The following is a 72,089-nucleotide window of genomic DNA, read 5'->3' on the forward strand; positions in this document are numbered from 1 at the left end:
GCTGGGCCTCGTCCGGCAGGCCTCGTCCGATGCTTATTCGTACGATACGCTTCCGATTAAATTTCCGATTCCGGAATTCATTTCCGATACGAACAATATTTAACATTTCCGATTCCGGAATTAATTTCCGTTTCGAACAAATATTTAATATTTCCGTTTCCGGAATTATTTTCCGATTCCGGTAATATTTCCGATTCTGACAATATTTCCGTTTCCGGCAATATTTCCGATTCTGGTAATATTTCCATTTCCGATAATATTTTCCGATACGTACCATGTTTCCGTTTCCGGCAACATCTACGACTTGGATAATATTTATATTTCCGATACGATCCATATTTCCGTTTCCGGTAATATCATCATTTCCGGAGTATTCATTTCTTGCCTGTGATGATCTCAGCTCCCACTGAAACCAAGATCCGTCGATTCCGAATATCCATAGATAGAGTATTTAATGCCATTAAATACTTGATCCGTTTACGTACTATTTGTGTGACCCTACGGGTTCAGTCAAGAGTAAGCTGTGGATTAATATCATTAATTCCACTTGAACTGAAGCGGCCTCTAGCTAGGCATTCAGCTCACTTGATCTCACTGAATTATTAACTTGTTAATTAATACTGAACCGCATTTATTAGACTTAACATAGAATGCATACTTGGACCAAGGGCATTATTTCCTTCAGCACCTCTCAAGGGTGCGCCGTAATGTGTCCCTTCACATGATTTAATCATTTTCCTCGCCCTTTTATAAAACTGTTAAACTATTAAATCTGATTGTTCTATCACGCCTAATAAAGATAATCTCTTGGACAATTGAACTATCATGCTAGGTCCATTAAATCAATCTAAACAAGATAATCACGATCGATCTAGTATTATGTGTTGCATATTGCTAAAATCAATTCAGATTAGTTTAATAGTTAACGCATGTCCCTTCAATTATTTATGTTGAGCTAGTAAGGATATCCTGCCTCTGGAGTTATCGAAGAGCGAGTACTCCTCTCGGTAGTTACAGTCCCCCGAACCCTCAATCTCTACCTTGCGGGTGTACGTTGAGCGATCCCCACACCAGGGATCACAAGGGAACTTATGGTCGTCGTGGTCAAACATAATTGCACTCCCTTTATGTCACGATAACCGGGTTTTGTCAGTTTTTCTCATTGTCGTTAAAAACTGAATGGCAACTCCTATATTACTAGTCAATTGGGTGTAAACTCACAGGAAATCCAATTACACTTGATTTGACAAAAAGAAACGTCACGCCCACGAGGGACGAGGTCACGCATTAGCCTCGTGCTTTTTCGACCCCCTCACAGTATATAACAGTAACTATCGAATAAAAGAGATACTATATAATAAAAAAGAGTAACTATATAATATAAAGAGTTACTATATGTAAAGAAGAGTAACTATTTCAATACCTAAAGTTACTATATATAAATAAGAATAACTATAGTATATAAAGAGTTACTATGTGATAAACAGTCAATAACTTTGTGTATATGTGTTTAAAATAATATAAAAATTAAAATAGTTGTTCTTTTGGTGTGAACATTTGAATATTTGGTGTCTTTGGTCCAAATTCTTTGTGTTTCTTTTTTCCTTTTTTTGATGGCTGCTTGTAATTGTCATATTGACCCTTATCTCACTCTTCCCTTTAGTATTAGCACGATCAAGATCAAGCACAGTTGTTATATCTGAATTAGGTGATTCTCCTTCTTGTGTTTCTCATTGTGTTTCAGCTTTTGCCTTTTCTTGTGCTGCTATCTTTGCAGCTTCTTCTTTGTCCTTCATTTCTTCTTCCTTTTTTATGATCTCGTCAACTGCGTTATTATCATTTTTAAAACTCTCCTCAATAAATTTTCCGGCCTTTGCTATCTTATGTCCTTTCAAGATTAAGTTATTGTATCTGTCATATGAAGTTTTAGCGTTAAATAAAATATCAAATGTATTTGTAACTATATGAAAATGAACTAATGTAAATAGAAAAAATTACCTTCTGATCATATGTAATCTCCAACTAGTAAAATTGTTGATTTGATCTTTCTCCTTTTTTTTATTGTATCAACCCTTTCCCATATCTGTTTCTTTGCATATCTAGTACGTCCATCTTCTGGAATTGTATTGATTGAATGTAAATGCAATATTCTCAAACAATGGAAGCACAACCATCCAGATTCTTCAAAGTTTTTGCATGTGCAAGTAACGGTTGAATCTTCAATTTTGAATTGAACTTCTTGCCTTGATCCTGTTAGATTATTTACATAAAATATAATATTATTAAAAAGAACATCTATTCAAAATATTAAACAAAGATTTAGAGTTTTTTTTACCTGTTAATTCTTCTATCCAGACCTCAAAAAACATTGTTTTTAAACATGAGTCTAGTACGAGCACAATTAATATTACCGAGTCGAGTTGGACAATAAATATGTTCTTAAAAATAATAATGTATCAATAATAAAATAGTTTAAATAGATAAGTTTTGAAAAAATATTCTAGATTGATTTTGTTTTTGTTTTTAAGGGTAGTCTAGATTGACTTAAATAGTAGGATTAATGGCCAAATATATAAAATAGAAAAAATATTTTTTAAAAAGTGCATTGCACAACCTTAATACTTAATAGTTAATACTAGTTATTATTTCATTAAAAGAAGAATACTACATATTACATAAAAAATCCAACGAACTAAACATTTGACATAAAACTGGTTATGAAAAACAAATTACAAGTCCATGTAACTTCATTCGTACTAGTAGTACGTATCAAATCTATATACTCATACAGTCCTACCAAATCAACAACAATATTTCCAACAACAATATTCCCAACCATAGTACATACAAACTTAAATCAGATTAACAATAATAATTAAGTTCACGCACATAATAAGTTTAATTTGGAATGACAATTTGAACATAATAAGTTCAATCCAACTATCCAAGAACAATGATCATCTTGTTTCGATTCATATTCAGGGCGATCGAAGGGCAGATCGAAGACTTGTAACAAAATCATTCACATTCCTGTTGAAGCCATCTTCCATCTGCAAAATTGAATTTAGCATGTTAATGTTTAGTGTAGTTTCAACTTTTGGGATGGGTGATGTATATATTACTCCTTCCGTTCTTTTTTTAGATGACACAATTATTTATACACTTTTGTCAATACACGATTTCTAATATTATATCATCAATTATGGATATGAAAAAATTAAAAAAAAAAATTGCGGCAACTTTTGTGTAAGACCGTCTTACCGAAAAGACCACTTTGATGGCTTAAATAATTGGTTCCACAGATTATCTAATTGGTTCCATTAGTTAACTAATTAGTCAATTGCTTAATTAGGTGGTTTCAGTGCTTAACTAATTGGTTCTATTGCTAACTTATATGACACCATGGTAGTCTTTTATGTAAAACCGCCTTTTATAAAAGTTTGTAAAAAAAACTGAATTTAAAAAATATTCATTTAGACAAATCTAATAAGGCGCCACATTATTATGTTTTTTCTTAAGTATAAAGCACAAAAGAAAATCAAAGCAGATTGTGTAAATGGTGTCAAAATTAAATTACGCCAACTAATAAGAAACGAATGAACCCTAATTAGTAATTACCTGTGCCACAATGGTAACTTCTAAGGCGAAGCTCGAGAATGGTATAACGGTTAAATTAGTAATGCTCAAATAATGATGCTTCTCCAACTCAGTGAATAACTTGGTCAATAACCCATTATGTTTATCACAGCAGATTCTTAAGAGAACCGTGTTGGTTGCCGTCTTAACTTCGATTGCCGGTAGTGATCGATCACTACCACCACCGCCGCCATCAGCGCCACCACCACCACCACTACTACCACCGCTTGCAGTCTACCAGCTATATTCAGCAGCAGAATAACCAAAGATGAAAGTCTTAAGACATCTTTGCTTCAAAGAAAACCCATATAGAAACCGTAAACTTCAACTGAGCCAACCAGTTTAAGCTTAGCTAGATTCTATTAGGAAATAGATGAAATAACATACCATAACAACAAATCAGTAAACCATTTCTGAGTGATGAGATACAATGTACTGAAACTATAAGGTCTATTCCCTCAAAATAACTCTTTTTGACATACAATACACAAAATCATGCTGCAACACACCAGTTAAATTGTACTGATCGAAGGGTAGAAAACGTTGTCTAGAGACAACTTTTGCATCAAAAGTTTGGGTATTTATAATAAAATCAACCCCTGACTTTCTCTCCAAGTTTCTCTCTGGTGCATGATACCTTATCGTGCACCCTCGCCATGGCAAGAAAGTCTGGATTGAAAAATCAGGGGAACAAGCATGGAAATGGTAAGTCGAAACCTTGAGGTCCATCATCTGACTCTCAAGCTCTAAAAATTCGCTCATTGGAGGAAGTTCTTGGGGTGGAAGAGATTGATTTTGGCATTGAGAATGAAGTGCTGACGCCTAAATCGAGTTTGCAGCATCTCCAAATTCGCTCTGAATTGCGACATTCTTTCAATGATTACTTGCAAGCAATACACAATTCCAATGGTATTGCGAGTCGAACTCAATCCAGAAGCAATTTGGACGTAGGTAGAATCCCTATTTTACTTGATCAAACTGTTGATGATTACTCTGATGATGATTCGATTAATACTGTGATTGATAATGATGTTGTGAATAATGTTGAATCTATGGATGTGAATGATGTTGATCCTATTATTGAGACTGAGTCTAATAATCCTGTAGAAATCGAGTTGGAAGATATTCAGGAAGAGGTTGAGTTTTGGATGTCAGTTGTAGTTTGCTATGTTGTGGGTGCTAATCCTCCCATTAATGTTATGGATGGATTCATTAGGCGTATCTGGAAACACTTAAATGTTGACAAAGTTGTTATGGTGAAGAGGGGTGTATTCATTGTTCGATTCTTAACCATGGACTCTAGGGATAAGGTCTTAGATGGCCATTACTTCTTTGGTAACAAACCCCTAATAATGAAGCCATGGAACTCTGATATGGACATGGACAAAGAGGAGGTGAAATCTGTGCCTATTTGGGTGCAATTGAAGCTTGGCTTCAAATACTGGGGGGAGAGAGCTCTATTCAAAATCATTAGTCAAATAGGGAAGCCTATTAAGAGGGATCAAGCTACACTAAACAGGGATAAGTTGCAATTTGCTCGAGTGATGGTGGATGTTCTGTTAGGTTATGATACATATGATATTACATAAATCATGCGGAAACAACCATTAACCCAGGATTACATATTATTTACGCATAATCATATAGCATAATTTAGATGCATACACTTTGTTGCGTGCCCTCCCTAGCTGCGCCCGAACCGAACCAGAACAAGTCTTTAGGACTCCAAGTGTCGTCCCTCCGTAGATAGTCCACAACACGTCCGGATCCGCCTTAAGATTGACCAACTAGAATCGCCCTTAAGCTACTAGAATTTTCGGCACTTTTGAGCAAGATGTGTGGCTGAATTTTCTCTCAAAAACTCACTTTGAATACTTTGAAACTCGTTATAAATTGTGAACCCAGGCCACATATTTATAGGGGTATGGAAAGGGAATTGGAATCCTATTCAGATACAAATTGATTAAACCTAGAATCCTACAAGAACTCTAATTTAATTAATTTATCAAATAGAATTAGGAATTTAATCATTAACCGAACTCTGCACGTTTTAGGAAACGTGCACGAACACAAACACTTACACACGCACACACGGCAGCCACGATGGGCCGCCCATGCGTGCGCACGAGCAGCAGCCCACGCAGCGAGGCCTGCGCGAGCCACAAGCCCACGCAAGCACCCGCGCGCGCTGCGCGCGCTGTGCGCGCTGCCACGGCCTGCTGGGCCTGGCGTGGCTGTTTGTGTGGCGCGCTTGGCTTGTTGGGCGATGGCCTGGCTTCGTGCTGGGCCCTCGTCCGGCAGGCCTCGTCCGATGCTTATTCGTACGATACGCTTCCGATTAAATTTCCGATTCCGGAATTCATTTCCGATACGAACAATATTTAACATTTCCGATTCCGGAATTAATTTCCGTTTCGAACAAATATTTAATATTTCCGTTTCCGGAATTATTTTCCGATTCCGGTAATATTTCCGATTCTGACAATATTTCCGTTTCCGGCAATATTTTCGATTCTGGTAATATTTCCATTTCCGATAATATTTTCCGATACGTACCATGTTTCCGTTTCCGGCAACATCTACGACTTGGATAATATTTATATTTCCGATACGATCCATATTTCCGTTTCCGGTAATATCATCGTTTCCGGAGTATTCATTTCTTGCCTGTGACGATCTCAGCTCCCACTGAAACCAAGATCCGTCGATTCCGAATATCCATAGATAGAGTATTTAATGCCATTAAATACTTGATCCGTTTACGTACTATTTGTGTGACCCTACGGGTTCAGTCAAGAGTAAGCTGTGGATTAATATCATTAATTCCACTTGAACTGAAGCGGCCTCTAGCTAGGCATTCAGCTCACTTGATCTCACTGAATTATTAACTTGTTAATTAATACTGAACCGCATTTATTAGACTTAACATAGAATGCATACTTGGACCAAGGGCATTATTTCCTTCAGTCTCCCACTTGTCCTTAGGGACAAGTGTGCATTTCCTAATTCCTTTGTCGCTCGATGCTTGCTCTTGAACATAAGGTAAGAGTTGTCATCCTTATTATGTCCAGAGGTGTTCCTCGATTTCAGAGTTCAACTGATCAAATAAACAGATAATCATAGCCTATGATTCATCCGAGCACGGCCATGCATTTCACAGTTTCTAGCTCTCCGAGTGGCCTTGTACAACTTTTAAGCATCTCATCCTGATTTATGGGAGGACAATCCCAATCTTGCGATCTTGAGATTAGACTTCGTTTGATAGGTGATTACCTGAGCGTTGCCTTTATAGCCTCCTTTTACGGTGCGACGGTTGGTCAACGTCAAAGCAACCAGTTCTCAAACAAGTAATCTCAAATCACTCAGGTATTGAGGATTTAGTGTCTAATAATTTAATGAAATTTACTTATGACAGACTTTCATCTCTTACAGTAAAGTTTCACAGGTCTTGTCCGATACTAGTCTTTCCCAAAGTAAGTATCTATGCAAATGATTATGACATTGCCATGTCCACATAGTTCAAGAAACAGAACTACTAGTCATCTTGCATTCTAATCGTCTAACGTTTTCTATGCGTCCAATTTTATAGAAAACTCCGACTAGGGACCATTTTCAACCTTTGACATTCAAGTTCACTTGATAGACATTTCTTAGTCACAGGACTGGTCCTGACAGTCTATCTTGAATATATCGTCAAATTTGAAGGGACTCATCATTTAATACTAAACCAAGATTAAATGGAATATGAAAATAAATTTCATATATGATAAATGTTCAACTCCTAATGTTTTACAACCATGGGCCTCGAACCCATCTTTAGAACATTTCATGGAATTCAAAGCTATGCTTGATTTCCAGTGCTACAATGTGAGTGTTGCTTCTCACTTGTTGCATAGGTTTAGTTATCATGCTTTGCCAATCTTAATATCTTTTTCATCGAATGATATTCGAGATAGGATGATAAGATCTTTTGAGTTTGTTTATTATGTGATCTAGTCTTTCTTACTTCAATAGTGGTTCTACGCATTTTGCAATGAAGAGCCATCAAGTTAGTAGACATGTGATCCACCCAAGTTCAATGAAGAACTCATTAATATAAACAACTCTGTTTTATTGCTTCTTAGGCAATAAGTACTTTTACTTCAACTGTTTAGGTTGCTAGTGATGCTTTGTTTGGATTTGCTTATCCAAGCAGTTCACAGATATGTGGAAGACTTTCCAGTTGTATCTTAGAACATAGAAATTAATATTTTAATTTCCCACGCAACAACTCATGGTCTCCAATCCATGTTGCCATTTCAAAACACGATGCTCTATAGCTCGTCCTTATCAGTGGTTAACTCCAAGGGAATCTTGCTTGATCCTTTGCCAGTGTTTATGCGTGTAGCATCAATATTTAGCATATCTTTATTTCCTTGAATCAAGGACTATTCCTATGTACCTTTTCAAGTACCATAAGTATTCTTGATCTCAATCTAGTTGATCTTTACTTAGATCAATAGAGACTGGTATATGTTCGTCATGCCTAAAGTCATACGATACGTTTTTGGCGATCCTCATATTATATCATACATGATAAATTCTTTTGCAGAATAATTCCCAATTGAATTCTATTCATGTAACTTTAGCTTATCTAGTTTCAGTAGATACTAAATTCAGCTAAATTCTTTGACATATAATATAGGTTAAGAATCTCATTTAGACTCTTTGATGTTTAACTTAGTAAATGCTTATACATAGTTCAAACATCCTTTACTTAGATTTATTCACATGGGTCGAATATCTCCAATGGAGACTTTCGTGTTTGATTTAGTAAATGCCATTACTTAATCCAAAACAATATCATAAGATCTTTGTAAATAGATCTTAATACCCAGTATGTACTAAGTTTCGCCTTGGTCCATCATTGATGAATAATTTCAAATCTAAGTCATTAGCATTTGAATGTTATTTTACAATAGAGAGATATGTGTGTGATACACATAGGACCAATTAAGTTTTATGTACTCCCACTAAACTTCTTATATATCTATAAGAATCATGTACATTTTATGAAACTAAAATACTTATTAGCTTCACTAAAATACAGTTCTAATTCCCAATTGCTTGCTTAAATCTGGACTTAGATTTCATAAGCTAGCTTTCCTTTTCAAGCATTATTTGGATCCACAAATCCTATGACATGCCATGTACATAGTTTATTCCAACATTTGATTGAGGAATACTTTTGTCATCCAATTGCCATATTTACCAATATGCAATCATTACTTGAATTATAGACTTGAAGCATTACGATTTTGCATGAGGTTTCAACACAATCCACATCGTGAATTTGCTTGTAACTTTTAGCAACTAATCTAGCTTTGTGTGTGAACACAATTCAATGTTTGATGGTTTTTATCCTTTAAAACAAACTTGCAACCAATAGGTGTGAAACTATTCTTGCAAATCAACAAAATTTCAATTTTGTCATCAAAACATTGAGTATGTTTTATGGCCTCTAACCATTTAAAACATTTGAGTCTATATATGGCCTCTAACCATTTTAGGGAATCTGGGTTTCGTCATAGCTTTCTTACAAGTCACAAACTCATTAATCTACATGATAATAGTTTGACTGCAAGTTGTAGGTTTCTTCACTATTGGTCTAAAGAATCTCATAGTTTCATTGACCTGATCTCTATGTTTCTTCACTATCTAATAGAAGAATCTCATAGTTTCAGTGACTTGAATTCTATGCCTACTTGGGTATAGAACATCAAACAATAGAATATCAATAGCCACTTGAAAGTCCTTTGAATATTCTGTTCTCCTTGAATCACTTGTAAAGTCTTCTAAGAGATGTCTATTCTTTAAAGCCACTTCTAAAGTCCTTAAAGAATAAGTTCGGATTTCTTGAAGCACTTCGAAAAGCCTCCGGAATGTCCGTTTATGTTTGTTGTTCGCCTCGAAAACTTTCGAGGTCTATTTTCTCCCACTTGTCATTTTGGAAACGAATCTCCAAAAGGACATTATTTCGAGCAAACAAACATTATGTTCTCAAAAATTCGTGGTAGAAACAATACCCTTGTGTCTCATTTGAATAAATCACAATGAAACATATATCTATACTTGGGCCTTAGTTTGTTGAATAACAAACACTAAGCTCCCACTGAGTTTAGGAACTCTTTAGATATATTATGAAAAGATATTCTGAAATTACTTTTCAATAGCTTTGACGAATTTGGTTTAGTTTGGTGGTAGTTGAGCATTTTGTTTTAGAAATTATAGGAAAAGTCTTTATGATTCATCATTGATCGAATCAAGTACTAATTGACTTCGATCATTCCAACGTAGATATGCCATATCTTATGGAGCTAGATTGTGAAATTACAACACACAATCATTGATGATCATATTTGGTCTCAAGTAATCATTAACATGATCTAACCTAGATCTTTATGATTTCTTGCCAAGTGGATTTTATACTTCTGAATCTTTGAACTAGCTAAACATATTCAACTTATATCACATTTGAGTAAATAAACCTATATTCACTCAAATCCATGTGAAATAATAAAGTCATAAAACCTTTCTTTAGCTTTGAACTCTATTGTCTAGGCGTTCTAACAATAGTTCATTTTTTTTTTGTTACTTTCAACAAGTAAGACTAGCTTGTCTTAAGTTGATCTAGAAATCAACCAACTTTCAAAAGTCCATTAAAATAGAGCTTTTGAATGTTAACTTGTTGATATGGTCTAAGCAACAATGCCAAAGATTAGTGGAACTCAAATCAAGGGTTTGATTTGAACCTAGTAAAGTTCTTTAAAGAGTTGTTTGTTTTAATCAAGCATATTGACTCATTCCGTAAATGACCATTTCATTCAAATAAACAAACAAACATTGTTTTTGTTTTTCTTGAATGTGAGTCTTTCTGTGTTTGAAAACAGAAATTTAGGTATGTTGATTATGGAACAAAATAGCCATTAAGTTCCAGCCTTTGAAAGGACTAAAAACAAACTAGATGACCCTACAACTAATGTAGCATTGCCATGCTTCATTTCCCACTTGTAGGCCATTAGTGTATCCTAGCTTCCATTGTTTGAGTTATTACCGAAGTAAGAACCTCAAGCGGTATATGATACCAAGGAAGTTTGATTGCTAGGTCACTTCTCTTTAAACATAAATTATAGGTAGAAACGGAATCGTAAATTCCTTTCATTTGTTCCTCGTTTTCCTATTTCTTGTACCCTTTCTTATAGTCTTAAGAATTGAATTCTTTAGTGTTGACTTTTATACTTTGTTAGACATGTCCAATGTCACCCCAACAAGGTTCTTACCATTTAATTTATGTTGAATATTAAGTTTCAACTAGATGATCTTACCAGAAGCTTCTAAAGTTCTCTAAGCATCGATCTATTCGAATGTCTAGGAACTAGACTCATTCGAGAATTAAATGGACAAAGATATTAGGTTGTTAACCATTGGTAAAGCTGAGCGTATTAGACTCAATGCTTTATGATCTCAAAACTATAGTGTATTTTGAATTCACAAGCACCAATTGGTTTGCCATTCGACTTTGATGTTCGAAAACAACCATAAAAGTCGCTATAAGAAACGTACATTTTAAATTGCTCATTTTCTCTCATTTCCGTGAATCGTTCTTGGATTCACTACCAATCGAAGAAATTTACTGTTACCTTTCTAAAAGGATTTACTGCAGTGCAAGATATTTAATTATAAACAATAATTAAAACATACATTGAAGCATGCAAAGTCTAAACATTTATCATGAGTAATAACTTGAAAATTAAAGCAATCATGCAATTTCAACAAGTTATTAGCATTTTATTCGAATTTATTGTTCCGGCAGGTGTGAATAAAATGATTCCAAGATCCTAAAATCATTGAAGAACTAAGCACAGTTTGTCGACTTAATCCTAGAACATCTTAGGTAAGCAAAAGCCTTTTGCTAATAGTCTAGAAACTATTCTTGGTTGATAGGTACGTCTAAGAACTTATTAGGTAAACCTATCGATTTTGCCACGACATAAAAGGACTCCTTACTTATATCGTTGAGTTTCACCAAAACTAACATGTACTCACAATTATTTGTGTACCTTGCCCCTTTAGGACCAATAAGTAACACCTCGCTGAGCGAAAACTATTACTAGATTGATGTAAAGGATATCCAAGCAAGTGTATATTTTGGCATGGCACCTTTTAACTCAATTTTTAAGTTTGGAACTTAAGGCTCTTACTATGTTGGTTAGATTTTAAGTGAACTAAAATCCTTAATCATGCAACATAATCAAGCTTTTGATCTCATGCATTTTAAGACATATTTAAAAGCAATAAATAACTTAAAACATGCATAAGATATTTGTGATCTAGTATGGCCCGACTTCATCTTGAAGCTTTAACTTCAAAGTCCGTCTTGAAAATCTCCGTGGGAGGCACCATTTTCTTCAAATAGGATAAGCTATAACTAATTACAACTATTTGATGGTACGCAGACCATATTTGAATTGAAAAATAACTTTGGTACTTCAGACCAATTACATTCAAATTAATGGTACGCAGACCATATTTTCTATCCTATTTGGGCCATACTAGTCACTTCATAACCTGCAAAACAGTACATATACAATATATATACCATTCACCCATTCATTATCATGAATGGCCCACATAGCTGGTTAGTAAAACACATTATGCATCACGTAAACATTTGCAGCAATTAATCAAGGGCACCAATAATCTACCAATTATTCAGTCCTTATTAATTCTAATCAAGTTGTTTTAACCTTAAGGATTTGTAGACCTAATCAAGAGTTTATGACTAAAAAGCGCTCCCACTTAAACCAATAAATTCATATGCTTTACTAATTTTAAACATAAAAATGTATTTCTAGTCTAACCGGAAACATACAAATTTAATTAAAATTTAAAGCTCATATAAATTTATAATTGAATCCAAAAAGTTTAATTTAATTTCAGTCGTTATTTAAATTAATTCATGATTTTAATTTTAGTAAAATAATTAGAATAAATAACATTTATTATAATTACAATATTCAAAATTAAAATCCAAGAAAATAATTTAAATTATTAATTTTAAAATTAATTAAAATTACGTGAACTGAAATTTTCAAATTAAACATTCAAAACGATCTAATCGTAACGCAAACACCCTACGCATTGCACGCCCATGGGCCGCACGCATACAGCCATTGCTGGCCATATGCGCGCAGCCCATGCGCTCGTCGCATAGCTGCTGCTCTACCAATCGCAAGCCATCGCACGCTGTGGTGCTTGTTGCGCGCGCGCCAGCGCTCGTCGCACACGAGCCATCGCTCGCAGTGCGCCCGAGCCATCGCTCGCTGGGCGCGCGACATCGCTCGCTGGGCGCGCGAGCCATCGCTCGCTGGGCGCGCGACATCGCTCGCTGGGCGCGCGAGCCATCGCTCGCTGGGCGCGCGACATCGCTCGCTGGGCGCGCGACATCGCTCGCTGGGCGCGCGACATCGCTCGCTGTGCGCGCGAGCAACGCTGGGCGCAGCGCTCGTGGCACGCGAGCTTGCGCTCGCTGCGCGCGAGGCTGCGCGCTCTTGCGCGAGGCAGTGCGCGTTGTGGCGCAGCTCGCTTGCTGCCCACACGCGACTGCCTTGGCTCGCCCTTCGCCCATGCCCATTCGTCCATTGCTCGTGGCCCACGACACAAGGCAGGGCTGCTGCCTTGTGCTCGTGCACTACGCCCTTGCTCATTGCATTCGTGCCGCACGGGCGACGAGCTCCCTTGCTCGTCGTCGCATGCCCGCATTATACAACACCCCTTAAGGGTAACACGAAGCGTCCATTGCTTTGTGCGTGCAAGTTATATGAACGAATTACATAAAAAATTAAAATTTATAAAATTAATGACAAATTAATAAATATTATTAATTTCATAATTTTAGGGCGAAAAATCGAAAATTTATTATCCAATTGATTTCCGATTGTTATGGATTCAAGTCTAGGTCATAAAAATTTAAAATTTATCATAAATTTACAATTTTTATGGTGGTTTTTAATCATAGGTTTCTAATTAAATTACAATTAATTATGAAAATCAAATTAATTCTAAATTATTCTAATTTTCAACAAATTAATCATAATTACAAATTAGATTGCATAATTAACAAGACTAGGCATTCAAACTTGTTAAACATATGCAGTAGGTCAATCAAAAATTCAAGATTTATCAACAAGAATCGCAAATATTTAATTTAACATCTTAAATTTACGAAATTTTGCATTCGAAAAACTAAAACCTTCGAAAAGTCATAGTTAGGCTTCGAATTTGAGAATTCTGGGTTCGGCAGAAAAATACTAATTTTGTCAAAATTTTAGAATGCCTTTTACATGCGGAATTGACACAAAAATCACTCGATTTGGATGAGTAACGAAGAAACTGCCGAAAAACTGCGTACGTATAATTAAATAAACGCAATTTGCAATTAATTAACAATTACGAAAATTAATCACCCCTTTTAATTCTTGCAAATTTGTAATATTTAACCATGTTCATGCAATTTAGATTATGAAAATAATAAGGGGCCCGTGATACCACTGTTAGGTTATGATACATATGATATTACATAAATCATGCGGAAACAACCATTAACCCAGGATTACATATTATTTACACATAATCATATAGCATAATTTAGATGCATACACTTTGTTGCGTGCCCTCCCTAGCTGCGCCCGAACCGAACCAGAACAAGTCTTTAGGACTCCAAGTGTCGTCCCTCCGTAGATAGTCCACAGCACGTCCGGATCCGCCTTAAGATTGACCAACTAGAATCGCCCTTAAGGTACTAGAATTTTCGGCACTTTTGAGCAAGATGTGTGGCTGAATTTTCTCTCAAAAACTCACTTTGAATACTTTGAAACTCGTTATAAATTGTGAACCCAGACCACATATTTATAGGGGTATGGAAAGGGAATTGGAATCCTATTCAGATACAAATTGATTAAACCTAGAATCCTACAAGAACTCTAATTTAATTAATTTATCAAATAGAATTAGGAATTTAATCATTAACCGAACTCTGCACGTTTTAGGAAACGTGCACGAACACAAACACTTATACATGCACACACGGCAGCCACGATGGGCCGCCCATGCGTGCGCACGAGCAGCAGCCCACGCAGCGAGGCCTGCGCGAGCCACAAGCCCACGCAAGCACCCGCGCGCGCTGCGCGCACTGTGCGCGCTGCCACGGCCTGCTGGGCCTGGCCTTGCGCTGGGCCTGGCGTGGCTGTTTGTGTGGCGCGCTTGGCTTGCTGGGCGATGGCCTGGCTTCGTGCTGGGCCCTCGTCCGGCAGGCCTCGTCCGATGCTTATTCGTACGATACGCTTCCGATTAAATTTCCGATTCCGGAATTCATTTCCGATACGAACAATATTTAACATTTCCGATTCCGGAATTAATTTCCGTTTCGAACAAATATTTAATATGTCCGTTTCCGGAATTATTTTCCGATTCCGGTAATATTTCCGATTCTGACAATATTTCCGTTTCCGGCAATATTTCCGATTCTGGTAATATTTCCATTTCCGATAATATTTTCCGATACGTACCATGTTTCCGTTTCCGGCAACATCTACGACTTGGATAATATTTATATTTCCGATACGATCCATATTTCCGTTTCCGGTAATATCATCGTTTCCGGAGTATTCATTTCTTGCCTGTGACGATCTCAGCTCCCACTGAAACCAAGATCCGTCGATTCTGAATATCCATAGATAGAGTATTTAATGCCATTAAATACTTGATCCGTTTACGTACTATTTGTGTGACCCTACGGGTTCAGTCAAGAGTAAGCTGTGGATTAATATCATTAATTCCACTTGAACTGAAGCGGCCTCTAGCTAGGCATTCAGCTCACTTGATCTCACTGAATTATTAACTTGTTAATTAATACTGAACCGCATTTATTAGACTTAACATAGAATGCATACTTGGACCAAGGGCATTATTTCCTTCATGTTCCACTATCTAAGGAGCTTCCTGATTGTATTTCTTTTAGAGATGAGAATGGCTTGATGGTGAATGTAGGATTGTACTATGAATGGAGGCCTACATTGTTTTCCAAATGCAAGATGATAGGGCACTTGCAGGAAGAGTGTAGACAGGGCAAATCTAAAAGAGTATGGGTGCAGAAGGCCAAGCAGGTGCAGCCAGATGCTACATTGCATACTGTTACAAGTCCAGTGGTGGATCCAGAAGGGTTTCAAAGATCTCTAAGACCTATTAGATTCAGAACATCTCCAAGGGAACCAGTAAGAACATCCAATGTATTTCAGATTCTGGATACTAGACTGAATGGAAATGTAGGGGTGAGTGGTGATGATAACATTGGTGAGGAACATAGGGATGTTACACCTGGAAGGGGGGACCCTTCCCACTCTCGTGGATAAAATAGCTACATGGAATGTCAGAGGCCTTAACTCACTTCAGAAGCAGAATGAAGTTAAACATTTCATTCAGAAATATGAGGTGGGGTTGGTGGGGCTTCTGGAGCATAAGGTGAAGCTGCCTAATTTGGGTAAGCTTTATCAGAAAGTGTTTGTAAAATGGTGTTTCACTAGTAATGCTAGCTATCACCCTGGTGGTAGAATAGTTGTTGCCTGGAAGGCTGGTAGTTTCAATGTCAATATAGTTGCTGTATCTAGTCAATTTTTACATTGTCATATTACTCCTGTTAGTGGTATGCCTGTTTTTTTCTGCACCTTCATTTATGCTCATAATGAAGCTGGATTGAGACAGGATCTCTGGAGAGATTTAAATTTGATTCATACTGCTGCCCCTTGGATTTTATGTGGGGATTTTAATTGTTTCATGGCTCCTGAGGAAAGGATAGGTGCTCCTGTTAAGCAGTGTGATATTGTTGATATGTATGGGTGTATACATAGTTGTGGTATGGAGGACTTGAAGAGTGTAGGTAATCTGTTTACTTGGAATAATAAACAATAAGGTAATAAGAGAGTCTTTTCAAAGATTGATAGAATCTTAGCAAATCAAGCATGACAAGATGCTTATCCTGATGCAGAAGTCTGTTTCTTACCTGAGGGTCAGTTTGATCATTCTCCAGATTTGCTTACTGTATATCCTAGAGTAAATGGGGGAAGAAGCCTTTTAAATATTTTACTATGTGGAAATCATCTCCAGTGTTTTCTGATACTGTTAAGACAGCTTGGAGCACTCAGATTGGGGGGAGTAAAATGTTTACAGTTGTTAGCAAGTTGGAAAGAGTTAAGCTTGCCCTCAAGAAGTTGAACAAGAATGGTTTTACTGATGTGCAAGCTGCTGATTTGAAAGCTCAACATGAGCTCATTGAAGCTCAAGAAGCTATGCACAAAGATCCCACTAATCTGGAATTAGCAGATGCTGAGTTGAGAGCTATTCAGGATTATAAAGATAAGCATAAGATATATTTAGAGTTTTTGAGTCAAAAAACTAAAGTACCATGGCTGAAAGATGGGGATGAAAACACTGCTTTGTTTCATCAGAGTATCAGAAGCAGAAATTTGAAAAATCAAATTTACAGTATCCATTAAATGGGTGGTGTATGGAAGGATAATCCTACTAAGGTTGCTGATGCCTTTCTACATTATTACAAGCAGCTTTTGGGGAGTAATCATGAGTCTAGAACTCTAGTTTTGAAAAAGGTGGTGCAGTTAGGTCCTGTGTGCCAAGCGCACCACAAAGAAATTCTGAATGCAAATTACACTGCAGATGAAGTTAGGGCTGCTCTTTTCTCTATTCCAGGAGCCAAGGCACCTGGTCCAGATGGTTTTGGTTCTCATTTTTACAAAGACTCTTGGCACATTTTTTTTTTTTGCTAGGCAAGTAAGGGAATATATTAATGCTCAACCAAATTACAACCTACACTAGCTTAATGGGAAACAAACCAACTAGGTTGTACTCCTTCACTAAAGAACTAGAAAAAACTAAGCCATTACAAGCTCATAAACCATAAGCTATCCTTCCTACTTACTTTCTTAGGCATTACATACAAGATTCTCTCCTTTACAGATTGCTTGATCTTACTCACCACATGCTGCACAGTTGGGACAGAAGCATTCCAGAAACTGCTGTTTCTACTTTGCCAAATGAAGTACACTGCTGCTGCCAAGGTTGCATAGACAACTTGCTTCCTGAATTTTGTCAATCTACTATGACTTGTCACTCTCAGAAGCTGGAGTAGAGTACAGGATAAAGCAGATAAATTCAACCAAACTTTAAGTGCCATAATACATCTGCTACTGTAAGGACAATTAAAGAACAGATGAGAGTGTTCCTCATCATACTGACCACAGAGAAGACAGGTTGCAGAGTTGGAAATTCCAATTCTTGCCAGTTTTGCAGTGGAGATGAAGTTGTTGCTGTTGTTCTCTGCAACATGGTAAAATTTTAAAGGAGCTGAACCATACAGTAATTACCTTGATCCCAAAAACCAAATGCCCCAAAGATGTGACTGAATTTAGACCTATATCTTGTTGTAACACACTGTACAAGTGTATTACTAATTAAGGTCCTGTGTGGAAGGCTTAGACAGGTGTTGCCAGATCTTATTCTTGAAAACCAAGGGGGGTTTGTTCATGGTAGGTTCATTGTTCATAATATAATGGTTGTTTAGGATCTGGTGAGACAGTATGGAAGAAAGGGAGTGAAACCTATTTGTCTCATGAAAATTGATTTACAAAAAGCATATGACACAGTTAATTGGCAGTTTCTCCAGGAAATGTTAGAGCACTTGGATTTTCTACAACACTTTGTGAATTTGGTCATGCAATGTGTTTCCACCCCCATGTTCTCTCTGATGTTCAATGGTTCCATGCATGGGTTCTTTAAATCTAAGAGGGGGTTGAGATAGGGTGATCCTATTTCACCACTCTTATTTTTCATATGCATGGAGTATCTGTCCAGAATCTTACATAAAATGAGTGATATGCCTTTGTTTAGACTCCATCCAAGGTGTAGAGAGATTAAACTCACTCACCTGTGCTTTGCTGATGATTTAATCCTATGTTGCAAGGGTGATTATCCATCTATCTTATTGCTGCTCAAGGCTTTTAAGCTGTTTTCTGACTCTTCTGGCCTCAAAGCTAACCAACATAAGTATTCCATATATTGTCATGGTATGTCAGATAGTGATGTTCAGAGGGTGGTAGATGTATCTGGTTTTACCAGAAGCTATCTTCCTTTCAAATATTTGGGTGTTCCAATATGCTCTAAAAAGATCTCAGTTGCTCAATGCAGTCATTTGGTGGATAAAATCATAGCTAGAATCAAAATATGGAGCTCCAAAAATCTTTCTTATTCTGCAAGAATGCAGTTGATCAATTCTGTTCTGCTGAGTCTGCATATTTACTGGGCTCAAATTTATGTGTTGCCAAAGAGTGTGTTGCATGATATTGGGAAGATCTGTAGGGCTTTCTTGTGGATTGGGCAAGCCTACAGCCAGAAACCTAGTAATATTGCTTGGGAGAATACTTTTTGTGGGAAGCAATTTGGTGGTCTGGGATTTAGGGATATCATCCGGTGGAATACAGCAGGAATGGGTAAATATGTTTGGGCACTGGTTACCAAGAAGGATAATGTGTGGATCAAGTGGATTTCTTCTGTGTATCTCAAGGATGGGGACTGGTGGGAGTATAAACCTCCAGTTTCTGCAAGTTGGTATTGGAAACAAATCTGTAAAACAAAAGAACAACTAAAGCAATTCTTCACTCAGACAGACTTAAGAGTAATGGCTACTTATTCTGTGAAGCAGGTTTATGAGAAGATAGCTGGAGCTAAACCTAGAGTGCATTGGGATAAAGTGGTGTGGAATAGATTGAAGAATCCCAAGCATAGATTTATTGGCTGGCTAGCCATGCAATCAAGGCTTCAGACCACCTCAAAGCTGGCTAGAATTGGAGTTAGTCAATCAGCTCTGTGTTTGATCTGTGGGCAAGGAGATGAAACTCATCACCATTTGTTCTTTCAATGTGTTTATAGCTGTGAATGCATCAGAGAAGTTAAATCCTGGCTGGGTATGTCTAATAATTGCAACAGTCTAACCAATCTGGTTAGTCAAATTGGGCATAGCAGATTATCTAAATTCAAGAAGTAGGTTTATTATGCAGTTCTGGTGGCTGCAGTGTACCTGATTTGGCAATGTAGGAATACTAGTTTCTGGGAAAACTATGTTCCTACTAGAAACAAGTTGAAACAGGTGGTGAGAGGTAGAATCCATACTTTCATGCCTAAAAGTGTTAGTAAAAGAGATAGTGAGTGGTTTATGAATTTGTAATGCTGGTTAGCTTGTTGTTTTATGCAGCCTTGTATAGCTTGTTCTTGCTGACTCCTTGTGTATAGGGCCCAACCTAGTTGGTTAGTATTGCTTGGAGTTAGCTTAGGTTGTATCCTTGTTTGGTTTTAATATTATCACTCACTTGCTTAGCAAAAAAAAAAAACTTTTGCATCAACGATTAGCCATAAAAAGAACCAAATGGTTTAATGTAATATGGCAACAATAATGGTGATTCAACTCCGATTTAGCCCTTAATCACGAGAACGGGAAAAAAAATTAAAGGCGATGCCTGAGTTAAAATAAGTCAAAGTAATGTTAGAAAATGATCCATGAACTCTCTCCTTAAATTAGTTGTTTATGTAGCATATATTATATATTCAAATCCTGCGAGGTTCCTCTCCATTCCTGATTTTAGATCTTCAAGTCTTAAATATTTATTTTCATCAGCTAAAGCAAGAAATTCGTTCTGGATGGTGAAAGTACACCTCATCCTCCCTAGTTTCATCATTGAAACATGGTTTCATTAAGAATTTTTTCACCAGTTACCAGCTATGATTTTCATGACATGAACAAATGTGAATCTATCAGATACGAAATTCTCTCTCCTGACTCCATCCCCTTCTTCTATTACACGTACATTTATACCCCTTTCCCCCACTCCTACGTACCCTTGTTTGTATTTTCCAGATTCGCGAGTTTTAAATTATAGAAATTTTCTTGCTTGCTGTTTGTGTACTGTTTTTACAAAACAAATTAATCTCTCTCTCTCTCTCTCCCTCCCTCCCTCCCCCCCCCCCCCCCCCCCTCTCTCTCTCACACCTTTCTCTACCTATTCTCACTCGTATTTTAGAAAATCAATCTCTTTCCAATTTGGGACAAGTCATTTAGAATAATTAAACAAGAAAAGAAGCGTCCATAAAACATGTTGATCAATAGAGTCGTCCTTTGACTGGATCCACCAACAATTAATGAACAAAGTAGCTTCCCAGAAGACAAAGCTAGGCTACTAGGTACCAAATCCGATGTTCATTGATAAAATATAATGACATGGTAGCTGCTCACTATTAATCTGCTCACTATTAATCTGCTCACTATTAATCAACTGGACAATCTCTAATCTAACAACTGCGAGAAAAGAATCAAAAGCAAACACAAAATATCATAAGAACAAATCCAGATCCAACGATCCTCAGAACAGATCTAAAATGTGAAATGAAAATCAACAAAACCCTATATAGTTGGGTGCTGTGTTTCAAAACAGACCATGCCAACTAAAGATTTCAATCCTCCATTTTATAAAAGTAGTAAAATATTCAAAACTCAGACCCCACATCTTCGTGGAAGTATTGAAAGCATCTTAAGTGGATCACAACAAACAAAAACTTCAATATGAACTCATTTCAGTAAGCGTATGAAGATGGTCGTTTTGGGGTTTTTTTTAGCAAACCACATTTAAGGAAAAACTGGAAAGGCGAACACTTTTAAAGTTACACTCTTCTTATAATTATAGTAACAAAATTATTAAGACGACAAGATCATCAAAATCAAGAGCACAAATAAATCGAATTTTTCATTCCATTAGAGCATCAATCCGAGTATTTCTTTTATTGTTTTACTACCAAAATTAAACTAACATGCTAAACTAAAATCAGCTGCAAAACAAAAAAAAAACAGCAATTCATACCGCTGACTTTGCTAATTAGACAATTGGCGAATCTCAGATATCTCGTTGCATCTGCTACAACAAAGAGTGTAGACAATTACAATTAAGAGACAGTCAAGACCAATCAAAACAAAATAAAACAAAATTAATCCTAACTAATCCACTCACCTTGCACAAACTCAAAAGAAAATCAAACAAAAAGCTAAGAAACATATAGGAACATTACCAAACAGATAAAGTGAACCTGAAAAGCCGAAAGTAACAAGAGTCTGGTTCAAATACTTGACACAATGCTCCAAATTGTTACATCCGCAAAATACATGTTACTGTCATCAAACATCATAATCAATTTCTAAAATTCATGTCACTGTCATCAAAAATCACAATCAGTTTCTTTGAAAACAAAAATAATCAAAATTAAAACCCTAACTTCGAATTAAGTTCGGCGTTGAGGATGAAGCTCATCCTTTTAGCAAACTCAACCACTAACCCAAATACAGAAAAAAGAGAAGTTCAAAATACCTTGCACGCAGACGGATTAAGAGCTCGTAGTTTCTCCGGTTCCTTTCCGTTAAACACCAAAGCCAAACCCTGAATTTTATAACTCTACATAAATCATAATCATGATCCTTAAACCTAAACCTAATCTGAAGAAAATTTACGAAACTAAGAGAAATTACCATAGAACGCGAAGATGAGAATATTTAACATAACTCAGGTATGCTCCCCATACCTGATTTCTGGGTGGCCGAATTCATCTGGTCCACATATCCGATAGATTTGTGCCGGTAAAAATAGACAGGTTCAACATAAAAATGAAGAGAAGAAAGAAAAGGGGATTGTTGACGTGGTGCGCCGGCGCCAAGGGAGATGGAGAGGATCTTGAGAGAGAAAATAATGGAGGAGGAGGAGAGGCAAGGCAGAGAGAAAAGAATTAAAAAAAAAACAGAGAGATAACAGAGAGATTGGGATTTAACGTTGAAGCAACGTGGCAACGGGGTGAGATGAAGGGCATAAAGGATAAATAGTGAAAATCAACTTCTTGCTTTTAAAGGTTGTAAGATTTCACTCCCCAATTTCTTGGAATTTCAATCAAGTAATTTTTATTTTTGTATTTTGGACGTATTTGATTTGGATTATTCTCGGCAAATTATTGCATTATGTATTTTTCATGATAACGAGCTCGAGTCGAACACGAGCAAAATTAATATTACCGAGTCAAGTAGGACAATAGATATGTTCTTAAAAATAATAATGTATCAATAATAAAATAGTGTAAATAGATTAGTTTTGAAAAAATAGTCTAGAATGATTTTGTTTTTGAGGGTAGTCTAGATTGACTTAAATAGTAGGATAAATGGGCAAATATATAAAATAGAAAAACTATTTTAGAAAAAGTCATCGCTCGGGCTTACTACTTAATACTAGTCTATACTAATATATTAAAAGGCGTTGTGAAAAATGTATATGGGTCGCGTATTGCTCTCTCATTACGCCATATCATCCACTCACCAATTGTTATGTAATGGACAATAAAAAATCAATACAATGAGATTCGAACACCAGACCTCAAATGTGGGTGATAACTCTCATTACCATCTTAACCAACCATCAATTGTGGTTTATCTCTTCACATTAATTTTATATTAAAAGGCGTTGTGAAAAATGTATATGTGTCGCGTAACGTATTACTCTCTCATTACGCCACATCATCCACTCACCAATTGTTATGTAATGGACAATAAAAAATCAATACAATGAGATTCGAACACCAGACCTCAAATGTGGGTGATAACTCTCATTACCATCTTAACCAACCATCAATTGTGGTTTATCTCTTCACATTAATTTATAAATAAATGCTAACATGATTCCATGAAGTGTAAAACAACTAAATTTTTATGTGACTTTTTTTTCTTTTTTCTATGGACTATTTTGGGAAAAAAAAATTAAAGCATTATGACAACCTGAACAAACATGATGTCATAAGTACGTCTTATAAGCATTAACTATAGGATTCCCCTACATAGCTGCATATATATCTAATTTGGTGTTTATTAATTTGGCACACTTAGTTTCACGAGAAAACAAATTATACAAATTGTAAGATGATATGATTGAAAAATTATTTGCCATGATAAATGACATAGCGTGTCTGTGTAGTTGACGAACTTAACAAATGTTTTTCATTCTATAGAATACAACACTACAAGAAATTGTACTATTAACGACGGGAAATCCCGTCGCGAAAGGCCAATAATCGTTGATTAACGACGGGATTTCCTGTCGCGAACCCGTCATAAAAGGGGGTCGTCGTTAATAGAAATCCCGTCGTAAATCCGTCGTAAATCCGCCGTAAAAGACATTTGCGACGGTTATTCCCGTCATTGTTTGGTTGTTTGCCCCATCGCAAAAGCCTTTTGCGACGGGATTTTTGACCCGTCGTAATTAGGTTGTCGTTAAAGATACAAATTCTTGTAGTGCAAATATTTTGGTCAAATATTGAGCTCAAGGAAAAATTAAAATTTTAATTATTCAATGTAACAACCGGGGCATCGCCCGGACCACACACTAGTTATTTCATTAAAAGAAGAATACTACGTATTACATAAAAAATCCAACGAACTAAACATTTGACATCAAACTGGTTATGAAAAACAAATTACAAGTCCATGTAACTTCATTCGTAGTACGTATTAAATCAAATCAACAACAATATTCCCAACAACAATATTCCCAACCATAATACAAACTTAAAACAGATTAACAATAATAATTAAGTTCACGCACATAATAAGTTTAATTTGGAATGACAATTTGAACATAATAAGTTCAATCCAACTATCCAAGAACAATGATCATCTTGTTTCGATTCATATTCAGGGCGATCGAAGGGCAGATTGAAGAATTGTAACAAAATCATTCACATTCCTGTTGAAGCCATCTTCCATCTGCAAATTAAATTGAATTTAGCATGTTAATATTTAGTGTAGTTTCAACTTTTGGAATGGATGATATATATTACTTCTTAACCAATTGCTTGTTGGTTCAGTGGTAATTTGAGGCTGAACTTGGTAGGGACACTACAAAAAATTGTACCATTAACGACAGGAAATCACGTCGCTAAAGGCCAATAATCATTGATTAATGACGGGATTTCCTGTCGTGAACCCGTCATACAAAGGGGCCGTCGTTAATGGAAAATCCCGTCGTTAACCCGTCATTAAAGACATTTGCGACGGTTGTTCCCATCTTTTTTTGGTTGTAGCCCTGTCGCAAAAGCCTTTTGCGACGGAATTTTTAACCCGTCATAATTAGGTTGTCGTTAAAGATACAAATTCTTTAATGACAACCTGTGTTCGATCCCCCGCAACAACAATTGGGAAGAGACTGAAACCTATCCACCCAGAACTCGCCCCGAATTTGGATATATATATTACTTCTGCCGTTCTTTTTTAGATGACACAATTATTTATTCACGTTTGTCAATATACGATTTCTAATATTATATCATCAATTATGGATATGAAAAAATTATAAAAAAAATTGCGTTAACTTTTGTGTAAGACCGTCTTATCGAAAAGACCACTTTGATTGCTTAAATAATTGGTTTCATTGCTTAACTAATTGGTTCAATGATTAACTAATTAGTTTCATTGGTTAACTAATTAATTCAATTGCTTAATTAATTGGTTTCAGTGCTTAACTAATTGGTTTTATTGCTTAACCTATATGACACCATGGCAGTCTTTTATGTAAAACCGCATTTTATAAAAGTTTGTAAAAAAAATAAATTTAAAAATATTCATTGAGACAAATCTAATAAGGCTCCACATTATTATGTTTTTTCTTAAGTATAAAGCACAAAAGAAAATCAAAGCAGTTGTGTAAATGGTGTCAAAATTAAATTATGCCAACTAATAAGAAACGAATGAACACTAATTAGTAATTACCTGTGCCACAATGGTAACTTCTAAGGCGAAGCTCGAGAATGGTATAACGGTTAAATTAGTAATGCTCAAATAATGATGCTTCTCCAACTCAGTGAATAACTTGGTCAATAACCCATTATGTTTATCACAGCAGATTCTTAAGAGAACCGTGTTGGTTGCCGTCTTAACTTCGATTGCCGGTAGTGATCGATCACTACCACCACCGCCGCCATCAGCGCCACCACCACCACCACTACTACCACCGCTTGCAGAATAGTCGATCACAAATGACTCCACAGTCCTCTCTGCTGCTATTTCTTCAAGTACATTTACTTTTTCTTGAAGTTGCCTCATATGTTTGATTGCCTCTCCTAACACCGTTGTTTTGTCAATCTGTATACCAAGTATATAAAATTGCTCAAATATCGATCTCTTAAAACGCAATTTAGGTTCCGTTCTAATGGACTTATATTATCTGAACTTATCTGAAATTAATTGAACTTATTTTATTTGAAAAAACATATTTTGTCTGAAATAAACTTATTTGTGTGTGAAAATATCTGAAAAAATTATATTTGCTGAACTTATATTATCTTAACTTATCTTAACTTAACTGAACTTATCTGGACTTATTTTTAATAAGTTGAACAGAACAGAACATTAGTTGGTCAAAAACTACATTGTAATCAAACACGCATCGCTATTATTTAAAAGTGGTGTACAATAAATATTATACATTATAATAAAAGTTAGCTAGATGTTTACAAATTATCCCAATAATGTTAAAATTATCTATCTTTTAATAATAAAAAATTTTGATTTAATAAAAATTATCTCTTTAAAGTCACTAATTATGGGAGTATCCTTTAAAATGTTTACCCATCAAAACCAAATTATAATATAAAAGTAAATCAAATCATATTAAGACTTACCAAGATATTGATAAAGTTAAACTGACGTACAATACATTTATTGTACTCCTAGTGCGTGTAAAAAATTTTGTATATAAAAAAGTATTGCAATTAACTACCATATACAAAATTTATGTTATATTATGTAGTAATATACTTCACTTCTGATCGAAGTATGAACGTTGACACTTTTGGCATTGACTTTACGATATGAATCTCATGTGCTAATTTAAGCACATAGTAAAGTCAACCCCAAAATTCTGAATTTTTGATTTCACAGTCATAATTCAACCAAAGGTACAATATATAAAACATTAATAATATGTACTCCCTCCGTCCCGGAATACTTGACCTGTTTTCCTTATCGGGCCGTCCCTTAATACTTTACCTGTTTCTAAAAATTGAAATATTCTAACAATATTATATTATTTCTCACTCCACCCCTATTAACCCACCTACCCCCTACTCCATACAAAAAATAATTAAAAATTCAACCCCTACTCTCCCCCAACCCCACCTCTTAACCCACCTCCCGCTAACTACATTAAAATAATACCCCACTATCAACTACTACCTATTAAATTAAATAAGTCAATTCAAGTCCCTTAAACTCTGTGCCGGTCAAACCGGGTCGAGTAGTTAATTACATTATCGCACCAGGAATTGACACGTGTTATTCCTGGTGTCTCTTTTAGTATATACAACCTTCGTTTCAAAAAGATCTTTACGCTTTGAAAAATGTGTCTAAAAATCAAAACTTTGACCATAAATTCTCCCTATTATATCCTATAAAAAATTATCATGAAATATCTTGTTAGATTCGTCTCAAAATGTATTTTATAAATATCAAATTTTTATAATTTTTTACCATATAGAATTGGATATATTAACGGTCAAATATTGCACCGGAGTCCGTGCAAATAATAAGTGCAAATAGTAAGTAGTACTGTAGTAGATAGATAGATATTATAAGGAGTACCTTCTTAAGGCCAGGAATGATAGTAGAGAGTGAAATGAACAACTGGCCGAGTAATTCCCGACGTTTCCTCTCGGCCATAATGTGATCTTGTACTTGTCTTGGTTGTCGTCTCCTCTTTGTTGTGTTCACACTACTTACTGCTTGCTTCTTCTTCGTCTCTTTCTTCTGCTTCATCAATGGCGGACTCTCCTGAACATTGAAGCTTACGCCATCATTATCATCGTTGTTGTTGTCGTCGTCGTTGAAATCGGATAAATGATGATGAGGAGGTGATAGTATAAATTGTTCAATCAGATCGCAATCAAAATCTTCTTGAGGAGAGGCGGTATCGCTCGTAACAGCAAGTAATTGTTCATCCATGGTATCACTTTGGTGGTAAGGGTTGCTAAAGATTGGATCTACATCAATTTCCTGCATGCAATCAAGTAATACACGAGTAATGAATTCAATTCAGTCTCGTAATAGTCCGCTAGCTTTTACTTTCAATTTTAAAAGACGACTATTTGAGGAGTGTCTCCTAAGAGTATATTTAATGGTTAATTAGCTAATACGGAGTACCATTATAGCTTGGTGGTATGTCCCAATTGTTAGCAAATAGCTTGATTTTTTTTTAACTCAATGTTTTATTATATTCTTACGTTTATATAATTACATTCTAAATAATTAGGAAAAAAGTTATTTTCTAATTTAACAAAATTTCTCCAATGATTTAGCTAATTATTTTAAAGTTTTGGAAATTACAAGCAAGTCCTCAAATGTTGCCGTTAGAGTTGCTCTAATGTTTTTCTCCTTATCTATAAAAAATTTAAAAACTAAATATAAATAAAAAAAGGTGACAATAATGGATGTGCTAACGTGTCGTTATTTTTTACACACTCTCTATACTCCATCCGTATTTATTTAAGAGATATACTTAGCCGGGCACGGGTATTAAGAAAAAGAATTGAATGAAATAAAGTAATAAAACAAGTGGGGTTGAGTAGATATTTTAATAAGAAAAATAAGTGAGGATCATGTCATTTTAGGGAGTGGGAGTGGGGGTGTAGATATATTATTTAATTAGATGGTAGGGTTGATAAGTTACTAAAAACGGCAGGTGGATCTCTTAAATAAATACGGTCAGAAAAGGCAAGTGTATCCTTTAAATAAATGCAGAGGGAGTAATACGGCAAACATGTACTTAATATTGTAAGGCAGGTGTTTATGTGAGTAAAATTGCCCTAAAAATAATGTTTTTAAAAAGTCACCTTGATGTTAAATTAAATCACAGATGTTAACCTTCTACAAATTACTTCTAATATATACTGGTAATTATACTATCCTAATTTTTGTTATATCTTTATTTTCAAAAAATAAAAAATATACTGGTAATTATTATTTATTTGTAACCCCTTACATATAATATCTTTCATAATATATAAAAGATAATAAAAATTGATTAAAAGTCATCTAAAATTAGGTAAATTGTAAAAATCATAACAAAATATAGGATATATGATATTTATATTTATTATTTTTCATTTTACAAAAGTTTGTTAGTGAGTTTGTTGCAAGTTAGTTAGGGTTAGTTGCTTGCTTGTATATAAAGCAATGTTGGTTTTTCTTCCAAGCCAAGAAACTTAATCAGTAAATTCAAGTTTTCTTCAACTATTTTCTCTCTAGCATTCTCAAACTCTCTTAGATTCTTCATGGTATCAGAGCTAAATCTCATTTTCGAGATTTAGGTTTTCGATTTAGTGAATCAATACTGCACGAATTGCTTGGATTGCTGCGAAACTTCTTGCAATTGCGAAGTTTCTTGCACAATTTTGCGATTTCGAATCTGCGATTGTGATTGTATTTGATTGATTGTTGATACAATGGCGACTGATAGCTTTGAAACTCATCAAGATTCTTACCAGAACAATGGTGAAAATGGAGGTAATCTTGATCCTTATTTCATAGCTAATTCAGACAGTCCAACTTCTTCTTTAGTTTCTGCTGTTTTCAATGGTTCGAATTTCTTGCGATGGAAAAGGAATGTTATGAGAGCATTGATAGCTAAGAACAAAGAAGGTTTTGTGAATGGAGGAATTATCAAACCTGCTGTGAATCACAAAGATTATTGTAAGTGGAAACGTGCTGATTTCATGGTAGTGAGTTGGATTTTAAGCTCTATGAACAATGAGTTAGCAGATGATTTTGGATACATTGATAATGCTGGAGAATTATGGAAGGAATTAAATGAGAGGTTTGGACAGTCCAATGGACCTTTGATCTATCAACTGAAGAAGGAAATTGATAGTTTAAAACAGGAGAATATGACTATTGTTACCTATTATGGTAAGTTGAAGAAGCTGTGGGAAGAAATGCAGAGTTTGAGGGAATTTCCTACTTGTGTTTGTGGTGCTTTGAACAGCTGTAGTTGCCAAATCTTGAAGAAAATAGCTGAGTTTGAAGAAGAAGATAGAATGATGAAGTTTTTGTTAGGGTTAAATGGAGGATTTGAAGGAACTGTGACAAATGTGCTATCCATGGATCCTTTACCAAGTATAAACAGAGTTTTTGCTATCACTCAACAAATAGAGAAGCAGAAAGAAGTCAGTGGTGCAGCTGTTGAGGCTAGTGCTATGAGTAGCAGTGCTATGGCTGCTCAATCATACAAAGGTGATCAATCTCAGAGGTTTGCTGGTGTAAAGAAAGACTGGAAAGAAATAAAGAAAGAAAAAATGCACAAGATATGTTGATGTTTCAAGCTCATAGGCTATCCTGAATGGTACAACACAATTAAGGCTTTAAAAGGATCACAGTATCAAGCAAATGGAAGCAGACTTGTTGCTAATGTAAACTCAGCTGCTGATGTTGGAGATAATCCTCTTGATGATCAGTTGAATGGTTCTGCTGGTTCTGTGAACAATGAAATGATCAATGCAATTTGCCAAGAGGTTTTGAAAGCAATGAAAGGCAAGCAAGTTCAGTATGGTGATACTTCTGGAGTTTCTGGTTCTTATGCAAACTATGCAGGTATCATTTCTCACTCTTTTAACTGCACTGTGAATAAAATGCTTAATTGTGGATTGTGGATTGTGGACTCTGGAGCTTGTGATCACATGACATATGATGAGAGTATTTTGATAAACAAGAGACCACTTCAAAAGACAATTAGAGTTGGCTTGCCTGATGGAACACAATTGAATGTTGACACAATTGGTGATGTTGTTCTTAGTGATAAACTGGTATTGCCAAATGTGTTATTGGTCAAAGGTTTCAAACACAATCTAATGTCTGTTGGTAGGTTGATTGAACAAACTGGTATTCATGTTATATTTACTGGTGATGGGTATTCTTTCCAGGACCCTTCTAGTTCAGCTATGCTTGGTGCTGGAAACAAGACTCAAGGTCTTTACTACTTTGCTAAACACACAGATCTTCAAGATCTTAAGTGTAGTGGAAACACAGCTGCTACTGTAGTACAGGATGATAATGCTCATGTAAATACTGGTGTGTTGCCAAATAAGACTGCTACTAGTATGTTTCAGTCCAAAATGGACAATAGGAATAAATTAGATCTTTTACATGCCAGATTAGGACACCCTTCTCTGTCAAAAATGAAGTATGTTGATGAAGCATATTGTAAAGGATTTAATGAATATAATTGTGATGTTTGTTTTCATTCAAAGCATCATAGATTTCCATTCAAAAAGAGTGACAGTAGAGCATCTGAATGTTTTGAACTGATTCATCTGGATTTATGGGGGTCATATAGGGTCAGAAATTTAGATGGTGTACCTTATTTCTTGACTGTGTTGGATGATCACATAGAGTTACATAGACTTTTTTGCTTCACAATAAGATGCAAGTAGAAAAGGTGGTGGCAGATTTTATCTCTATGGTTGACACTCAATATCACAAGAGAATAAAAAGAATAAGGTCTGACAATGGAACTGAAGTAGTGAAAGATTCTTGCAGAGTTTTGTTTTCCAGTAAAGGTATCATACATGAAAAAAGTGTTCCTTATGTTCCTCAACAGAATGATAGGGTTGAGAGGAAACACAGGAGTCTTCTTGAAATAGCTAGAGCCTTAAGATTTCATGCTGGATTGCCTAAGAAGTTTTGGGGAGAATGTATACTTACAGCCACACATTTGATAAACAAAATTCCAGTTAAGGTGTTGAATTGGAAAACTCCATTTGAGGTTATGTTTCAGAGTGTTCCTGTATATGACACACTAAGGGTCTTTGGCTGTTTGTGTTTTGCTCACAACACTCAAGTCAAAAAAGATAAGTTTGATTCTAGAACTAGGAAGTGTATTTTCCTAGGCTATCCTGCTGGTTATAGGGCTTTCAAGCTTTATGATATGGATACACACACTGTCTTTGTTTCTAGAGATGTCATCTTCTTTGAGGATGTATTTCCATACAAATCTCAACCTACACATAATCCTGATATTTTGAAACCTGTTCAAACGGTTCATTTTGGTTCTGAAGCCAATTCTCATTATGTTGATCTTTCTTCTGATATACAGAATCATATTCACACTGAATCACCACTTTTATCCTTAAACACTTCTCCACCACATTCATCTCAAAATTCCTTACATTTTGCTCCCAATTCTTCTTCTTCTTCTCATAGTTCTGGTTCAACACACAATACTGAACCTGAAATTCACATTACTTCTCCTAATACTCAACTTAATCAATCTCCTAATATCATACAACCTATTGTTCCAACTCTTGTTACCAGACAGAGTTCCAGAACAATTAAACCTTCAACTGCTCTCAAAGACTTTGTTGGAGCATATATTCCACACAGACATGACACTTCTTCTTCTGAATCTGTTTCTTTTACTGTAAAAGATTGCTCTCTTGACAATGATTGTGATGACCTTTGGTTAACTGATTTGGCCCTTAATAGCTTTGACACTTGGGAATCATTAGCTTTCACTGTGTTTCAGTCTCCCAATGATCCCAAGCATTACAATCAAGCTAAACATGATGCTAACTGGTTAACTGCTATGGATAAAGAAATCCAAGCTTTGGAGAGCAATGATACTTGGGAACTTACTCAGTTACCCAAAGATAAGAAAGCAATTGGCTCTAAGTGGGTTTACAGAACCAAACTCAATCTTGATTATACTATAGAAAGGCATAAAGCTAGATTAGTGGCAATTGGTTATCAGCAAGTGGAAGGAAAGGATTTTACTCAGACTTTTTCCCCTGTTGCTAAATTAGCTACTGTGAGAATTGTCATTGCACTTGCTGCTGTGAGAGGTTGGCCACTGTATCAGCTGGATGTCAATAATGCCTTTTTACATGGCTATATTGATGAGGAGGTTTACATGAAGCCACCTCCTGGTTATCTTAAAGCTCAGCCTGGACAAGTTTGTAAACTTAAAGAGATCCTTATATGGTTTGAGACAAGCATCTAGGCAATGGAACAAAGAATTGAACAAATTTCTGATTTCTCTCAACTTTCAGCAATCTAAGCAGGATTATTCTCTGTTCACAAGGACTTATGATGCAGAATTTCTTGTGATTTTGGTTTATGTGGATGATATATTGATTACTGGTACTTCAAAGGCTCAAATTGAAGAAGTGAAAGTTGCTTTAGACACTGCTTTTACAATCAAGGATCTTGGTCTGCTTGCTTATTTACTTGGTATTGAAATCCACAGAACTGATAATGGTATTTTTCTTTCTCAAAGAAAATACATTCAGGACATTCTAATTGATGCTGGTATGGAAGAATGTACTCCTGCACCAGCTCCTCTTTCATGTGGTCTAAAATTGTCCATTTCTTATGGGGTTTTGCTTGATGATCCTGATGTATATAGAAGGCTTGTTGGTAGATTACTTTACCTAGGCATCACAAGACCTGATTTGTCCTACTGTGTGCAGCATCTCAGTCAATTTGTTCATTCTCCAAGAGTTCCTCATCTCAAGGCTGCTCTTCATGTCTTAAAGTACTTAAAGGGTACAATAGATAATGGTTTATGGTATACAGCTGATTCTAATACAGAGTTAAGTGCTTACAGTGATGTTGACTGGAGTGCCTGTCAATACAGCAGCAGATCTTTAAGTGCATATGCTGTCTTCCTTGGCAACAATTTGGTTTCTTGGAAGACTAAAAAGCAGCGTAGTGTGAGTAAATCTTCAGCTGAGGCAGAGTACAGAAGCATGTCTGCAACTGCCAGTGAGCTTGTTTGGATTCAGGGATTACTTGAAGACCTTCAGGTTCACATTTCATTGCCTGTTAAGTTATTATGTGACAATACTTCTGCTGAACATCTTGCCAAGAATCCCATGTTTCATGACAAGACCAAACACTTGAAAAGGGATATGCATTATGTTCGTGAGCAAGTAGATGATGGTTTCATTGAAACTGCTCATGTTTCTGGTGCCCTACAACTTGCAGATTTGTTAACTAAACCACTTGCTTCTTCTCGACATCAGTTTCTATCTGCCCAAGCTTGGACTTGTATCTAAAGTCTAGCTTGAAGGGGGAGTATATAGGATATATGATATTTATATTTATTATTTTTCATTTTACAAAAGTTTGTTAGTGAGTTTGTTGCAAGTTAGTTAGGGTTCGTTGCTTGCTTGTATATAAAGCAATGTTGGCTTTTCTTCCAAGCCAAGAAACTTAATCAGTAAATTCAAGTTTTCTTCAACTATTTTCTCTCTAGCATTCTCAAACTCTCTTAGATTCTTCACAAAAACAGTACTACCGATAACAAAAATTTGGATGAATTTCGTTAAATCATGGCTAAACTATATATTGGGTATGGCAGGTTGTAGAATTTTGATCACGCTCGGAATTTAACGGTTAGACTAAATCACACCGTTAGATTGATGGTTCACACGGGAGGCCCACTAAATGATACCGTAGTTTCTAGGCACCAATTATTGTGGTCCATTGTTGTCCTTGGCCTATTTAGGAGCTTTTTGGTATATTTAGGAGTATCCTAGTTAAGAGCATGTGTGTTGCACGTTGAGTAAGATACTGGAATTTGTATATATGCAAAATATTATTACGGGTGAATAGGATATTTACATACGTACGTTTAGTTATTATTACATTCAACAAAAGTAGTTGCATGCCTAATTAAAAAGAGTTTGGTTTCATATACATCCAAAAGTTGGATTCAAAAGAAGTTAGTTGAATTTGTACATATTCAAAAGAAGCTTGGTTAACCTGTATTATGGCCATGTTTGGTAGATAGAGTCTTGGAGGAAAATTAGAGGTTTGAATCACTATTAGAGGTTTGACTAGTCAAACTATCTAATAGTGGTGTTTGGTAAAAGGAGGATTGAAAGAGTGGATTGGACTTAATCCTCCAATTTCAAATACGTTGCTATGAGCAGCGTTTCCAACAGAGGATTGAAGTTGAAAAGTGAAAAGTCACTTTTATCCCCATCTTCATTCTCTTTTCCTCTACCATGTATCCTCCATTAATAGATCTTGATTTTTTTTCTTTATCCTTCTTATACGGATACTTCGCTTAATATGTTTTTGTAAATTTTCTTCAATGTAAGTTTTAATTGTGAGTTTAGATTAATAATTGTTTTTAACATTGAAACAAAGAGGGTATAGATGAACAAAGCGTTGAAGATTGAGAGAGAAATTAGATGGTTCTCCGTATTAAAAATGACCTTGAAAAAAAAATTGGTGAACTGCAATGAAGACGACAAGACTATTTATCTTTGACAATGAAACCCAAATTGAGTGGAGCAAAGGAGAGGCAGAAGGACGGTGGTTTTTTTTCCTTTCGGAGATTTTTTTGGAGTTTTTGATATTTTGTTATTTTTTTTCTTTGCTTTCAATTAATACAGAGAAGTATAAATTACTAAATGCCACAAATACAATAAACTAGCTGCACATCATGTAATCATTTGTTGTATTACCGGTTTACCACTAGTTTTTTTTTTTTGCCCAAAGTTACACTCCGTAAATTTACGAGTAAAATATTTATCTTAATTATTAAAAAAATGTTAATATTATTGAAAATCAATGTCTATAAATGTCATTTAACACAATAAAATAGTTATCAGCTTTTAGAAATCAGCTAAGTGTTACCAAACACATTTATGCAAATAGCTAGTCAAATCAGTAGTCAAATCTGCTAAACAAAAAGTTAATCAGCTAACTGCTAATCCAAACAGTAAACAGCTAACCGCTAAACTCTGATTACCAAACAGGGCCATAGTAAAAAATGGTCGAGTGAAGCTTGTTCAAGCTATACGCTGTCAAAATTGCTTACATCTACTTAGCATTGATAAAGACATATGCAAATTAATACATATACACATGTTGTTTGCAATAGTGACATTGCAAAGTTGTAAATGATAAATCAAATAAGGGTATAATGGTCCAAATAAATAATGCAAATCTCAATTATAGTTTCGGCTTTTTTTAGTAGTAGAGGAAATGTACCGTAGTTTCTACTTTCTAGGCAGTAATTAATCAATTATTGTGATCCATTCATATTATGCTGCGTCATGTATGTGATGGTCAGAGAAGACAACGACCCCTATAACACCATATTACCTCCTTGTCAAAATAATCTTTATATATTTTTTATTTTTAGTACTCCGTATGTTTTATACGTAATGTTTTTACCATTGTACTTCTATTTTTTAACATGAAACTTTACTGTCTTACTTCTTTTAACTCACGACATTTATAATTTTTCACTAACTTTCTCTTGCTTTATTTAATTTTTTTTCTTTTACTCACCTACTTTTTTACTTATCTATCTTACTTTATCCATATTTTATTTTATATATCCCACTTTTTACACACATTCTCTATTACTCCATATGTCTTAATATTTGTGCAAATAGTAACTGTAAAAATTATTTTGAAACGGTAGTAGTAAGAGACAGAGAGCTCAACAAAAACCCGCTTCGACCATTTAACTTCAAAATTGTGTTGATCCTGTAAGAGTCCGCCCCATTTATACTATGGGTCGGATCTGACTCTATAATTTCATAATCGGGTCAGGACCTTTAATAAGCCCCACCTAATTGCTTTGGTCTATTTAGGAGTTGACTTTTGTCTGTATTGACTCTTGTGGTTGTCTATTTTTCAAGAGACACATAAAATGCAAATTATATGAATCGGGAACACTAGAGAACGTACCGCCATTATACTATTATGGTAATGTGTCAATAACCCTTTCTATCACTTTATTACTCATTCAGTCATTTACAAACGAGATTGGTATGGTATCTTCATATCACATGATTTTAACTTCAATTACTATCTATGTACTTGTACATGGATCATTTATATACATATATAGTACGTAGTACTAGATGTACATCTAGACCTATACCGTTATCATACATTGATCAAGAGAAATAAAAGCACACTGGCCTATTAGTGGGGCAGGGAAAATATGTTAGAGACTTAGAGTTAAAAATAATTCACCAACCACATCAATTAGGAGAACCATAAAAGTTCACGAGGATTAAATTGTGGGGAAATCGTGAAGCATGATTGGGTCTACACGCATCGGAAGCTGCATGATTTTTATTATTTGTTTTTTGAAACATCGAGTTTCAAGTCATGGCATGAATCCAACAAATAAAAACCGCAGTGCTTGGTTTAGAAAAATCGAAAAAAATAACCAAAAACACAGGTTAAGTGGTGCGTCATCATGTCCAATAAGAGTGTGCCACGTGTCCATGCCAACCTTCTTGACCAATCAAATTTCTTTATTTTAAATTGTAATTTTAAAATTTATAATCCTATTTTTAACCAAAAGTAATTTATTAAAAAAATATACCAATAGTAATACTCCCTCCGTATTTTTTTAAGGGATACACTTGCCTTTTCCGATCCGGCCGTATTTATTTAAGAGATACACTTGCTATTTTTAGTAACTTATCAACCCCACCATCTAATTAAATAATACATCTAATATACCCTATCACCCATCATCCTATTAAACAAATAATTTCATAAACCCACCCTACCCTCCACCCACCAAAATGACTTGGTCCCCACATGTTTAATTATTAAAATATCTATCCAACCCCACTTGCTTTAATATTTTATTTCATTCAATTGTTCTTCTTAATATCCGTGCCCGACCAAGTGTATCTCTTAAAAAAATACGGAGGGAGTATAACTTTGAGATGCGGGCAAGACTTTTTTTTCCCGGCAAACTTTAAAAAATCATTTTTCTCTCAATAAATTTATTAAAAATAATTTTCATTTACAAAATATTTTTATTATTTTTATATTATTAGAAAGATTTCTGAAATTTCCCAGAAAATTAAAATCATCAAATTTTCGTTATTATTATTAAATTTTTGAACGTATATTGACGTTAAACAAAAAAAAAGGTATATTTACGTATATTATGATCTGTTGTTTCCCTTGTTGATATATCTCTATTACATAAGGGAAGAGGGGAGGGTTATTTGCGTAATCACGCTTTTGGTGTCCCCAATCAAAAATACTAATATACCCTCTACACTTGCACAACTAAATTCAATTCAAAATCTGATTATATACTGATTTAAAAAATGCTGGATATTAATTCATTTTAAAAACTTAATTCAACAAATCAGGAAAATCATTTAAAAAAAACGATTAACCCAAAACCTTCAGCAAACCCAATCAATAACAAATTTTTGTGTTATTTGTTAATATTGATGATTTGATCTTGATCTTACACTATGCTTGCTTAAGGAGATCAAATTTACTTTTTTTATATTCGCACGCATCGCGTGCATATAAGACTAATATATATATACTACACTTGCTTAGCAAAAAAAACAAAAAACGTATATTTACATATGTACAAAAATTATTATTATTATTTTTTCTTAAGTTAATGTAAAAAAAATATTATTGATAATTAAATGCGATGAATCTTTAAGTTACTTGTGTAGTCTTTAAATGAACAAAAAAAATCTAAATATGTATAGTTCGTTGTAGGAGATGTCAAATGGGGTGGGGTACGTGTACGTAGTTAGATCTGTCAAACGGGTCGGTCGGGTCGGGCTGTAAATATTTATTTTCGGCGAGTTGAATCAAGTCGGTCATTTTCGGGTTCGGGTTTACAAATGCTTGTTCAACACCCAGAACTTTCGGGTTCGGGTCGAGCCAACAGGTTGAGAGATTTTAAAACGCGCATTATATTTTTATTAATTTAGGCGATAAATATACAAAATTAAATTAACAAATTTTCTACACATGTTTATATTTAGTTAAATTCAACCATAAAATGGCGTATAATTCAAATTAAAATAATATTACACACAACAATAGTAAAAATAACGTGTTTATTATGCTTAAAATTTCTCACAGACTCATTTATTACTATAAATAGAATGATTTTCAATCGGTCGGGTCCAAAACGGGTTCGGTCGGGTTTTGACCCATTACTTTTCGGGTTGCTCGGGTTTGGATTAAATCGGGTTACATGTCATAAAAAACTTGTTCAGAACACAGTATTTTTGGGCCGGGTTCGAGTCGATTTTTCGGGTCGGGTTGATTTTTGACAGGTCTAGATGTAGTGAAGTAGAAATTGGAGCGGTGAACATTTTTTTTCTTTTCTTGGGTGGGATGATATTTTGTAAACAACTTTTATTTGTGCGGAAAATAATGCAGATCGAGGAGTAAAAAAGTGGTAATGAAGGAGTGGTGAACTTTTTTTTCCTTATTGATAAGAGTGATCTTACTCTTTAAGAGAACATGTATAGTAAAAGAGATCAGTTTGAGATTTAATAGAGTATATTAGATGGATTCGGGTGCATCATACACTCTCTCTTATTTTCTCCTTACATGTGATAGTTCATGGTATCAGGGACTAGGGTTCCTTCTCTCCATATTCTTCCGCTGCCCTAGTCTTCTTCCTTCTCTGTTTCTTTTCTTCTTTCGTGCATTCCATCCATGGCAGACAACAAGTTTCATCCGGCTTTGGCTGTCTTCAACATCAAGAATCATATCTCGATCACTCTTGAGATGGAAACGGATCATTATTCGGCTTGGGCCGAATTATTCAAACTCCATGCACGCTCTCACCGTGTCCTTTCCCATATTCTGCCGACCGGAAAGGAACAGGCTCCTTCCACCGATGACGAGAAGGAGTTGTGGTCCACCTTGGATGCCACGGTTCTTCAATGGGTGTATGCAACCATCTCTACCGACTTATTGCATACCATCATAGAAGAGGATATCACGGCAAAGGAGGCTTGGGATCGTCTCCATAACATTTTTCTTGACAATAAAAACTCTCGGATTGTTGCATTGGAACATGATTTTTCTCATGTTAAAATGCGTGATTACCCAACCGCTGCGGCCTATTGTCGACGACTCAAGACATTGGCCGACCAACTCAAGAGTGTAGGGGCTCCGGTCAGCAACAACAGGCTCGTTCTGCAACTGGTGGCTGGCCTCATCGAGGCTTACAAAAACGTGGGCACTTCCATACGCCAAAGTAATCCGCTCCCACCATTCTCCGAAGCATGCTCCAGTCTTCGCCTTGAAGAAAAAGCCTATGCCGAGATGATTGACGACCCACCGGCAGCTATGGTGGCCGCGTCACATCGTGAGTTTGATGACTCTTCCCTTGACACTTCCAATCATTCACATCATAACAGGGGTAAGCATAACAAAAATCGGACTACTGGAGGTGGGAAAAAGAATGGCGGTGGCCGAGGTAGGGGAGGTGACAACCGGCGAGGCGGCGGCGGCGGCGGTCGGAACTCCGGCCACCAGCAAGCTCCGGCAGGACAGTGGCAGGCTCCACCACCGTGGCTGTGGGGGTGGATGCAAAAATGGGCACCTCCATGCCCTTATCCCACATCACAGTGGGCACGTCCCTCTTCTGGCCCAGCAAAGAACATGGCCCAACAGGGCATTCTGGGAAGCAGGCCACCACAACAAGCCTTTGCAGCAGGCCCAAAGATGCAGTGGGCTCCAACTCCAACTGATATTGAATCTGCTATGCACACCATGACAATGAGCCAACCCGACCCAAATTGGTATATGGATACCGGAGCCACATCCCATATGACGTCCAATAACGGTACTCTCTCATCCTATTTTAATTTGAGCAATCATAATAATGGTATTGTTGTTGGTAGTGGTCATTCAATTCCAATTCGTGGTTGTGGTCATGCTACATTACCCCCCCCCCCCCCGAACCCCCCTTTATCATTAAACAATGTTCTTCATGCACCAAAAATCATAAAGAATTTAATATCGGTTCGTAAATTTACAACTGATAATTCTGTGACTGTTGAATTTGATCCTTATGGGTTTTCTGAGAAGGAATTTCGGACGGGGACGACACTCGTGAGGTGTGATAGTCGGGGTGATCTCTATCCTTTGACCACCATCAAAAATATCACAAATTCTCCTTATTTTGCTGCTTTGACTTCTACGCTTTGGCATGATCGTTTGGGTCATCCGGGAGCTTCTATTTTGAATTTTTTAAGGCACAATAAATCATTGAATGTAATAGTTCTAGTTCCTCTACTATTTGTCATTCTTGCGTGCTTGGTAAACATGTTAGGTTGCCATTTGCGAATTCTAATTCCGGGACTTTATTTCCTTTTGACATTATTCATAGTGATTTGTGGACATCACCCGTTTTGAGTACTATGGGGCATCGTTATTACGTTCTTTTTTTGGATGATTTCACCAATTATTTGTGGACCTACCCTCTATCTAGGAAATCGAATGTTTACTCAAAATTCCTAGCATTTAAGGCCCACATCCATACTCAATTTAATCGTCCAATTAAAAATGTCCAATGTGATAATGGGAAAGAATATGATAACGGTCAATTTGGGAAGCTTTGTGAAACAAATGGGATGTCTTTTCGTCTTTCGTGTCCTCGCACATCATCTCAGAACGGAAAGGCTGAAAGAAAAATTCGCTCAATAAATAATATTGTCCGAACGATTCTTGCTCATGCCTCGGTTTCCTCATCATTTTGGCATCATGCATTAGAAATGGCAACCTATCTCCTTAATATCATATCAAGTAAGTTATTGGGTCATAAATCACCTTTGGAAGTCCTTTACCAAAGAAAACCATCTTATTCTCATCTTCGGGTCTTTGGGTGTTTGTGTTATCCTTTATTTCCATCTACTACAATTCATAAGTTGAAACCTAGGTCAACTCCTTGTGTGTTTTTGGGGTATCCATCAAATCATCGTGGGTATAAATGTTTTGATTTATCTTCAAATAAATTAATTATTTGTCGTCATGTATTATTTGATGAGTCTACGTTTCCGTTCTCCAAACTCCAAACACGTATGACTTCCTTGATGAGGGTTTCTCTCCTTACTTGGTTCATCACATCAAAACTGGCCCACAACGACAGCCAAACACAAACCCAATTCCCACAACCTCTGATCTCGCCCATTCACCTACACCTGTTGTTGGGCCGAGTACAACAGAGGCCCACAATCCTCAGCAGCAACTTCCCTTGGGCCAGACCACCTACCAGGCCCCAACCACTCCTCCAAGCCCGCCTGACTCCAGTCCAACTCACCCACAAAATATCCCATCTTCACCTACTGTACAGCAGCCCAAAGCCCAACCACGCATGGTCACTCGTAGTCAACATGGGGTGTTTAAGCCCAAACGACCGTTTAACCTACATGCATCGGTTTCGAGGTCCCCTATCCCTCGTAAGCCTTTGGATGCACTACGTGACCCGAATTGGAAAATGGCCATGGATGACGAATATGATGCTCTCATTAAAAATAGGACATGGGATTTGGTACCACGTCCTCCTAATGTAAATGTTATTCGTTCTATGTGGATTTTTACGCATAAAGAAAAGTCTAATGGTGATTTTGAGAGGCATAAAGCCCATCTTGTAGGTGATGGAAAAACTCAACAGGTTGGCATAGATTGTGGAGAAACTTTCAGCCCGGTAGTGAAACCGGCAACTATCCGCATTGTCTTAAGTCTATCTTTATCTAAGAATTGGCCCATTCACCAATTGGATGTCAAAAATGCATTTCTTCATGGCGAGCTCAAGGAAACGGTGTACATGCATCAACCAATGGGTTTTCGAGACCCCACATATCCAGATTATGTTTGTTTGTTGCGGAAGTCCTTATATGGGCTTAAGCAGGCCCCTAGAGCTTGGTATAAAAGATTTGCTGATTATGTTTCTTCCATTGGTTTCTCTAATAGCAGGTCTGGCAACTCCTTGTTCATCTATCACAAGGGGAACGATATGGCTTACATTCTCTTATATGTGGATGATATTATTCTTACTGCTTCATCTGATGTACTCCGTTGTTCAATTATGAATCTTCTTGGCTCTGAATTTGCAATGAAGGACTTAGGTCCATTGAATTATTTTCTTGGCATCGCTGTGACTCGACATAAAGGTGGTATGTTTCTTTCACAGCGGAAATATGCTGAGGATATCGTTGACCGTGCGGGCATGTCCTCTTGTAAGTCATCCATCACTCCGGTTGACACCAAACCGAAAGTCAGTGCCGCCTCTGGTGAACCTTGTGAGGATCCTACTCACTTCCGAAGCCTTGCAGGTGCACTTCAGTATCTCACTTTTACCCGACCAGATATTTCTTATGCTGTGCAACAGATTTGTCTTCATATGCATGCTCCACGAGACACGCATATGCTTGCTCTTAAGCGAATCATTCGGTATATTCAAGGTACTCTGGATTATGGTTTGCATCTCTATCCATCGTCCATCACTGATTTGATCACTTACACTGATGCCGATTGGGGGGGATGCCCGGATACTCGACGTTCAACGTCAGGGTATTGTGTGTTTTTGGGAGACAATTTGATCTCTTGGTCATCCAAGCGACAACCGACTCTTTCCCGCTCAAGTGCAGAAGCGGAATATCGGGGGGTTTCAAATGTTGTTTCCGAATCATGCTGGATCCGTAACTTACTCTTGGAACTACATTGTCCCGTTCCTAAAGCAACTTTGGTTTATTGTGATAATGTGAGTGCCATTTATCTTTCAGGAAATCCAGTGCAACATCAGCGAACCAAGCACATTGAAATGGACATTCATTTTGTTCGTGAAAAAGTAGCACGTGGACAGGTTCGTGTGCGTCATGTCCCATCCCGATATCAAATTGCCGATGTTTTCACAAAAGGACTACCCCAAGTCCTATTTGAAGATTTCCGGGACAGTCTAAACGTTCGTAAACCTCCCTTTCCGACTGAAGGGGTGTGGTAGAATATATGTAAATATTTTAAACAATAAAATATTTGTACATTAGGCAAGTGACCGTTTAGCATACGGTTAGCATAATCTTAGCATAATCTCAGGAATATTAGTTCCACCTTTGTAGCTAATCTAATATACATATATAAAGGAGGCATATTTGCTGAAAGATTAGAGCGCCACCTAAGATTACTAATGGTTTCGGCCAATGAAAAATAAGATTTCTAATTTATTTTTGAATTAAAAAAACCAAGTGCCACGTAGATATTTTAATTAATTAATTATTAATATATACAACTCCATCGAAAATCAAACACTCTAATAATTAAAAAATAATCGATTGTCGCGTAGATAATTAATTAGGTGCCACATAGATATTTTAATTAATTAATTAATTACTAATATATACAACTCCATCTAAAATCAAACACTCTAATAATTAAAAAATAAATCTAAAATAAAATTCATCCAAAATCAAACAATAATCTAAAATAAAATAAATAAAATTCAATTTAAAATCAAACATTAATCCAATGTTAGAGCGCCACGTAGAAAAATCTAATGGCTTCGGCCAATGGACGAATATTTGCTGAAATATTAGAGCGCCACGCCGCCACCTAGGATTACTAATGGTTTCGGCCAATGGAAAATAATATTTCTAATTTATTTTTGAATTTAAAAAGCAAGTGACACGTAGATAATTAATTAGGTGCCACGTAGATATTTTAATTAATTAATTAATTACTAATATATACAACTCCATCGAAAATAAAACACTCTAATAATTAAAAAATAATCGATTTCCACGTAGATAATTAATTAGGTGTCACGTAGATATTTTTAATTAATTAATTAATTAATTACTAATATATATACAACTCCGTCTAAAATCAAACACTCTAATAATTAAAAAATAAATCTAAATAAAATTCATCCAAAATCAAACAATAATCTAAAATAAATTAAATAAAATTCAATTTAAAATCAAATATTAATCCAATATTAGAGCGCCACATAGAAAATTCTAATGGTTTCGGCCAATGAAAAATAAGATTTCAAAATTAATTTTGAATTAAAAAAAACGAGTGTCACGTAAAGAAATTATTAACTTTCACGTAGATTTTTTTATTAATTATTTTTTAATATTACGCATATACAATTTCATCCAAAAACAAACACTTTCATAATAAAAAAAATCTAAAATGAAATCCAATGAAAAATAAAAAACTAATCTAATCTAATATATAAAAATGGTATATACATAGGATTTTTATTTAAACATAAAAATTTAATAGAATCCGTGCATCGCACGGGTTAAAATCTAGTTACTCCTAATTTAGTTCCTAGATTTCAGCCTAGACTAACGTGTATATGCTGTATATTATGCTACGAGATGAATGAGAAAGTGGAGCGCTAAAAGCCGCCCCACATTACTCAAAACCGCCCCCTATTTTACTTTAATATCCTTATATAATGAAACTTTTCTCCCAAATTAATTACCCCATTTATTTTGAAGAGAGAAAGTATCTTCATCCAAACCACCACCATACACCCATAAAAAAAATTATTTAAACCAAGCAATTTTATTTGTCAATAAGTACATTAATCAATAAATTAAAAAAATACTAATTTAATTTTGATTCCACAAACTTATGCATTTTAAGTTTACACCATGGTAGCGACTTATGCATTTTAAGCTCACACCATGGCATAGACTTATGCATTTTAAGCTCACACCATGGCATAGACTTATGCATTTTAAGCTCCTGCCATGGTACGAGCTTAAAATTCATAAGTCTGTACCATGGTACAAGCTTAAGATGCATAAGTCTCTTAATCTTTTCTCTGAAACAAATTACATCAAATTCAACAACAAATCAAAACATTAAATAGTATAGACTTATGAGTTTTGAGCTCCGACCATGGTATACACTTATGAAGTTTAAGCTCCTTCCATGGTACGAGCTTAAACTACATAAGTCTATACCATGGTCGGAGCTCAAAACTCATAAGTCTGTACCATGGTACAGGCTTAAACTTCATAAGTCTGTACCATGGTACAAACTAGAAATGCATAAGTTTCTGAATATTTTTTTCCGAAAAAAGTCCTCTTGTGAATTTGATGTTCCACCGGTAGTCTCGGCCATGTAAAAATTATTTCACATTATGTTTAGGGTGGGCGGTAAAAAGGGAAAAGGTAAAGGATAATGGTTAATGCTAAAATGAGGGGGTAAATAAAGGGGGTATATGGGTAAAATATTAGGGCGGTTTTGAGTAATATGGTGCGGTAAATAGTAAGCCCCATGAGAAATGCAAGCAATTAAACTCTTTCAGATAGTGTTCACCAATTGACATAAAGTTTATTTAGATATACGGTGTGTCCAAATGCACATAATAATTAATTTTTAGAGGTTGAAAGCTAGAAATGGAAGATACAGACATACAAAGCAACATAAGGAAACTTGATACATGTCCTAATAAAACTATTTGATGTGATCGATCACATAACGGAAATTTTCACCCACTCAGCTCAGCTAAAGCTGATTTACATGTTCATTTGTATCCCCAAAAAAAATGCTTATATAGGCTCATGTAAGAAAGGATAAGAAAGTTATGCGAGAAAGAGAAAGGTGAGAAGAATTATACACAATTGGATAGGTTAGATCTGATGGCTAGAGTTCTACGTGCCTCAACAGGGAAAATACTACGTACCACATTCTAGAAAATGACTTTGTTACTTACTACATTTTTCAGGAGTATTACATTGATGATTGACTGTCCGGAATGGACGGTGAAGATACTCCATGTCTACAGAGAAGAGAATCGAACAGTAAATTGGCTTGCAAATCATGGCACCACTCAACATATCGATACTTGTATAGATCGAGAAGGGAATCGAGCAACAGTACGTAGTATTTCATATTGCACCGGTAGAACTTAATTGGTACGTAGAATAATTAATGAGGACAGTATAGGCGTGGCCATCCCACGCCTTCTGGTTTTATTTTGTTTGTGTGGCTGTTTTTCTTTATTTAGATTTTAATCCTCCGATGAATTTAAAAAAAAACATTGTCGATTGCTACCTACTCACCTTTTTTGATGACTTTAATTAGCCTTAAAATAACGTCATATTTCCCTATTTAATTATGCATGTAATTAAAAATAAAAGACTATGTTATATTAGAATTATTTTGTCTGAACTTATATTATTTGAACTTAACTAAATTTATCTGAACTTATTTTATCCGGAAAATAATTATTTTTATTTGAATAAAACTTATTTGTGTGTGAAAATTATCTGAAAAAACCTATTTTTGCTGAACTTATATTTTAACTGAAATTATCTTAACATATTTATATGATATAATACAAAATAAGTCGAACATAACAAATCCTTGATCGATAACACTTTCGTACAAAATAAAAATATACCCCCTTAAGTACCCGCAACTTTGTTATAGTTTTTTTTTTTCATATGTATTACTACGTATGAAGTAAGAAAATAAACGACAAATACTCAAATATAACGTTAAAGTCACTATAAAAAGGGGAGTGGGTAGCAATCAACAATGGTTTTAAAAAGATAATAATTCACAACATTTTATAGTCCATAACTAACAATACATTTATAAAAATAATTTAAACTCTTAATAAGACAACTGATTTTGGACACAGAAAGTAACTGATCGATAATGATGTAAAGCTCTTACCAGTTCAGCAATCCATGCTTCCATAGTCTCCATTTCTGTTGCCTTTAGAAAAAAAAAATAGAGCAAGAGAGAAGTAAAATAGTAGGAAATTGTTAAGCAAAATTCTCTTTCTTGTTCATTCTTTACACCAAAGAGAGCCCTTGTATTTATATAAAGAAAATACGGAGTACTCCGTACCAATTAACCTAATTTTTTTTTTTTTATTTATTAATTATTATTTTTATGTTGATTTTCTATGTACATGATAACTTACAATTTGAACATCTTTTTATTTAAAATTTTAATGGCCATATGGTTTGTGATCGTAAGATAAGTAGATGACAGGTGTGAGGTGATTTATTGGTATGATGCGATAGAAGAGAAGGACATTAAAAATTATTTTAAGCACGAGGATGGATGTGACTTGAGTAACTCATGAAATAAATACTCTCTATGTATTTTTTTTTTGAGATTACACTTGACCTAAATAAGTATTTAAAAAATTTAGTTTAATATTACTCTTTTTACGTTTTGTATCATGCACACAATTTAATATTACTCTCTTTACTGATATCATGCACACAATTTAACTCTCTATGTACTCACTTCCCTTATATATCCCTCCGTTTCTTTTTGTTTGTTACGTTTGAACTTTTGCACGTTTATTAACGTATACTAAAGATTGTTTTTCTTTTTATTAAAAAATAAACTCAAGTAAAACCTCAATCCATTAATCATTACAACAACCAATAAGATTTTTTTATTTATAAAATGAACCAATAATGGAAAAGCACACAGATTGCTAGTTGGCACTTGGGAAATTGTAATGAACTTTAATGAGTTGAAAAAACTAGACCAATTAAAATTAAAAGATGGCACAAAAAATGATAGTATAATAAGTTTATAAAAGGAAATATTCTTCCACGTAATAAACATTGTGTAACACCTTAAAAGGAATGCATAACAAACAAAAAGAAACGGAGTAGGTTTTTATTATTTACATTTGATATCATGCACATGACAATTTAACAACTAATTAATGTTGATAAAGATTTCTCCTTTTTTTTACTCCCTCCGTCCCGGAATACTCGACCCGGTTTGACCGGCACAGAGTTTAAGGGACTTGAATTGACTTATTTAATTTAATAGGTAGTAGTTGATAGTGGGGTATTATTTTAATGTAGTTAGTGGGAGATGGGTTAAATGGTGGGGTTGGGGGAGAGTATGAGTTGAATTTTTAATTATTTTTTGTATAGAGTAGGGGTTAGGTGGGTCAATAGGGGTGGAGTGAGAAATAATATAATATTGTTAGAATATTTCCATTTTTAGAAACAAGTCAAGTATTAAGGGACGGCCCGATAAGGAAAACAGGTCAAGTATTCCGGGACGGAGGGAGTATTTAATTAATTAAAATAATCACTTGTACGATTTTTGACAAAATATTAAGGACATTTATGATACAATATAAAAGGAAACATTCTAATGTAAATATTAAAATGTGACACTCGTAAATAATACTCCGTAGAAAAGAACAGAGGGAGTATATAAGGGAATTGGTAAATCAAAGGAAAAATTTATTTCTTCCAAGGAAATCCACAATTTTTTAAAGTTGATTTCTTTGGAAGAAGTGAAATTATTCCTTGAATTTATCATTTCCCAGTATATAATAATAAAATAAATAGGGTAGTTGATAATAAAGAAATAATGAAATAAATATGGTGGTGCGATATTGAATGATTAACCCTGTATTATTTTAATTTTTTATTTTGGGTCTGTTTGGTAATTGATTTTTTGTTGGCTTTTGGCTTTAGGTTATTTCAAGTGGTCAAACAAGTGAACAACCAATATACATGTTTGGCAAGTAGATTTTTCTTTGGCCAAAAAATCCAAAAGCTAGTAAGACTAGCTTTTTTTTACATTGGTTGTTGGCTTTAGGCTTATTCAAGTAGCCAACAATCAACTTTATCAAACACATTGAAAGACTACCGTCAAACAACCAACATAAAAAAACCAACGCAAACAGCCAGTCAAACAAATCAAGTAAAATAGCTATAGCCACCAACCAACGGTCAGTCGCCGAATACACTCTCACCAGTGGCGGACCTAGGCTTGGGCATCCTAGGTCACGTGACCCACTAATATTAAAAAAAAAAAAAAAAAGTTGAAAATCCAAAAACGCGTTCTCTCTCTCTGGAAGTCTGGAACGCAGCAGTGAAAGCGTGAAATAAACCAAAAGGCAAAACATAAAATTCTAGAAACATTCTCCCTCTCTCTTCGACGCAGCCGCAGCCACCGGCCCACCAGGCACCAGCCACCAGGTCATCCGACCACCGAACCCAGATCCACAGCATAACCGTGTGCCCGAGTCACCGTGGTCGCGGGGAAGAGGAACCGAGCAGCGAGCAGTCTGCACCGAGGAAGAGGAGGAGTAGCCGACTAGCCGAGCACCGAGGAGGAGGAGCCGTCACCCTCGTCGTCGCCCGTCGAGCCGAAACCCCATTCAGCAACTCAGCAAGTGCAACTCGTAACCACTGACTTGAGGTATAATTCGTATAAATTATGATTTTTGTAGACCCGATGACAGTAAATTGGATCAATTACCTCCACTAAAATAGGCATAGGAGATACGAAGTCGGACGGTAGCTCGTTGGTGGCTAGTTTATTTGCTTATTTATTTTAGCGGCTAAAGACTAAAGTGGTCACAATAACATGTGAATCATTGGTTTATGCTATATTGTAATATTGCTATGTACATATTCCACATATAAAGTAATCAAATAATGATATGATACTTCCTTAATTACTTTTGCCTGGAAAATAAACATATTTTGTCAGTAATAAGTCAAAATCAATTGAAACAAACAGACCTTTAACCATTATAGATTTATATGTGTATTTTTGTAAAAGTATCAGCAAATGCGAAAATTATAAATAGGGTCATTTACATTTTACTAAAACCGCTTTAGATTTTAAATCATATAAATAAATAACATCGTACTTCGTATTATTTATAAATTGTATAATTAAATTGTGTAAATTGAATTGTGATTTGTGAATTTGTGAATTGTAATATGTTGATAATTTGTGAATTGTGATATTCGTGAATTTATGAATTTGTGATATTTACATATTGTTTGTGAATTGTGATATTTGTGAATTTGTGAATTGTGATATTTGGGAATTTGTGAGGAATTGAATTGTTGAATTGAATTGAATTGTTGAGCAATTAGGAATTGAATTGTTGAGGAATTAGGAATTGAATTTTATTTGTGAGGAATTGAATTGTTGAGGAATTGTTGAGGAATTGTTGAATTGTTGAGGAATTAGGAATTTGTTGATTTTGATATTTAAATAGTTGAATTAGGAATTGGTTGATTTAGGAATTTGTTGATTTAGGATTTATATAATAAATAGATATCAAAACATGAAAAGCCGTAGAGAGCAATTGTAATTTTGAAGTTTGGTTGTAATAATTAATACTTGTTACTTTTGGATTTTTTTTAAGTATTAATATATATATTTTTTAATTTAAACATTGATTTATGATTATATGGTGAGCGGCGTAGAATTGTGACCCACCATCCGTGAATTCCTGGCTCCGCCACTGACTCTCACCCATGCCAATTAAGTTGTTTTATTTGCCCATATATTTAATAGTATGGACCTTGGATTTATGATGAATTGATGATATATGAAAAGGATCTTTCAAACCAAAAATGACCTTTTGATTTGTGATACTACGTAGTAAGATAAGGGGTGTTGGGTGGACTGGTCCCTGGTGCAATAGAAAAGGATCTTTCAAACCCATAAAAAAATATTGACGATATATAAAAATTTAGTAGTCAATTTATAACTTTTATATTGTCGTTTTTATTGTAACCCTTCTCAACTTCAACGGCACAATATATTTATAATAATTTGTGTGTATTTTTTTATAAGGAAAGAAAATTAATATGGACAACCTTTTAATCATTCTTTCAAATGAATTAATTCCTTCGTTTCAATAGAATTACAACATTTTTAGTTGCCATTATTTAATTTATATATCAATGTTGACCATAAATTTTTAATAATTTTAATAAAAACAAATGTTAATAAGTAGAATGTCATTGAATTGATTTTATTATATATCCTGTATATACTTTCATAATATTAAATTTTAATTTTTTTTTGGAAAAAGATTATTAGAGATAATTATAATCATAGTTATATATTGGCAAACGTACTAGTCAAAGTATCGCATTTTTTTAAACAGAGGAAGCGCAATGACTCAATGACTAAAGAAAAACGAAAAAGAGAATAAAGAATACAATGAAAATGCACTCCAATTTTGAACTACCACATCCCAGTTCCAAATTTTTTGTTGAATAGACCAAAGGGTAACCAATTAATCAAGCGACAAATGGAAAATGAACCTACTTGATAGCCATACTCACAACTAGCCAAACCCGAAGTCAAACCCATAGCAACCTAAACTAAAAACTAACAGAAAATTAACCTACTTAAAATTGTACCAAAACTTAATTATTATTTCTTTTTAAAAAAGAAGGGACGGAGTAGCAATTGCTTTATATAATGAACATACCAATAGAGAAGAAAATAAAGGGATTATAACCAACATAAGTTGGTAGAGTTGGTGGGAAATTCAACTTGTGACTTAATCACAACCATCAAATATTCAGATGCGTATCGCATAGGAGTAGCTCAAGCTAAGACCTGTGTAATTGGGATGACTATCCTATGATATGTGTTGGTGTTGGAAGTAAGCTTGAAAAAGAAGTTCGCCCGATGATCGAGCACGCGTTCAATGTGAAAATGGGCAAGTAGTTCGCCCGACCGGGTGGTGGTCGCCCGTCGGGCGGTGGGCGCCTGATCGGACGCCCGATAGGGCGGATACCAAAAGACGTCTTTCGGACGTTGGATTTGGTTCCTCGTCATTCCTTTTGTAACAACCCTTTTGTTGATATTTTAAGTGACTTAACTATTTCAATTATGTCGAGTTAAGTTTTTTGATGATCCCCTTGATTAAGGAGGTTAATAAACTCTTCATATTCATACATTCATACTTAAGTCTATTGATGATGGTCATTGGATTCCTTGGGTTGTTTTTTTGGTTCCTCCACTAAGTCATATGTAACCTCTCTTTTACTGATTTTAATGAGTGGTTCTTTGTGGTTATTCTCCATGTGTATGGAGATAACTAGTCTTATGGCCCGTGCAAGGCACGGGTTTTACATACGACATAGGAAAATGTAGTAAACCCAAAAGTGTTAAATTACATTATTATAATAACATTGTTTTGTACTAATTGTTACTATGCAGTCATGTTGCTTTTCGCACTGCATTTCCAAAACTAAAACCACATATTAGAGTCAATAATATATGGAATACTTGAAATAATACCGTTGTGGTTCTGCCTCAGCAGCATAACGATACCTACACAGAAATAACCACCAGATGAGGGACATGCCTTAATCACAAGTACCACCAAAGAAATGGAGCCGAGGGAAGATTACTTATAACAGTAGGTAACCATTGATTAAGCCAATGGAAAAAAGAGAATCAGACGGATGAAAGTCTACGTCGAAAGGGAGATTATCATAATTTATCTCCTAAGAAAATTATCATTTAATCGAAAATCCCATCTTACAAACATCCAAATTTAAGACCTTTTACTGTTAGGTATGTTCCTGTGCCAACAAAATTTTATATAGCACTATACGAATTTCAATTATAATTATGAAGTGGGTACTCCGATAAAATAATTAACATAAAACAGCACCAAACCAAAGCTAACAAAAAATCCCAACAGACAAATCCAAAAAAGTCGATACAAGTAAAAGTTACCGAAAATAGCAGCGTAAAGGTAGTTGGCAGAGGCGCCAAAAATAAGGTGGTGATACAATTACAGGATGCTGCGTTGTTGGAGGATAGGAGAAAGAGGCGGGAGGCGAGAGGAAGAGGAAGGGAACACAGAGCTAATCCGAGTATGCTACCTGAGTATACATTATTTTGTCCCTCAAATGCATGATACACAATCATGGCAACAATGAACAATGTTAATAAGTATGTTGGAGATAATTCTGATAATCAAATTAAATAGGCAGAATAGAAAACCAAATTTACAACCAATTAAGCAAAAACATAATCTGGAATAGATTTTAACGGTTAAATAGACGCAAGCTATCTAATCGAATGGATTTTCAGGATCAACGATGTCGAAGATGAAGAACATAAACTCACACAATTTTGATTCTTGCCATTTAAAGGGATAATAATGAATAATTCCAATTCTCTTTCTGGCCAAATGAATATGGGGGGAAGCTAAGATACCAAACTCATTTATTGAATCTATAACCCCTACAAACCTCAAACACTGTAAATGTAATAAGTAATGAATTGAGTAATTAAAATAATTAAAGAATATTTATTTTATTTAGATGTTAAATGGTTGAATGAATTTAATGGAGAATCAATTTAATTAATTTGAAGGTTTAGGAAGGGGAAGGTAAAGGGACTGAGAATACATAAAGGTTGTTGGTTGAGGAACTATGGAATTGTGCAACTACTCTTCACTGATTTGGGTTTTTTTCCTTGATGAATAGAAATGACATGTGGCAGACTAAGAACTTTCATGGAAAAAGCAACATGGCAAAGTGAGGGGAGTTTAAGTTTTCTTTTATAAATACTAGGTATTGATTAAATTGAAGGAAATATGTCATTCACCCAAGGTGCACTAAGTCTAATACCAAGGTTCAGATTAATTCACTACAAAATTATGGATTATTAGAGACGGAATTTGAGACGAAACCTATAAGCATCTCAAACTTGAGACGGATTACTAAAATTTCGTCTCTAAATTAAAATTGAGATGGGATTGTATATAGAGTTTCAAAAATTTCATCTCAAATTTGTAATGGACTTGCCAAAATTCCGTCTCAAACTTTTTTGAGACGCTCTCTATAGAGACGCCCCCTTTCGGTCTCAAATCCGTCTCCAATCATCATTTTGAGACGGATATGGACTATTTAGAGACGAAACCCCTCGTCTCTATAAAATGATTTTTTTGTAGTGATTGCAAACAATTAATTCAATAAGATCAAGTGATCGGAACAGCTAGCTGGAGAAATGCTTCCGATCAGTGAGTTCTAATGGATATTAAGCTCACAACTTACTCTTGACTGAACCTATAAGGTCACACCAATGACGTGTAACAGATCACCGGATTAAATGAATCGAAAATTCATTTAATATCTTTTCGGGAATTAGTTTTGGAAAACGTATTATACGATACGACCTCGCGTCGGAATCGTATATCGTATCGCGAATATTCGTAAGCTTGGCGAAACGAATAATCGTATCATATGACGGTGATTCGCCGTATACGATACGATAAATAATAGCCGTAGGGCATTAGTCGTGAATACGAGGCACATCGGAGCTGCCGGCCCGTCGAGCCAAGCGCGCAAGGCCCAACGAGCCAGCGAGCTCGCGAGCAAGCAAGCAAGCCGGCCCGGGGCGTGGCACAAGCGCGCAACAGCAACAACATCACAGTAGCGAGCACGCAAGGCCCACGGCCCAGCTTCTCGGCTGCGCGCGCTGTGGGCTTCGGCCTGCAGCGTGTGGCTGGGCGCGGGTTGAGGCTTGCGTGTGGTGATGTGGCTGGTCAAGGCCATTTGGTCTTTGGCCGGTTACATCATTAATATAATTAGGTTAATTATATTATTTCCACACACAGCACATCAATTAGTTTTCCCATCTAACCTGAACCTAATTCCTAAATTACGTTCTTCAGTTTTTCTCTCTCTGTGAAAAACTGTTCATCCCGAAAAGCAAAAATCTTATGCGTTGTGTAAGCTACAATACTCAAGACGGATCTGAACGTGTCGGCGAACCAAGTAGAGGAACGACAAGTGGAGTTCTTTGTTCGTGCTCGTTGATACAATACTCGGGAAAACACGCTTCGAAAGTAAGTTTGCTTAAACTGTGCTTTATACATGTTTCCTGGCTTTGGGGATGCTCCGCACATGATATGTATGTTTAACTGTATTCCCCAACAGTGGTATCTTGAGCCTTATGTATTCAAAGAATTTTTAAGCATGATTTAATTGTTTTTGCCGTTGTCGAAATTTTTGGGAATTTTTGTTGATTTTTCGGAATTATTATGAATTATTGGATTAATTGCGTAATAGGTTCTGAATTCAAAAATATTCGTATTTTCGACTTTTCTGACCCTAATCTTATTGAAAACGATTTTCAGATCAACTCATGAGAACAGAATTGCAAAAACAGGCCTCGAATTATGTGTTTTTGGGCGTTTTTGTTAATTTTCGTGTTAAAATTAATAAATTCGGAAAGTTTTTTAATTAATTGGTCGACCTAAACCACTTAGAAATGATTGAAATTTTGACACAATGCTTTCGGGGATATTCTTTAATTATGGTAAAAGTTTCATTCATTTTTTATAAGTATAAACCCTAATTTTGCTTTCCCCAAATTCGTAAATTTTAGATCTGTAATTGATTTTTTAAAATAATTTGGATCTAGTAATTTGATTAATTGGGAAAGGGAATATAATTTCATGGTAAGTGGCGAATTTTATAAATTATTGGATTAAAATTTTGAATAGTTTCGTTAATTTTAATCGACACTTAAACCAAATTCGTAAAAATCTGAAATTTAAATGTTTAGAACGATTTAAAGTTTTAGATTTGATATTTAAAAGTTCAAATTTTCGGTTGAAATCGTTCGTTCTTAAAATTTGAATAATGTTAACCTTGATTTAATAATTTTAACGAAATTGGATTGTTGCTAAATTAATTAAATCGTGAAAATCGTTATTTTTCGAAAATAAAAATCGTAATTTTTTTATGAAAAATAACTTATTGCAAATGTTCGTGATTTTTTTTAATTAGTTGGTCCGTAGGCACGAACTCGAGGTGGGGTGGACGTGTGGCTCGTCGAGCCATACGGGCTGCCACGCCTGCGCCGAGCCGCAGCGACGCTGGCAGCAGCAAGCGTGCTGTGTGCCGCTCGCGTGCTGGGCGAGGGAAGGGGCGAGCAAGGCAGGTGCCTTGGCTTGCGAGAGCTGCAAGCAAGCAAGGCAGCCTTGCCTTGCGCAGCATCGAGCACAACAACATCACAGGGGCAGCGCTGGCTGCGGGGGCATGGGCATTGCTCGTGTGCCTCGTAGGCCACAACGTGCATTGCTCGGCTGGGCGCAAGCCTAGCCCGCATTGCACTCAAACAATTTTTTTTCGTTTTGTTGGGCTTGAATTTCATGTTTGCATTAAAATTGGCTAACGGGATATTTAATAATTATTTTATTTTACTTGGGCCGGGCTGTGAGTTTAATTTACTATTTAAATAATTAATTATCCGGAATAATTATTGGTTTGAGTGGGAGCCGCTAAATAAAATTAAAAATGAAATAATTATTTTAATTATTTTCACAGGCCGCATTATTTTAATTAAATTCAATTTTAATTAGAATAAAGTCCAAGAATTAATAATTTGGAAATTGATTAATCTTTTAGGACGTGTTTATGTGAACGTGAATTTTAATTAATTCACGTAAATACTTGAATAATTATATGGACCATTCGTTTTAGCATACGAATGGCTGAATGCATAGAATGTATATTTTATGTAATGCACGTACTCCAAGTGACTAGTATGGCCATTTTAGGATAGTTAAATACAGTATGCGAACCGTTCTATCTTTGAATGTAAAGTTTTATATATTGTCTGCGAACCATAGAAATTTTGATGTAATCTTATTATTTCAAGTATTTCTAGTTTAGAACTTTAAGTTAGCATTGAATTAAGATCCAGGACGATGCCAAGCTAACAAGATGGTGAAGAAGATTGGATGCTTCAAGATAAGAGTTTTGGGCCATACTAGTTCACCTATTATTTATGCACTATATATATATATATATATATATATATATATATATATTATGATTGAATGAATGTATATTATGCACGAATAGGTTGTTTGTATGACTCGATTAGATTTAGTTCACTAAATAATCGAACCAACATAGAAACAACTAGGTCCAAAGTAATATTGAGTTTTAAAAAATATTGCCTTCCAAATCAAGCACTTACAAAAATCTTAGGATCTAACGTAGTAGGTTTACGCCAAAGCGAGGTGCTATATGAAGGAAATAATGCCCTTGGTCCAAGTATGCATTCTATGTTAAGTCTAATAAATGCGGTTCAGTATTAATTAACAAGTTAATAATTCAGTGAGATCAAGTGAGCTGAATGCCTAGCTAGAGGCCGCTTCAGTTCAAGTGGAATTAATGATATTAATCCACAGCTTACTCTTGACTGAACCCGTAGGGTCACACAAATAGTACGTAAACGGATCAAGTATTTAATGGCATTAAATACTCCATCTATGAATATTCGGAACCGACGGATCTTGGTTTCAGTGGGAGCTAAGATCGTCACAGGCAAGAAATGAATACTCCGGAAACGATGATATTGCCGGAAACGGAAATATGGATCGTATCAGAAATATGAATATTATCCAAGTCGTAGATGTTGCCGGAAACGGAAACATGGTACGTATCGGAAAATATTATTGGAAATGGAAATATTACCAGAATCGGAAATATTGCCGGAAACGGAAATATTGTCAGAATCGGAAATATTACCGGAATCGGAAAATAATTCCGGAAACGGAAATATTAAATATTTGTTCGAAACGGAAATTAATTCCGGAATCGGAAATATTAAATATTGTTCGTATCGGAAATAGATTCCGGAAATGGAAATTTAATCGGAAGCGTATCGTACGAATTAGCATCGGACGAGGCCTGCCGGACGAAGGCCCAGCACGAAGCCGGGCCATCGCCCAGCAAGCACGCACGCCACAAGCCCAGCGCGCGCCAAGGGCCACGGATGCGTGGGCCGTGCTGCGTGGGCTGCTGCTCGCACGCGCATGGGCAGCCCTTGTGGCTGCCGTGTGTGTGTGAGTTTGTGCTCATGCGTGATTCCTGAATCTGCAAGAGTCAGTGTATGATTAAATTACTATTCCTAATTGGATAAATTAATTAAATAGAATTCATGTAGGATTCTAATTTCAATTAATTCGTATCCTACTAGGATTACGATTCCTTTTCCATAACTCTATAAATAAAGGCCTAGGGGTCATAATTTATACACAAGTTTCAAAGTATTCAAAAGTGAGTTTTTTGAGAGAAAACTAAAACACATCTTGCTCACAAAGTGCCGAAATTTTCTAGTACCTTAAGGGCGATTCTAGTTGGTCAATCTTAAGGCGGATCCGGACGTGCTGTGGACTATCTACGGAGGGACGACACTTGGAGTCCTAAAAGACTTGTTCTTGTTCGGTTCGGGCGCAGCTAGGGAGGGCACGCAACAAAGAGTATGCATCTAAATTATGCTATATGATTATGTGTAAATAATATGTTGTCCTGGGTTAATGGTTGTTTCCGCATGATCTATGTAATGTCATATGTATCATAACCTAACAGTGGTATCACGAGCCCCTTATTATTTTCATAATCTAAATTGCATAAACATGGTTAAATATTACAAATTTGCAAGAATTAAAAGGGGTGATTAATTTTCGTAATTGTTAATTAATTGCAAATTGCGTTTATTTAATTATACGTACGCAGTTTTTCGGCAGTTTCTTCGTTACTCATCCAAATCGAGTGATTTTTGTGTCAATTCCGCATGTAAAAGGCATTCTAAAATTTTGACAAAAACAGTATTTTTCTGCCGAACCCAGAATTCTCAAATTCGAAGCCTAACTATGACTTTTCGAAGGTTTTAGTTTTTCGAATGCAAAATTTTGTAAATTTAAGATGTTAAATTAAATATTTGCGATTCTTGTTGATAAATCTTGAATTTTTGATTGACCTACTGCATATGTTTAACAAGTTTAAATGCCTAGTCTTGTTAATTATGCAATCTAATTTGTAATTATGATTAATTTGTTGAAAATTAGAATAATTTAGAATTAATTTGATTTTCATAATTAATTGTAATTTAATTAGAAACCTATGATTAAAAACCACCATAAAAATTGTAAATTTACGATAAATTTTAAATTTTTATGACCTAGACTTGAATCCATATCAATCGGAAATCAATTGGATAATAAATTTTCGATTTTTTCGCCCTAAAATTATGAAATTAATAATATTTATTAATTTGTCATTAATTTTAAATATAAATTTTAAATTTTTATGCGATTCGTTCAAATAACTTGCACGCACGAAGCAATGGACGCTTCGTGTTACCCTTAAGGGGTGTTGTATAATGCGGGCATGCGACGACGAGCAAGGGAGCTCGTCGCCCGTGCGGCACGAATGCAATGAGCAAGGGCGTAGTGCACGAGCACAAGGCAGCAGCCCTGCCTTGTGTCGTGTGCCACGAGCAATGAACGAATGGGCATGGGCGAGGGGCGAGCCAAGGCAGTCGCGTGTGGGCAGCAAGCGAGCTGCGCCACAACGCGCGCTGCCTCGCACAAGTGCGCGCAGCCTCGCGCGCAGCGAGCGCAAGCTCGCGTGCCACGAGCGCTGCGCCCAGCACAACTCGCGCGCACAGCGCGCGATGTCGCTCGCCCAGCGAGCGATGTCGCGCCCCAGCGAGCGATGGCTCGCGCGCACAGCGAGCGAGCCAGCGCGCCCAGCGAGCGATCTCGCGCGCGCGCACTGCGAGCGATAGCTCGCGTGCGATGGGGCGCTGTGCGGAGGCTTGCGATAGGACAGCAGCAGCTATGCGACGAGCGCATGGGCTGCGCGCACATGGCCAGCAATGGCTGTGTGCGTACGGCCCATGGGCGTGCAACGCGTAGGGTGTTTGCGTTACGATTAGATCGTTTTGAATGTTTAATTTAAAAATTTCAGTTCACGTAATTTTAATTAATTTTAAAATTAATAATTTGAATTAATTTCTTGGATTTTAATTTTGAATATTATAATTATAATAAATGTTATTTATTCTAATTATTTTACTAAAATTAAAATCATGAATTAATTTAAATGCGACTGAAATTAAATTAAATTTATGGATTCAATTATAAATTTATATGAGCTTTAAATTTTAATTAAATTTGTATGTTTCCGGTCAGACTAGAAATACAATTTTATGTTTAAAATTAGTAAAGCATATGAATTTATTGGTTTGAGTGGGAGCGCTTTTTAGTCATAAACTCTTGATTAGGTCTACAAATCCTTAAGGTTAAAACAACTCGATTAGAATTAATAAGGACTGAATAATTGGTAGATTATTGGTGCCCTTGATTAATTGCTGCAAATGTTTACGTGATGCATAATGTGTTTTACTAACCAGCTATGTGGGCCATTCATGATAATGAATGGGTGAATGGTATATATTGTATATGTATTGTTTTGCAGGTTATGAAGTGACTAGTATGGCCCAAATAGGATAGAAAATATGGTCTGCGTACCATTAATTTGAATGTAATTGGTCTAAAGCACCAAAGTTATTTTTCAATTCAAATATGGTCTGCGTACCATCAAATAGTTGTAATTAGTTATAGCTTATCCTATTTGAAGAAAATGGTGCCTCCCACGGAGATTTTCAAGACGGACTTTGAAGTCAAAGCTTCAAGATGAAGTCGGGCCATACTAGATCACAAATATCTTATGCATGTTTTAAGTTATTTATTGCTTTAAATATGTCTTAAAATGCATGAGATCAAAAGCTTGATTATGTTGCATGATTAAGGATTTTAGTTCACTTAAAATCTAACCAACATAGTAAGAGCCTTAAGTTCCAAACTTAAAAAAATTGAGTTAAAAGGTGCCATGCCAAAATATACACTTGCTTGGATATCCTTTACATCAATCTAGTAATAGTTTTCGCTCAGCGAGGTGTTACTTATTGGTCCTAAAGGGGCAAGGTACACAAATAATTGTGAGTACATGTTAGTTTTGGTGAAACTCAACGATATAAGTAAGGAGTCCTTTTATGTCGTGGCAAATTCGATAGGTTTACCTAATAAGTTCTTAGACGTACCTATCAACCAAGAATAGTTTCTAGACTATTAGCAAAAGGCTTTTGCTTACCTAAGATGTTCTAGGATTAAGTCGACAAACTGTGCTTAGTTCTTCAATGATTTTAGGATCTTGGAATCATTTTATTCACACCTGCCGGAACACATAACTTGAATAAAATGCTTAATAAACATTGAATTATGCATGTATGCTAGAATTTAAGTTTATTAAGAGAAACTGTGAATGGTTATTTATTTGTTTATTCTTTTCAATTGTAGTTTTAATATGGCAAACAACAATTCATTCAACATTCGGTCAATTCTCGAAAAGGAGAAGTTGAACGGGAAAAACTTCCTTGACTGGCAAAGGAACTTGCAAATAGTTCTTATGCAGGAAGAAAAGGAGTATGTCCTAGATGAGGCGATGCCCGAAGCTCCAGGCGACGGGGTCACTCAGGCAGCCCTCAATCGTTGGATTGATGCCAACAAGGATGTGAAATGTCTAATGCTCGCCACCATGAGTGCGGATCTGCAGAAAACGTTCATCAACTCAGATGCTTTCACAATCATCAGTGAGTTGAAGAACATGTTCCAAGATCTGGCTCGAGTCGAAAGATTCGAGACTCATAGGCAAATTCTTGAGACCAAGCTTAAGAAAGGCGAGCCTGTAAGTCCACATGTTCTCAAAATGATTGGACTCATTGAGAATATGAGTCGGCTGGATCAGCAATTTTCTCAGGAAATGGCTATAGACACCATCCTCCATTCTCTTCATAGCGGGTATGATCAGTTCAAACTGAACTACAGTATGAATAGTCTGGACAAAACGCTCACTGAGCTTCACGGTATGCTGAAGACCGCTGAAAAGACGCTCAAAAGTGATAAGCAGGATGTGCTTATGGTGCGTGGGGGCAAGTTCAAGAAATCTGGAAAGAAGAGGAATGCTAAGAAAGGTGGCAACAAGGCCAGCCCAACTAAGCAAACTGGCGCCAAATCTGCAAAGAGGAAGGTCAGTCAACCCACTTCTGAATCCGAATGCTTCTACTGCAAGAAGAAGGGGCATTGGAAGAGAGATTGCTTGAAGCTAAAGGAAGATCAGAAGAACGGAACAGTCGTTCCATCTTCAGGTATTTTCGTTATAGACTGTATACTTGCTAATTCAACTTCTTGGGTATTAGATACAGGTTGTGGCTCACACTTATGTTCCAATCCACAGGGACTAAGAAGAAGTAGAAAGTTAAGCAAGGGTGAAGTCGACCTACGAGTGGGAAATGGAGCACGGATTGCTGCATTAGCCGTAGGAACTTACTATTTGTCGTTGCCCTCCGGGCTAGTTTTGGAACTGGAAGAATGTTTCCATGTTCCAAGTCTTACTAAAAACATCATTTCAGTTTCTTGCTTAGATGCTAAGGGATTTTCCTTTATAATAAAAGACAATAGTTGTTCGTTTTATTTTAAAGAGATGTTTTATGGATCTGCTAGATTAGTCAATGGACTTTATTTATTAGATCACGACAAACAAGTATATAACATAAATACCAAAAAGGCCAAAAAGGATGATTCAGATCTCACCTATCTGTGGCATTGTCGATTAGGCCATATAAACTTGAAACGCTTAGAAAGACTTCAAAGGGAAGGAATTCTAGAACCATTTGACTTAGAGGATTATGGTAAATGCGAATCATGTTTACTTGGCAAAATGACAAAGCAACCTTTCTCTAAAGTTGGAGAAAGAGCAAATAAACTATTGGGTTTAATCCATACAGATGTATGTGGACCAATGAGTACAAATGCTAGAGGTGGTTTCAGCTACTTTATCACTTTCACTGATGACTTCAGTAGGTATGGTTATGTCTACCTAATGAAGCATAAGTCTGAATCCTTTGACAAATTCAAGGAATTTCAGAGTGAAGTAGAGAATCAATTAGGCAAGAAGATTAAGGCACTGCGGTCTGATAGAGGCGGTGAATATCTGAGCTATGAATTTGATGACCATCTGAAAGAATGTGGAATTCTATCAGAATTGACTCCTCCTGGAACACCACAATGGAACGGTGTGTCAGAACGGAGGAACAGAACCTTGCTAGACATGGTCAGGTCAATGATGGGTCAGGCCGAACTTCCATTAGAATTTTGGGGACATGCACTAAATACAGCTGCACTCACTATAAATAGAGCTCCGTCTAAAGCTGTCGAAAAGACTCCATACGAATTATGGTTTGGAAAGCCTCCAAATGTGTCTTTTCTTAAGATTTGGGGATGTGAAGTTTACGTCAAACGATTAATTTCAGACAAACTTCATCCAAAATCTGACAAATGTATCCTTGTGGGCTATCCAAAGGAAACAAAGGGGTATTACTTCTACAATACATCTGAGAACAAAGTGTTTGTTGCTCGAGATGGTGTCTTTTTGGAGAAGGATCACATTTCCAAAATGACAAGTGGGAGAAAAGTAGACCTCGAAGAAATTCGAGTCGAACAACAAACTCTAGAGAATGCTCAAGATGACATTCAGGATGAAACTCAGAGATCTTTAGAAGAATCTGGTGAGAATCATGGTCAATCTAGAAATGTTACCCCGCGTAGATCGCAAAGATATAGATCTCAACCGGAAAGGTACTTAGGTATTTTGACGAACGAGAGCTATGACGTTCTATTACTTGAAAGTGATGAACCTGCGACTTACAAGCAAGCTATGACGAGCCCTAGCTCCAAGCAATGGCAAGAAGCCATGCAATCTGAATTAGACTCCATGTCTGAAAACCAAGTATGGGATTTGGTCGATTTGCCAGATGGCTACCAAGCCATTGGAAGCAAATGGGTTTTCAAACTGAAAAAGGACAAGGATGGGAAACTTGAAATTTTCAAAGCTAGATTGGTTGCAAAAGGTTACAGGCAAGTCCACGGTGTGGATTACGATGAAACCTTTTCACCAGTTGCAATGCTAAAGTCTATTCGAATAATGTTAGCAATCGCTGCATATTACGATTACGAAATATGGCAGATGGATGTCAAAACTGCTTTCTTAAACGGCGTTTTAACAGAAACTGTGTTTATGACACAGCCTGAAGGTTTTGAGGATCCAAAGAATGCTAAAAAGGTATGCAAGCTAAAGAAGTCAATCTACGGATTGAAGCAGGCATCCAGGAGCTGGAATATACGTTTTGATGAAGCAGTCAGTGACTTTGGTTTCATCAAGAACGCAGACGAATCTTGTGTATACAAGAAGGTCAGTGGGAGCAAAATTGCTTTCCTAGTATTATATGTCGACGACATATTGCTTATCGGAAATGACATTCCTATGTTGAACTCTGTCAAGATTTGGCTTGGGAAATGTTTTTCGATGAAGGATCTAGGAGAAGCACAGTACATATTGGGCATCAAGATTTACAGAGATAGATCTAAAAAGATGATTGGACTTAGTCAAAGCACTTATATCAATAAGGTGCTTGATAGGTTCAAGATGGCGGACTCCAAGCGAGGCTACCTACCCATGTCTCATGGAATGACTCTAAGCAAGACTCAGTGCCCAAAAACACTTGATGAGCGTAGACGAATGAATGGGATTCCATATGCATCATTGATTGGTTCAATAATGTATGCTATGATATGTACACGCCCGGATGTTGCGTACGCACTCAGTGCTACGAGCAGATACCAGTCAGACCCAGGAGAGGCGCATTGGACTGCTGCCAAGAACATTCTGAAGTACCTGAAAAGGCACAAAGATGACTTCCTGGTCTATGGTGGAGATGATGAATTAATTGTTAAAGGCTATACGGACGCAAGTTTCCAAACCGACAAAGATGATTTCAGATCACAGTCTGGGTTTGTCTTCTGCCTCAACGGAGGAGCAGTAAGCTGGAAAAGTGCTAAGCAAAGCACCATTGCGGATTCTACAACTGAAGCGGAGTACATTGCTGCACATGAAGCAGCAAAGGAAGCTATATGGCTAAGGAAGTTCATAGGAGAACTTGGTGTAGTCCCCTCCATTAAAGGACCAATAGCCCTGTATTGTGATAATAACGGAGCTATTGCACAGGCAAAAGAGCCTAGACACCACCAGAGAGTCAAGCATGTACTTCGTAGATTTCACCTTCTACGAGAGTTCGTTGAAAGAAAAGAAGTCGAGATAAGCAAAATTGGAACTGATGACAACATATCAGATCCATTAACTAAACCTCTGCCGCAAGCGAAGCACAACTCGCACACTGCAGCTATGGGAATCAAGCATATTGGAGAATGGCTTTGATGTCTCTGTTTAATGTTTTAAAGTTTTAGAGTTTAAATCTTTGTAAAACATTATTGGTTAATCATTCACAATAAATGAAAGGAATTCATTTTTTCCATTTAATTTGTGGTTTATTAAATGATGAGTCCCTTCAACTTGACAATATATTCAAGATAGACTGTCAGGACCAGTCTTGTGACTAAGAAATGTCTATCAAGTGAACTTGAATGTCAAAGGTTGAATATGGTCCCTAATCGGAGTTTTCTATAAAATTGGACGCATAGAAAACGTTAGACGATTAGAATGCAAGATGACTAGTAGTTCTGTTTCTTGAACTATGTGGACATGGCAATGTCATAATCATTTGCATAGATACTTACTTTGGGAAGACTAGTATCGGACAAGACCTATGAAACTTTACTGTAAGAGATGAAAGTCTGTCATAAGTAAATTTCATTAAATTATTAGACACTAAATCCTCAATACCTGAGTGATTTGAGATTACTTGTTTGAGAACTGGTTGCTTTGACGTTGACCAACCGTCGCACCGTAAAAGGAGGCTATAAAGGCAACGCTCAGGTAATCACCTATCAAACGAAGTCTAATCTCAAGATCGCAAGAATGGGATTGTCCTCCCATAAATCGGGAAGAGATGCTTAAAAGTTGTACAAGGCCACTCGGAGAGCTAGAAACTGTGAAATGCATGGCCGTGCTCGGATGAATCATAGGCTATGATTATCTGTTTATTTGATCAGTTGAACTCTGAAACCGAGGAACACCTCTGGACATAATAAGGATGACAACTCTTACCTTATGTTCAAGAGCAAGCATCGAGCGACAAAGGAATTAGGAAATGCACACTTGTCCCTAAGGACAAGTGGGAGACTGAAGGAAATAATGCCCTTGGTCCAAGTATGCATTCTATGTTAAGTCTAATAAATGCGGTTCAGTATTAATTAACAAGTTAATAATTCAGTGAGATCAAGTGAGCTGAATGCCTAGCTAGAGGCCGCTTCAGTTCAAGTGGAATTAATGATATTAATCCACAGCTTACTCTTGACTGAACCCGTAGGGTCACACAAATAGTACGTAAACGGATCAAGTATTTAATGGCATTAAATACTCCATCTATGAATATTCGGAACCGACGGATCTTGGTTTCAGTGGGAGCTAAGATCGTCACAGGCAAGAAATGAATACTCCGGAAACGATGATATTGCCGGAAACGGAAATATGGATCGTATCAGAAATATGAATATTATCCAAGTCGTAGATGTTGCCGGAAACGGAAACATGGTACGTATCGGAAAATATTATTGGAAATGGAAATATTACCAGAATCGGAAATATTGCCGGAAACGGAAATATTGTCAGAATCGGAAATATTACCGGAATCGGAAAATAATTCCGGAAACGGAAATATTAAATATTTGTTCGAAACGGAAATTAATTCCGGAATCGGAAATATTAAATATTGTTCGTATCGGAAATAGATTCCGGAAATGGAAATTTAATCGGAAGCGTATCGTACGAATTAGCATCGGACGAGGCCTGCCGGACGAAGGCCCAGCACGAAGCCGGGCCATCGCCCAGCAAGCACGCACGCCACAAGCCCAGCGCGCGCCAAGGGCCACGGATGCGTGGGCCGTGCTGCGTGGGCTGCTGCTCGCACGCGCATGGGCAGCCCTTGTGGCTGCCGTGTGTGTGTGAGTTTGTGCTCATGCGTGATTCCTGAATCTGCAAGAGTCAGTGTATGATTAAATTACTATTCCTAATTGGATAAATTAATTAAATAGAATTCATGTAGGATTCTAATTTCAATTAATTCGTATCCTACTAGGATTACGATTCCTTTTCCATAACTCTATAAATAAAGGCCTAGGGGTCATAATTTATACACAAGTTTCAAAGTATTCAAAAGTGAGTTTTTTGAGAGAAAACTAAAACACATCTTGCTCACAAAGTGCCAAAATTTTCTAGTACCTTAAGGGCGATTCTAGTTGGTCAATCTTAAGGCGGATCCGGACGTGCTGTGGACTATCTACGGAGGGACGACACTTGGAGTCCTAAAAGACTTGTTCTTGTTCGGTTCGGGCGCAGCTAGGGAGGGCACGCAACAAAGAGTATGCATCTAAATTATGCTATATGATTATGTGTAAATAATATGTTGTCCTGGGTTAATGGTTGTTTCCGCATGATCTATGTAATGTCATATGTATCATAACCTAACACTATATTAGTTGACTTAGATGGTAAGGCGTCCCAAAGGAGCACGTTGATTGTGGTTTCAACTCAAACAACAATGGCATTATGTTGTGGCAGTGGGATAAATTATGGTATTAATTTATTAACCAAGAGTAATTTGGAGATTACTAGAAATAGGTTATGCTTACCTAGAATCTTAAACTACTTAAGACATGCCAAAGCTGCTTAAGGATTTAGGACTTTTAGGGTCTTGGAATCGTTTCATTCATTTTGGACCATGTTTTTGCTTTTGCATGAATGAAATGTTTAATAGATTTAATGATTGCATGCTAGCATTTAATTTAAAGTTATTAAGTTATGAATGGTTATTTATTGCGAATTCTTTTCAAATGTAGTAATCAAATGGCCGCAATCAAAACAACACTCAAAGTAACCGAAATTCTGGATGTAAAATTGAACCTATCAAACTTTCTTGATTGGGAGAGGAAGCTTCGGCAAGTCCTCGGGTGGAACAACATTGAACATGTAGTTGACCATCCCATCCCCAGCTATTACTTAAAGGATATGACTCCAGAAAAGCACTGTGCGTGGGCGAACCACATGTCGCTAGTGATGGATCTTATTCTTGGCTCAATCCCCAAGGATTGGAGTGCAAGGTTCGTTGCATACGAGCCATGGGCACTCCTAAGGCATCTTAGGGATATATGTCGTGGTAGATTCTAACATGTTGGTCAACATGTCGACCAAAATGTCTTTGAATTGGTACATTCATTTGGGGATCTAAAGCTTAACGCTCCACTGGGTTGTTGCTTTGACGTCGAAAGACAAAAGGCAAGTGAAAGGGTCATTGATCTTAAAATGACAGAAGGAACGCCAATTAGAACTCATACAAAGAAAATGGTTGGGCTTCTCAACCGCCTTGATTTACTTGGTGATCCATTCCCAGATTCTGCAGCTGCGGGAATACTTTTGAATTCTCTTCACCCTGGTTATAAGAAATTCAAATTAGTCTATTTCTCCAAGAAAAGGGAAAAAACTCTTAGTGAGCTAATTTATTTGCTTCATCAATATGAATTGGACTTTGTAAGTGATAAGCAAGCATCGCTAAAAGTAAAGAGTAAGAAAATCAAGAAAAGGGTTCCGGGGAAGATCCAGAGCAAGGGTGCATCTCCATCTACTTCAGGATGGCAAGTGGCGCCCTCCAAGAAGAAAATGAAGAAGGATCGTTCTCCATATACATCGCAATGCTTCAATTGTAATGAAATTGGTCATTACAAGCGAGATTGCCCTAAACTAAACGAAGAGAAGAAGGACGGAAACGTTGCTTCTCCTTCAGGTATGTATGTTATACATTGTAATCTTGCTAATTATACTTCTTGGGTATTAGATACTGGTTGTGGCTCACACTTATGTTCCAATTCGCAGGGAATAAGGAGAAGTAGAAGGCTTGATAAAGGCGAGATGGATCTACGCGTGGGAAATGGAGCACGGATTGCTGCATTAGCCGTAGGATCTTATTTTATTTCTTTTCCTAGTGGTTTTGTTTTGGAACTAGAAAACTGTTACTATGTTCCTAGTATCACCAGAAACATCATTTCCGTTTCAAGTTTGGATTCTAAAGGTTTTAGTTTTCAATTTAAAGACAATATATATTTGTTCTTTTGCTTTGAATGGAATGTTTTATGGTTCAGCTCAACATGGTCTATATGTGCTAGATACGAGCAAACACATTTATAACATAAATACTAAAAAGGCTAAAACTGGTGATTCAGATCTCACATTTCTGTGGCATTGTCGATTAGGCCATATATATAAACACAAAGCACATGGAATTACTTCAACGGAAGGGAATTCTAGAATGCGACTTAGAGAAGATTGATTAATGCGAATCTTGTTTACTTGGCAAAATGACAAAGCAACCTTTCTCAAAGGTGGGAGAAAGAGCAAGCGAACTACTAGGGCTAATACATACGGACGTATGTGGGCCTATGAGTACGAAAGCTAGAGGTGAGTTCAGCTATTTCATAACGTTTACGGACGATTTCAGTAGATATGGTTATATTCACTTAATGAAACACAAGTCTGAATCGTTTGAGAAATTCCGAGAATTTCAAAATGAAGTAGAGAATCAACATGGCAAGAAAATCAAAGCTCTAAGATCAGATCGAGGAGGTGAATATCTTAGCCACGAGTTTGATGACCATCTAAAAGAATGCGGTATTCTTTCTGAATTGACTGCTCCGGGGACACCTCAATGGAATAATGGAGTGTCAGAACGGAGAAACAGGACCTTACTCGATATGGTCAGGTCAATGATGGGTCAAGCCGAACTTCCTTTACAATTTTGGGGACATGCGTTGCAAATAGCAGCACTCACACTGAATCGTGCTCCGTCAAAAGCTGTTGAAAAGACTCCATACGAATTATGGACTGGGAAACTTCCAAAGTTGTCTTTTCTAAAGATTTGGGGTTGCGAAACATATGTCAAGCGATTAATTTCGGACAAGACCAAAATCTGACAAATGTTTCTTCCTTGGGTATCCAAAAGAAACAAAGGGGTATTACTTCTACAACAAGTCAGACAACAAGGTACTCGTTGCTCGTGACAGTGTCTGTTTGGATAGAAATCATATTTTCAAACTGACAAGTGGCAGAATAATAGACCTCGAAGAGATTCGAGACGAACAACAAACCAAGAACTCTTTAGAAGAAGTTCAGGATGATGAACCTCCAAGGTCTTTAGAAGAGCCAGTGGGAGTAGTTTCTCAAAACGTTGTTGCCCCTCGTAAGTCAAATAGAACTAAGGTTCAGCCGGATAGATGGACAGGCGTCCTCTTGACTGAAAACTTAAACGTTCTCATATTAAATAGTGATGAACCTATGACTTACAAGCAAGCTATGACGAGGCCAAGCTCCACTAAATGGTTAGAGGCCATTAAGTCCGAGATAGACTCCATCTCTGAAAATCAAGTCTAGGATTTGGTAGATTTCCCGGATGGGTTTACACCTGTCGGATGCAAATGGGTCTTCAAATTGAAGAAATGCAAATATGGAATTGTACATATACAAGGCTAGATTGGTAGCAAAAGGTTACAGGCAAATTCACGACGTTGACTACGATGAAACCTTTTCTCCGGTCGCGATGCTTAAGTCTATTCGGATAATCCTTGCGATTTCCGCGTTTCATGACTATGAAATATGGCAAATGGATGTCAAAACTGCCTTCTTGAATGGTGTTCTTGAAGAGACTGTGTTTATGACGCAGTTTGAGGGTTTTGTCGATCAAAAGAACCAAGGAAAGGTATGCAAGCTTAAGAAATCCATTTATGGATTAAAGCAAGCATCAAGGAGTTGGAATAAACGATTTGATGAAGCAGTCAATAAGTTTGGCTTCATCAAGAATCAGGACGAATCTTGTGTATACAAGAAGGTCAGTGGGAGTAAAATTGCATTCCTAGTCTTGTATGTAGATGACATACTACTTATTGGAAACGACATTCCTATGTTGGAGTCTGTAAAGACTTGGCTTGGAAAGTGTTTCTCAATGAAGGACTTAGGAGAGGCACAGTACATATTGGGCATCAAGATCTATAGGGATAGATCTAAGAGGATGAATGGACTAAGCCAGAGCACTTACATTGACAAAGTGCTAGCTAGGTTCAATATGATGGAAGCCAAGAGAGGCCATCTACCCATGTCACATGGCACATGGCATATATCTAAGCAAGACTCAGTGTCCCAAAAACATCTGATGAGCATAGAAAGATGAGTGGAATTCCATACGCTTCAGCTATTGGATCCATAATGTATGCTATGATTTGTACAAGGCCGGATGTTTCGTTCGCACTCAGTGCAACGAGCAGGTACCAGTCAGAACCAGGTGAGGCACATTGGACTGCTGCCAAGAATATCCTAAAGTACCTGAAAAGGACTAAGGATCAGTTTCTGGTTTATGGTGGTACAGATGAGTTGATTGTTAAGGGTTATACGGATACAAGCTTTCAAACCGACATAGATGATTTCAGATCACAGTTTGGGTTTGTGTTCTGCCTTAATGGCGGAGCAGTAAGCTGGAGAAGTGCTAAGCAAAGCACTGTTGCAGATTCTACGACTGAAGCCGAGTACATTGCTGCCTCGGAAGCAGCAAAGGAAGCTGTTTGGATTCGGAAGTTCATCGAAGAACTTGGGTTTATCCCCTCCATTAAAGGACCGGTGGCTTTGTATTGCGACAATAGCGGAGCCATTGCCCAGGAAAAGGAGCCTAGGAGCCACCAGAAGTCCAAGCACGTACTGCGGCGATTTCATATACTTCGAGAAATCTTTGAAAGAAAAGAAAT

General features: G+C 36.3%; 4 protein-coding genes across 6 annotated transcripts; 2 read left to right on the top strand and 2 right to left on the bottom strand.

Moving 5' to 3' along the window:
* Positions 1–2,850: 2,850 nt before the first annotated feature.
* LOC130470177 (transcription factor bHLH25-like) lies at positions 2,851–4,294 on the bottom strand. The gene is made up of 3 exons (XM_056839812.1): positions 4,274–4,294; positions 3,619–3,870; positions 2,851–3,050 (listed from the first exon to the last, which is right to left on the bottom strand). Exons 1-3 carry the CDS (start codon positions 4,292–4,294, stop codon positions 2,979–2,981), a joined length of 345 nt encoding a protein of 114 aa, XP_056695790.1. The 3' UTR covers positions 2,851–2,978.
* Positions 4,295–17,225: 12,931 nt separating this feature from the next.
* Positions 17,226–18,544, top strand: LOC130470178 (uncharacterized). The gene is made up of 4 exons (XM_056839813.1): positions 17,226–17,466; positions 17,674–17,804; positions 17,915–18,073; positions 18,308–18,544. The coding sequence occupies exons 1-4, from the start codon at positions 17,226–17,228 to the stop codon at positions 18,542–18,544; spliced, it is 768 nt and encodes a 255-aa protein (XP_056695791.1).
* A 5,624-nt stretch (positions 18,545–24,168) lies between these two features.
* Positions 24,169–47,520, bottom strand: LOC110779013 (transcription factor bHLH25-like). Of its 3 annotated transcripts, none has more exons than XM_056840938.1 (5): positions 47,333–47,520; positions 46,365–46,430; positions 27,452–27,862; positions 25,583–25,954; positions 24,169–24,580 (listed from the first exon to the last, which is right to left on the bottom strand). In XM_056840938.1, exons 1-5 carry the CDS (start codon positions 47,363–47,365, stop codon positions 24,509–24,511), a joined length of 954 nt encoding a protein of 317 aa, XP_056696916.1. In that variant the 5' UTR covers positions 47,366–47,520; the 3' UTR covers positions 24,169–24,508. The 3 variants fall into 3 exon arrangements, with proteins under 3 accessions (XP_056696916.1, XP_056696917.1, XP_056696918.1); XM_056840939.1 differs by having other exon boundaries at positions 46,386–46,430; positions 47,333–47,519; XM_056840940.1 differs by lacking the exon at positions 46,365–46,430 and having other exon boundaries at positions 47,333–47,510.
* LOC130470573 (uncharacterized) lies at positions 29,649–31,044 on the top strand. Its single transcript, XM_056840941.1, has 2 exons — positions 29,649–30,454; positions 30,784–31,044. Exon 1 carries the CDS (start codon positions 29,752–29,754, stop codon positions 30,175–30,177), a length of 426 nt encoding a protein of 141 aa, XP_056696919.1. The 5' UTR covers positions 29,649–29,751; the 3' UTR covers positions 30,178–30,454; positions 30,784–31,044.
* Positions 47,521–72,089: the final 24,569 nt, after the last annotated feature.

The sequence above is a fragment of the Spinacia oleracea genome, chromosome 3 (genome assembly GCF_020520425.1).
Source record: "Spinacia oleracea cultivar Varoflay chromosome 3, BTI_SOV_V1, whole genome shotgun sequence".
NCBI lineage: Eukaryota > Viridiplantae > Streptophyta > Magnoliopsida > Caryophyllales > Amaranthaceae > Spinacia > Spinacia oleracea.

What these genes read in the sequence shown, in the direction of transcription:
- LOC110779013 (XM_056840938.1), bottom strand. Translation starts at nt 47,365, where the DNA reads ATGGAGACTATGGAAGCATGGATTGCTGAACTG. An exon ending in AAGCATGGATTGCTGAACTG is followed by an intron (nt 46,431 to 47,332) that starts GTAAGAGCTTTA and finishes TCTTCTCTGTAG; the next exon opens with ACATGGAGTATCTTCACCGT. An exon ending in AAGTTACCATTGTGGCACAG is followed by an intron (nt 24,581 to 25,582) that starts GTAATTACTAAT and finishes TTTAATTTGCAG; the next exon opens with ATGGAAGATGGCTTCAACAG.
- LOC130470178 (XM_056839813.1), top strand. Translation starts at nt 17,226, where the DNA reads ATGGGTGGTGTATGGAAGGATAATCCTACTAAGGTTGCTGATGCCTTT. An exon ending in ACCTGGTCCAGATGGTTTTG is followed by an intron (nt 17,467 to 17,673) that starts GTTCTCATTTTT and finishes TTACTTTCTTAG; the next exon opens with GCATTACATACAAGATTCTC. An exon ending in AGTACACTGCTGCTGCCAAG is followed by an intron (nt 17,805 to 17,914) that starts GTTGCATAGACA and finishes CCAAACTTTAAG; the next exon opens with TGCCATAATACATCTGCTAC.
- LOC130470177 (XM_056839812.1), bottom strand. Translation starts at nt 4,294, where the DNA reads ATGGCGAGGGTGCACGATAAG. An exon ending in TGGCGAGGGTGCACGATAAG is followed by an intron (nt 3,871 to 4,273) that starts GTATCATGCACC and finishes TATAGCTGGTAG; the next exon opens with ACTGCAAGCGGTGGTAGTAG. An exon ending in AAGTTACCATTGTGGCACAG is followed by an intron (nt 3,051 to 3,618) that starts GTAATTACTAAT and finishes TCAATTTTGCAG; the next exon opens with ATGGAAGATGGCTTCAACAG.
- LOC130470573 (XM_056840941.1), top strand. Translation starts at nt 29,752, where the DNA reads ATGACTATTGTTACCTATTATGGTAAGTTGAAGAAGCTGTGGGAAGAA.